This window comes from Malaclemys terrapin, chromosome 6 (genome assembly GCF_027887155.1).
Source record: "Malaclemys terrapin pileata isolate rMalTer1 chromosome 6, rMalTer1.hap1, whole genome shotgun sequence".
Taxonomy (NCBI): Eukaryota; Metazoa; Chordata; order Testudines; family Emydidae; genus Malaclemys; species Malaclemys terrapin.
In genome coordinates, this window is record NC_071510.1 from 122,036,848 (window position 1) to 122,106,823 (window position 69,976).

The 69,976-nt window shown below is 49.3% G+C and overlaps 1 long non-coding RNA gene across 2 annotated transcripts; it reads left to right on the forward strand.

Annotated features, from left to right (window-relative positions):
• The first annotated feature begins 22,149 nt into the window (after nucleotides 1-22,149).
• LOC128839451 (uncharacterized) lies at nucleotides 22,150-47,694 on the forward strand. Of its 2 annotated transcripts, XR_008445431.1 has the most exons (4): nucleotides 22,150-22,430; nucleotides 42,127-42,213; nucleotides 43,292-43,388; nucleotides 46,451-47,694. It is a non-coding gene; the product is annotated as an uncharacterized LOC128839451 (long non-coding RNA). The 2 variants fall into 2 exon arrangements; XR_008445432.1 differs by lacking the exon at nucleotides 43,292-43,388.
• Nucleotides 47,695-69,976: the final 22,282 nt, after the last annotated feature.

Consider the following 69,976-nt stretch of genomic DNA (forward strand, 5'->3'; position numbering starts at 1 on the left):
GGTCAATCTAACCCCCAGCGTAGATGCATCTAGGCCACTGGAAGAATTCTTCTGTCAACCTAACTACTGCATCTTGGAGAGGCAGATTAATGACATCGATGGAAAACTTCCTTTTTGTTGACGTAGGAAGCGTTTATGATGCAGCTTGTGATGTAGACATAGCCAAGACAAGTGGACTATATCACCCATACCTATCCTATAGCTTGTCGTGCAGCATTATTGGGTAGAGTCTGATCCAATACTTATTGAAGTCATTGCAAAGACTTCCACTGATGTCAAAAGGCTTTGGATTCAGACCCCTAATGATTATAAAATGCTTAGAAATCCTTGGCTGAAAGGTAATATAGAAAGGCAAAGTATTATTTACTGCTATATTGTTCTGCGGAGCCAAATTCTAGCCTAGCGTAATGCCATTAACTTTAATAGAGTTAACATGGGGAATGAATTTGTCCCAAGTGTGTTAGATCACTGCTGTAGAATACTCCTGAGTCCCAGAATTTGCTGCTGAAAATTGTAACTTTTTACTGGAGCTCGTCAAAAACTTAAAAGAAAAGTTTGCGAAAAGTTTAAGCATTTTTGTTTTTTTTTAACAGACTGATTTTTTCTTTTCTCAAAGTATTCCATGGAGTTTTTTTGTTGAAATATTTTTCACTTCTGAAAACAAAACTTTTTTCAGTCTTGAAATCAAAAACACTTGAATATGATTTTTTTTTTAATTTTGAAAAAAATCCTACCATGTGACTAAACTGACTTCTAAAAATTGTCAATACAAAAAAATAAAATAAAATAAAATAAAAATAAAAATAAACCCAAGCAAGGAAGCAAACAACCCTCCCCAACAGCCAGCAAACAACAAAATGAAAACTAACCAAAAGAAAAGGCAAAGGAACCATTTTTATCAAAAGTTTTCATAATAAATTCCAGAAAAATGAAAAATTTGGAGGGGAAAACCCCCAAGTATTTGAATCAAGACCCGCCCATTTTTATTAACACCTAATTTTTTTGTTCTGAAAATTTTGACCAGCTCTGCTCACTACAAGCGATGCAATATTGTGTCTTTGAAACTCTAGCCTAGAATGTGCTTTGTGGTCATTAAGGGTTAATATTTTGTTGAACAGCTGAAATCCTGTAGTGTGTGTGGTGCTGTGTCTTGGGATGTAAACAGAGGCTAGTTGTAGGTCAAGTTAAGATATTTGGGATGGGTTTTACTAGGCATTTATCTGAGGCTCTGTAACTGATACTTCGTCTTGTGAGCATTCCACAGAGACCCCTGCACTTTGCTTAGCTGCTTTGTGCCGTGTACATCCGTGCTTCACTGATTCTTTGTTTTTTTGACCAAAAATGTAGATAAAAGGAAATAATTTACTTTTAACTGTTCTTCTTTCTCCTTGCCTACTTCTTTTTTGAATGGCCAGGTGCCATCATGTCTTTCACTGATTCAGAATACTAGACCTGAGTTCCATAAAAGCCTTAGCCTCCAGTCCCAGAGTAAGATGGAAGCCATCTTGTTTTGTTCCTCACATGTTGCTGATCTCCCTAATAATCCCTTTCTGAAGAAGAACTGTAGCTTCATATATCATGATACCCACTGTTCTGTCCTCCAATCCTGCCTCAGTGCTCCTGCAGAGAAAATAATCATAGAGCTTGGTTACATGGGCTCTCCAATTCCTGGCCCCTTCCTGTGCAATGGAAAAACACCATGTCTGCTAAACTAGGTGTTAGTCAGAAGCAGGGATCAAGGATTCTGGGTTTTCTCCGATGGAAATTGGCTGGAGCCTCTCTATTGTTGGTTCATGAGTGACTGATGAAAACATTCATGTAACTCAGCTGGGTATGTCCCTGCCTGTGGATGGCTGTGTAAGTGCAGTACCTGCAGAGGTTTGCAGCGTGTCACAGCATCACAATGTGAGAGGGAGCCCATGTTGGTGGGCCAGAGGGCTCAGCAGTACCCCAGTTCCAGGTTGCACCCTGGGAACCCATCAAAGAAGATATAGGAGCCAGTTTAAAAAGCAAATAAAAAGCACATTTTTAGCATGTTCATTTAGTTTCTGATAGTGGCACCTATAGTGCAATGCTGGTTAGTTCTATAAAGTGTCTCCCTGAGCCACTTGTATCACCCTGGGCTTTCCTGGGTTCACTTTCATCCAGCTGCTCTTAATCCAGAAGCTGATCCCTTCAGACACTGGGACAGATGGGCGATGCTGTGATTTCTCTTGAGATGAAGGAGGTGTGCAGGTAGGTTTGATTATTCTTCTTCGACTGCATATGTCCATTCTACTTCAGGTGCACATGCACCCATGCATCAAAGCCTACCCTACCCTTTATACTATTAGCTGGTGGTATGAGCATGTGGAGGGTGCGTGCACCATCCTGATGGGTAATGCTATGAGGGAAAAATTTTCAGCTTCGGTGCCTTGGGCGAGCACACATCCAAAGTGGAATGGAAATGTGCAACACAGCTTGAAGAACAACAGTTACAGAACAGGTATGCAACCATTTTTTATGCTGCAATCATGATTTGTTTCTAGGAGCACTGTAAAAATCTATGGTAAGGTACAATCCCTCCCCCAACAGCCTACAGTCCAAAAAGACAATCAGATATGCAAGGGGTAGGGAGGAAAGGAGCATCACCTACACGTTAATTGATGAAGGTGGTAACTGGCTGCACCTTGCTAATCCATTTTTTTAAATTAGCCATACAAAGTATCCTTAATGTCCCCTACTCTTTTCCACTGTGAATTGGCCAATTTCTTTTTGATATTGGCCTTCAGGAGGGAATGTGAGGAGGATGTGGATGACCTTGTGGGTTATCTGTTTATTGCTAGCATTCATTTCTTTATTTGTATTACTGTAGCATCTAGGGACCCCAGTCCTGGACAAGGACTCTCCTGTGCTAGGTGCTGTACAACCACACAACAAAAAGACAATCTTTCCCCTTCCCGCCTCAGTATAAGACAAGAGACAACGGCTGGAGACTGACAGACCAATGGGGAGTACAAGGAAACAATGAGACAATATTGGTCAGTACGATAGGCATTGGTCTCAACTCACTAGCAGCCTAGGCATTGTCAAGGCTGTGGCATCTGTTAGGTCCTGACATAGACTTTGAATATAACGGGACAAAATGGATCCTTGTGGAACCCCCACTTGCCCATCTGGATACAGTCTATGAGGAAAGAGAGGAGGTAACTAACCTCTGACTTTGAGAGAAGCCAGCAGCCTCTCACACTGAATGGTGGGAGACTTACAAGTGTGTAACCCCCCTGGGCTCATCCCTCCATGGATACCCCTCGAATGCTCACCCCTTATCAAACAACTTGTTCACTACTCCCTCTGGGTGTTTAAGGTGATGCTTTTCACCACCAGTGAATGTATTACAATAGTCACATTAATAATCATCAATAATATGCATCCGAAGAAGTGGGCTGTAGTCCACGAAAGCTTATGCTCTAATAAATTTGTTAGTCTCTAAGGTGCCACAAGTACTCCTGTTCTTTTTGCGGATACAGACTAACACGGCTGCTACTCTGAAACCTGTCATTAATAATCATGTATCTCCTGTCCAGCAGAGGGCAGCAGCACGCACCACAGCCCGCAGTAGGCGAGATGATTAATTGCATTGTGCTTCCAAATAATAATGCTTTCCCCTGCTCATGTACACACCTGTGGCTTTGCTGGTAATCACTCCCATGCAGCATAAGATCAGAGTGAAGCGTTGAATGTTCTTTGTTTCCCTTTCCCCCTGGAATCTTAATCTTTACATGGTGTTCTACTTTAATTATTTCAATGGCATGTAAAGATCCTGCCATTCCCCCTTTCATGTGCCAATCCACAAATGCAGAAGCAAAAACTTTGTTCTGTAAAATTTGGCCTGGTTCCCTTAGGAGACTGGACCTCTGAGGTAGTCGGGAAGTGAATCCAACAGGCCAAGGGAATTTTCCCTGCCAGGGTCAGCCAAGGCTATACTGTGCTGAATCATTTAGAGTCCTGCTATGGTTTTAAGGCTGGGCTGCCAATCTCCCAGTGTGTTTGTTTGATCTTTACACAGCTGGAGAAATACGAGGCACCGAAAGTGCAAGCAGAAAAATCTCTCGGGGCAGCGTAGGTCAGCCAGCATTCCTGCACGTGGTTCTGAGCTTGGCTACTGGGGCTTAGCAGAGTCGCAGAACATGGTCCGTGCTACATCCGCTCCGGGCTGATCCAAAGTGGAAATTCACAGGGTTCAAAGGCTCAGACAGCAGTTGTTCATTTCAGCCTTTTAGTTTAACAAAACCAACAACCCAATACTGTTCGAAAAGCCTCCTGCTTGCAATGGAGTTACTGCAGTGTCATGCCATCCTAGCCTAGACAGTGGGGACACACTTGCTGATGGTCTGCAGAGAATTGGCTGGTTGGCTGTCTCCTCTTCCTTGTTTCCACCACCTAAATTACATTAAAAGAAGCGAAAGTGTACACTAAAGCTTTTCCTCTGTCACATAGTTGCCATAGGGATGTTGTTCGATCGAGGTGATTTGATTGAGGTGGGGGGGAAGTGGTCTGAGTGATCAGGAGTGGGAGAAAAAGAGCACATGAAGCTCCCCTCTTTCTGTTGAGATGTGGTCCATTTCTGCTGTAAGATATTGTGATGATTTTTTTTCTTGTGATGCAGCAATGGTTTCTCAAGTGACCAGCACTCGGAGTGTTAGGTTAGCAACATGAACTTTTAAGACCTCTGACCCTCAAAAGCCATCTCAATATATTATCTCAGATTAAAAAAAATAAGGGGCAGTGAAGGATTATGGCTTCCATCTCTCAAGAAACACAAACCACCTTCAACAAAATATGGTACAAATGAAAGGAAATGGAAACTCTACAGCATCAATGTTTTAGATTTAAATTTTAAAGGAGTGGGGGGACATGAAAGACTAGCTAGGGGCTCTGAACAGTTCTCAATTGTTCTGTAGAGTTTCAGCTTTTTTTTTTTTTTTTTTAAACAAAGTTAACTGCTTGCTGTTAAGATTGAGGAGAAAACCTTCAACCCACAACTCTGCCATATGTTTGCTTTTTATCTGGTTTCTAGGAAGAGCTGTTTTCTGGCATTAAAATGAGACCACGGCAAAAGGGCCTTACATTTTCCATCTGTCATGCAGCCTCGTCCTAGTATTTTGCAAGCACAGGAGAAGACAGTGGTATCATAACTCAGGCTGGTTCTGTCTAATCCTCAGCCAATGGTAATCGGTCTGCCGGGGCTCGACCCTCTCCGGGGCGGCGGGGAGCCACTCCGGCTCACTACACCCCGTTGAACTTGGGGGGATTCATCCGGCCATGGGGTCTCCATCGGCACCTCCTGCTGTAGCCGGAAGAAACACGGTAAGCCTGGCTCAGGGCGGGGCAACAATGCTAAGTCAGGGCTTTGGCCCTCAGTCAGGGCTGAGCAACAAATAAGTACAAGTATTAAGCCCAGGCCCTGGGTCAGGGCGGGGCAACAAACAGTAGGCTCCAAATCTCCAAAGTCCTAGGAGAGGGGGAGATTGCCACCCAACCCGTGGGTGGCAGGGGGGACGCAGGCCCTCCCACTCCACTGCGTCCCAGCCTGGGGCCCTAGCAGCGGCAGAAGGCCCGCTGCTTAGTCAGTGGGGATCCTGGCCACAACACACTGACATAGGCTCTGGCAGTGCTGCAGCCAGACTGGGGTCGGCTGCCCCCGGGCTACTTCCACATTCCCCCTCGGGTAGTATCTGGATCTGGGTGTTGTCCTCTGGGGGGTCCAGTACCATGGGTTCCTCTGCGTAGCGGGTGCAGGGCAGGCCCGGCAACTCCTCCGGGTAACGGGTGCAGGGCAGGCCCGGCAACTCCTCCGGGTAATGGGTGCAGGGCAGGCCTGGCCAGCCCTGGCGGCTGCCTTGGGCCACGGGGTCTTCCCAGTCACGAGCTAGGCTGGAGATGTCTGGTCTCTCCAGCGGCTGGAGCCTGACTGAGCTCTGAGGTCGAGCCTTTATATTTCCTGGTCGCTGTCTGACCCTCTGAGGGGTGGGCTCAGAGCTCCCTAGCTCCACCCACTCTGGCCTCCGGATGGGCTCTTCCCCTTCCGGGGCGGCAGGGAGCCACACCGCCTCACTACACACACACACCTTCAAGTCAGGCCCCCGCTCGTCAGGGCCAAGCTTTTCCATCCCTCCTAGGCGGGACAGAAAGTCTGCGTTCGCATGCTCCTTACCAGCCCTGTGCCGGATAGTGAAAGCATAGGGCTGTAAGGCCAGATACCATTGCAGTAATCGGTCGTTACTATTTTTCATTTTCATCAACCATTGGAGGAGGACATGGTCCATGACTAGCATGAACGAAGCCCCAAGGAGGTCGTACCGTAGGGCGTCACAGGCCCACTTCACAGCAAGTGCCTCTTTCTCAACCACGGCATAGTTCTTCTCTCGGGAAAATAATTTTCGGCTGAGGTATAGAACCGGGTGGTCTTCTCCATCAACTTATTGGGACAGGATGGCCCCCAGCCCCACCTCTGAGGCATCCGTCTGGAGGATGAACCCTCGGTGGAAGTCCAGGCTGTATAGGACCGGATCCCGGCAGAGACACGTCTGGAGTGTCCAGAAGGCATCTTCACAGTCTGGGGACCACCGCACCTGCTGGGGGCTGTCCTTCATCAACAGTCCTGTTAAGGACGCTGCGATGGAAGCAAACTGGGGGATGAACCGCCGATAGTATCCGACGAGCCCCAGGAACTGTCGGACTTGGCGTTTCGTGGTGGGTGTCAGGCAGGCTGCCAGGGCTTGTACTTTCCCGACGAGGGACTTCACTCATCCTCCCCCTATAGTGTATCCCAGGTACGTGGTCTCTTGCCATCCGATGTGGCACTTTTTTGGGTTGGCCGTCAGTCCCACCCGTCGCAGGGATCTTAGGACCGCTCCTACCCGTTCCAGGTGGTCTTCCCAATGGCGGCTATAGATCACGACATCATCCAGATAAGCTGTCGCATAGTCACGATGGGGCCGTAGAAAGCGATCCATTAGTCGCTGGAATGTTGCCGGGGCCCCATGGAGGCCGAACGGCATCCGTGTGAACTGGTACAGTCCCATAGGAGTGGCGAACGCCGTCTTTTTCTTAGAGGGGTCATCGAGCGGGATCTGCCAGTACCCCTTACTGAGGTGGTGATAAACTGGGCCTCTGCTAGGCAGCCCAGCAACTCATCCACACAGGGCATCTGATAGGCGTTGAACCGTGAGATGGCATTCACCAGTCGGAAGTCTATACAAAAGCGTCGGGTGCTGTCGGGCTTGGGTACCAAGACCACCGGGCTAGGCCACTCACTCTGAGATGGCTCGATGACCCCCAAGGCCAGCATGGCCTGTACTTCTTCCTTCACCTCCTGGTGCATCTGGTACGGTAGTGGCCTGGTCGTTTCTCGGATTACCTTCCCTGGCTCGGTCTGGACAGAGTGATAGACCAGGGTCGTGTACCTGGGTATGGCCATGAAGGTTCCCTGGAAAGCTTGCAGGAGACATTTGGCCTGTTTGCGCTGCTCCTCCATGAGAGTGTCGCCGAGCAAGGGAGCAGCGGGGTCCTTGGTCCGGTGTGCGCGGGGACCGAACTCAGGCTCTGGCGGGTAAGGGTTAATCAGCAGGCCCTCCCACTCCCGCCACGGTTTCAACAAATTCACATGGTATTGCTGAGTCTTCTTGTGCCGGTTGGGCTGGTGGATCTCGTAGGTGACAGGCCCAACCTTCCGAGCTACTCGTAGGGTCCCTGCCAATGGGCCAGTAGCTTCGACTCGCTCAAGGGCAGGAGGAGCAGGACCCAATCCCCGGGTTCAAAGTCACACACCTGCGCCTCGTGGTTATAAGTTTGTTCCTGCCTGTCCTGTGCAGCCTTTAAGTTTTCATGAGCCAGGGCCCCAGCCTGAGCAAAGTATTTCCGCAGCTGGAGGACATACTACAGGAGGCCCTGGGTTGGAGAGGGGGATTGCTCCCAAGTTTCCCGCATTAAGTCCAACAGGCCCTGTGGACGGCGCCCATACAACAGTTCAAATGGGGAGAACTTGGTTGATGACTGGGGTACCTCCCGGATGGCTAACAGCAGGGGAGGGAGCAACTAGTCCCACCGGCATAGCTCCTCCGGGGAGAACTTCTGCAGCATCTCTTTGAGGGTCCAGTTGAATCGTTCCACCAGCCTGTCCGTCTGCAGGTGGTAGATGGAGGTGCGTAGTTGTTTAATCCCCAGCAGCTTGCAGACCTGCTGTAACAACTGGGAGGTGAAATTGGTGCCTTGATCTGTTAGGATTTCTCGGGGAAGGCCCACCCAAGCAAAGAACTTCACCAGTTCCCCGGCGATAGTCCGGGCGGTGGTGCTCCGCAACGGAATAGCCTCTGGGAAACGGGTGGCGTAGTCCATGATGACCAGGACATACTGGAACCCTTTTTGGGAGTGGGCCCACCAGGTCCATGGCTACTCGTTCAAATGGCGTCTCTATTATAGGCATGGGGACAAGGGGTGCCCTGGGTACTCGTGGCGGAGCGGCTAACTGGCACTCCGGGCAGGCGCTACAATAGTTCCTCACCTCCTGGTGAACACCGGGCTAGAAGAACCGTGTCAAAATCCGGGCGAGGGTCTTCTGATGGCCCAGATGCCCAGCAGCCAGGATGTCATGCGCCAGCTTCATCACGGAGCGCTGGTGACACCGCGGTACCAGCAGCTATGTTTGGGGTTCCTTCGTGCGGGGGTCACGGTCAATCTGGTAAAGATGGTCCCGGCATAGTTTGAAGTGGGGCCACTGAGTTACGCATTGGGGGTCGATGATGGTCCCATCGACTGCTGAGAGCTGTTCATAGTCCCGGCTAAGGGTAGGGTCAGGTCTCTGGTCACGGCAAAAATCGGTATGGAGAAGGGGTTCGACCGCGCGCTCTGGCAGGGGATTGTCCTTTTCTTCGGTTCCTGTTTCGGGTTCCAGGGTCCCGTGCTCCTCTTCTGGTAGGGCCTCCTGGCACTCGCCTTCCAATGCCGGGGTCGACCAGAGGATCTCCTCAAATGCGGGCTAGTCCCGCCCCAGTATGCAAGTTGAGGGGCTAAGCCGACAACGATTCGTCGGGTGCCGCCAGCCACTGTTAACGGGATCCAGGCACTAGGGTAAGGCCGGACATCACCATGGATACACTGCAGGTGAATTTTTCCCTGGTGGGGTCCACCCGGGGTCCCAAAGCCTGGCGAACCAATGTCTGGCCACAGCCGGAGTCAATCAAGGCCTGGGTTTGTACCTTTGGGTTCTTATATTTCATCACAGTATGTAGCTCATGCCAAGCAGACTGTCAGTTACCAGGATATAGATGCTCCTGCCTAGTGGTTGGAGCAGAAGTCAAGAATTGGAGCCCAGAGTGAGTGCTGGAGTCAGAGTCCAGGTGCCAGAGCTGTAGTTGGAAATTGGAACCTAAGGTAAGAACCAGAGTCAGAAGCCAGGCGCTAGAGCTCAAGTCAGAAAGCAGAGCCAGAGGTCAACAGTGGGTAACCTAGAGTGACGGCAAGGTATGCAACAAGGCAGGAGTGATCGTAGCCAGGACTTATGCTCCTAAATCAGTCCCATCTGAAAAAGGGATTTAGGATCCTAAGCCACTTCTGTGTTTTTGAAATCTTTCCCCTCAGTGAATTGCTCAGGGTCACATTGGAAGTCCATGGCAGGGCGGGGACTTAAACCCCAGCGTCCTGTGTTCCAACTAGCACCCTCACCCCTGGACCACCCTTACTCCATGACGGAGCTCAGCTGGGGCCTTTAGGAGTTACTGTCATCTGTGAATGTGAAGTGGTGGGAGCAGCTCTGACCTGGCTGAGGGCTTTCCTTGTTTTACTCCTGAGGGAATTCTGCACCAAAAAACCCAAAAATTCTGCGCACAAGATTTTAAAATTCTGCATATTTTAGTTGACAAAATAACCCAATATAATCACCCCAGTTTCAATTATTTTGGTAACTTATTTCAGTCTGTAACAATACAGACAACAAAAAAGATTCAGGAAATGGTTTTTCAAAAACAGATTCCGTACTAGGCATATTCATACAGAACTCTGAGTAATAATTCATTAAACTATAACCCAGAAACATATTTCCCGCACCCCTCAGAAGCAGTACAAAGGCTTGTGGGAGTCAGTGGTAATGGAGGAGCTGAGGGAGAGGGAAGTTATTGCTGGGAAGGAGCATGGGTGTGAACTTGGAGGGTTGTTGGGTGTGGTAGGAAAAGTATAGGACAGTTTTTTGGGGGGAAGGCAGGGATTGTTAGGGAGTTTCCCCCACATAGACCCTGGCTGACCCCTGGCCTCTCTCATTCACGGTCCACTTGAGTCTTGTATCAATAACTCCTATGAAGTTAATGAGAGTTCCTCCTTTCCTGTAGGACAAACCTTATAATCTGCCCTTTGCTGGAAACTTTGAAAACGGTTAGGCAGCTGGTGTGCTGTGACGGCTGCCCATTACGTTAGCCAATATTGTTTTGTTGTTCCTCTGTGCTCCACTGTCTGTCTGTAGCCACCTGTTGTCTCTTGTCTTACACTCAGTTGCAATTTCTTTGGGAGAAGGGTCCAACTTTTTATTGTGTTTGTACAGTGCCTAGCACAATGGAGTCTTGGTCCATGACTCGGAATTCTAGGTGCTACCACACTTTAACAGATAATAAATATCAGGCCCTATGAATTCTCCTGATTTCTTTGCTTTTTACTGTTTTTTCAGTGGCCGTACTTCTGAGTGGGCAAAGTTGCCACCCCAACATGCCCCTTCCTGGCCTAGCTGTAGCATTGCAGAATCTTGGGTCAGTTTCCCCCCATCTTCTTTTGGCCTACTCTGGTCGTAGGCATGTCCTGGCCGTCCAGCCAGACCACTTTATGGAGTCCTGTCCCTTTGGAGGACCTCGAGGCCTTTACCCAGTTGTGTCAGGCACCTCATGGCAGGCTTGTCTCTGCTACTCTGAACTGTCCCCTTCTATAACCACAGCCTTTTGTAACTTGATTAACCTCACTGCTCTAGCCTCTCTCCTCCTCAGTCATTCTGCTCTACTCTCCTTCTCAGCATTATTTCTGTTGGCTTCCCAGGCAGTCCCATACACAATGGGAAATGACTCCGTAGGAAGGAGTACTGCAGAAAAGGATCTGGGGGCTATAGTGGATCACAAACTAAATGAGCGTCAACAATGTCACACTGTTGCAGAAAAAGCAAACGTCATTCTGGGATGTATTAGCAGGAGTGTTGTATGCAAGACACAAGAAGTAATTCTACTGCTCTGCTGCACCACTGACTAGGCCTCAGCTAAAGTATTGTGTCCAGTTCTGGGCACTACATTTCAGGAAAGATGTGGACAATTAGAGAAAGTCCAGAGAAGAGCAACACAAATTTTAAAGGTCTAGAAAACACAACTGGTGTGGAAAGATTGAAAAAAATGGGTTTGGTTAGTCTGGAGAAGGGAAGACTGAAGTGGGACATAACAGTATTCAAGTACTTAAAAGGTTGTTATAAAGAGGAGGCTGATAAATTGTTCTCCTTATGCACTAAGGACAGGACAGGAAGTAATGGGCTTAAATTGCAGCAAGGGAGATTTAGGTTAGACACTAGGAAAAAATTCCTAATTGTCAGGGGAGTTAACCACTGGAACAAATTACCTAGGGAGGTTGTGGAATCTCCATCATTGGACAAATACCTTCAGGGATACGACTTAGTCCTGCCTCAGTGCAGGGGGCAGGACTAGCTGACCTATCGAGGTCTCTTCCAGTCCTGTACTTCTATGATTCTATGATTCCATGATTCTGTCCATCCACTCCTCTGAGTCTCCTTCCACTCCAAATGAGCTCATCCTACTCTCCCTAGAAATAAGCCCTGCTCTCCCGCCTAGATTAACCTTGTGCCTAGGTCTGGGGTTGGCAGCCTTCCATTGGAATGGCGCATCACGGCCACTGGGAACTGCGGGGGCCTGTGCCTGCGGATGGTCAACGTAAACAAAATGTCTCACGGCCCGCCAGCGGATTACCCTGATGGGCCGCGTGCTAAAGGTTGCTGACCCCTAGCCTAGGTTAACCTTTTCATGGCATGTGTGAAGTAGACACCCCATCACAGAGACGTAGGTTTTTGGGGTGAGTGTTTGGGGCTGGTTTTCCAACTGAGGGGCCAGGACCAGATTGCTTTTCTGTAGGTTGCAGATGGGTTTGACAGCTGGGAGTTGATAATCATGAAGGTCCATATCAGAATGAGGTTCTTGACTTCCCTCTGCCTCCTTTTGCCACAGAAACAACATATAGAAAATGAAAACTGTGATTTAGCGCTGGTCTTTGAGCACACATATTAAACCAGGCGCCTGCTCAGGGTCTTTACAACAACCTGAGTCTTTCTCAGTGTGAGGCAGAACCATACAGTGTTGGCTTTCCAGGCATTCTGTGAGGCCTGTCTGTCTGAAGTGGACTGGGGAAGGGCACAGGGATTGGGTTGTTGTCGGAGATTTAAGGAATGCAAGGTGTCAGCCAACACATATATGTTAGGTTAGCATATTCCACATTATACAAATGCCTGACAGTTATAAGGGCCAAAATGGCCTATGTTTTTTCCCAGAGTTCTGTTCACTCATGCTAAGCTACATCCCACAATACTCTGCAACAGTACAATTCAGTGCTTGGCATACCCAGATAGGAAAACTGTCCAAATCAAAATATGTTTGTTCTTCAGTTCAATACAAACTGAGGACGTACCTTCACAGATCAGTACCTTGAATGTTAGTACCCAAGACAAAGCTAGGGAGGGTAAAGGTAGAGCACAACAAGTTAAGGCACTGGTACAAACTAATGAATTGGATTATAGCAACATATAAAAAGTTATATAACTTGTAAAATCATCAAATAAATACTCCTAGCTGAGGTGTGTAATTTCAAAAGCACTCCTGTGTCAGGCAAATTTAACAACGCTGCACAAATTGGCTTCCTGAAAACTGACATCCTATTGAACCTTTATACCATTGTTGACTTGCAGCAATAAAAGTAATTAATATTGGGTATTTAGTTTCTTGTTTTTATTTCATAATGAATCAAAGTGTAATCAAGCCATTGACAATACAGTTTGTGAACAAAGGAGTACAGTGATTTGGTTGAACTTGTAAGAGGTTTTGCTGTCTGGTGGTGGGTATGTGGGGGAAGGGATCAGAATTTTTTTATGTTACTTTATTTAAATCCAAGCAGATACATTCAGAAGATATCACATAAAAGCATAGGTTTGTAGATTTTTAACACCATAAGGAACCATTAGATTATCTAGTCTGATCTCCCGCATGACACAGGGCATAGAATTTTACCCATTTACTCCTCTGTTGAGCCCAGTCAGGGCCGGCTCCAGGCACCAGCCGACCAAGCACGTTCTTGGGGCGGCACCTTGTAAGGGGCGGCACTCAGGGTTTTATTTTATTTTATGTTTTTTTGGTTCGGTGGGGTGGCACTCGGGTTTTGTTGTTTTTGTTGTTTTTGGTTCATCGGGGCGGCACTCCGGGGGTGGGGTGGGTTGATTTTCTTTTTTGGGGTGGTTTTGGTTCGGTGGAGCAGTGCTGGGTTTTTTTGTTGTTCTTGTTGGTTTTGGTTCGGTGGGGCGGTGCTCGGGGTGTGTTTTTGGTTCAGGAGGGTGGTGCTGGGTTTTTTTGTTGTTGTTGCTGTTTTTGGTTCGGCGGGGTGGCGCTTGGGTGGCGTGTTTTTGGTTCAGTGGGACGCCGTTTGGGGGGTGTTTTTGGTTTGGCAGGGCAGCGCCGGGGGGTTGGTTTTGGTTCAGCGGGGCGGCGCTGGAGGGGTTGTTTTTGGTTCGGCAGGGCGGTGCTGGTTTTTGTTGTTGTTGTTGTTGATTTTGGTTCAGTGGGGCGGTGCTGGGTTTTGTTGTTGTTGTTTTTGGTTCGGCTGGGAGGGTGTTGTTTATGGTTTAGCGGGGTGGCACTGGGGGGGTTGTGTTTGGTTTGGTGGGGCGGGGAGGTGTTGTTTTTGGTTGGGCGGGGCGGCAGTGGGGGGGTTGTTTTTGGTTGGGCGGGGCGGCACTGGGGGGTTGTTTTTGGTTCAGCGGGACGGCACTGGGGGGGTTGTTTTTGGTTCGGCGGGGCAGTGCTGGGGGGGTTTTTGGTTCAGCGGGGCGGCACTGGGGGGGGTGTTTTTGGTTCGGTGGGGCAACGCTGGGGGGGTTGTTTTTGGTTCAGCGGGGCGGCTCTGGGGGGGTTGTTTTTGGTTCGGCGGGGCGGCACTGGGTGGGGGTTGTTTTTGGTTCAGCGGGGCGGTTCTGGGGGGGTTGTTTTTGGTTCGGCGGGGCGGCACTGGGTGGGGGTTGTTTTTGGTTCGGTGGGGCGGCTCTGGGGGGGTTGTTTTTGGTTCGGCGGGGCAGTACTGGGGGGGTTGTTTTTGGTTCGGCGGGGCGGCACTGGGGGGGGTGTTTTTGGTTCGGTGGGGCAGCGCTGGGGGGGTTGTTTTTGGTTCAGCGGGGCAGCACTGGGGGGGTTGTTTTTGGTTCAGCGAGGCAGTGCTGGGGGGGGTTTTGGTTCAGCGGGGCGGCACTGGGGGGGGTTGTTTTTGGTTCGGCGGGGCGGCACTGGGTGGGGGTTGTTTTTGGTTCAGCGGGGCGGCTCTGGGGGGGTTGTTTTTGGTTCAGCGGGGCGGCTCTGGGGGGGATGTTTTTGGTTCGGCGGGGCGGCACTGGGGGGGTTGTTTTTGGTTCGGCGGGGCAGTGCTGGGGGGGTTGTTTTTGGTTCGGCGGGGCAGCACTGGGGGGGTTGTTTTTGGTTCGGTGGGGCAGCACTGGGGGAGTTGTTTTTGGTTCGGCGGGGCAGTGCTGGGGGGGTTGTTTTTGGTTCGGCGGGGCAGCACTGGGGGGGTTGTTTTTGGTTCGGCGAGGCGGCTCTGGGGGGGTTGTTTTTGGTTCGGCGGGGCAGTGCTGGGGAGGTGGTGGTTGTTTTTGGTTTGGCGGGGCAGTGCTGGGGAGGTGGTGGTTGTTTTTGGTTCGGCGGGGCGGCACTGGGGGGGGGTTGTTTTTGGTTCAGCGGGGGCGGCACTGGGGGGGGGTTGTTTTTGGTTCGGCGGGGCAGTGCTGGGGAGGTGGTGGTTGTTTTTGGTTTGGCGGGGCGGCACTGGGGGGGGTTGGTTTTGGTTCAGCGGGGCGGCACTGGGGGGGGTTGTTTTTGGTTCGGCGGGGCAGTGCTGGGGAGGTGGTGGTTGTTTTTGGTTCGGCGGGGCGGCACTGGGGGGGGTTGTTTTTGGTTCGGCGGGGCAGTGCTGGGGAGGTGGTGGTTGTTTTTGGTTCGGCGGGGCGGCACTGGGGGGGGTGTTTTTGGTTCGGCGGTGCGGCACTGGGTGGGGGTTGTTTTTGGTTCAGCGGGGCGGCTCTGGGGGGGTTGTTTTTGGTTCGGCGGGGCGGCTCTGGGGGGGTTGTTTTTGGTTCAGCGGGGCGGCTCTGGGGGGGGTTGTTTTTGGTTCGGCGGGGCAGTGCTGAGGAGGTGGTGGTTGTTTTTGGTTCGGCGGGGCAGTGCTGGGGAGGTGGTGGTTGTTTTTGGTTCGGCGGGGCGGCACTGGGGGGGGGTTGTTTTTGGTTCAGCGGGGCGGCACTGGTAGGGTTACCATATTTTGTGCCTCCTAATGGAGGACACTCCCGGGAGGCCCGGCCCCGCCCCCAGCCCCGCCCCCCGCCCCCCGCCCCAACTCCGCCCCCTCCCAAAGTCTCCGCCCCCTCCCCTGCTTGAAGCCTGAAGCAGGTAAGGTAAGGTAAGGGAAGGTAAGGGAAGGGGGGGGGAGGGAGAAGGAGGCGCGGCGCGGCCCAGGCTGGCCCCCGGCGGCACCAGCCTGGGTCGGCTCGGGCCCTGGCCGACCACCCCCGGCGCACCCCCCGGCTCCCCGACCCGGCTCCCGGCTCCCCGACCCCGGCCCGGCTCCCAGCCCCGCGGCCCGGCTCCCGGCTCCCCGACCCGGCGACCGGCTCCCCGACCCCGGCCCGGCTCCCGGCTCCCCGACCCCGGCCCGGCTCCCAGCCCCGCGGCCCGGCTCCCCGGCTCCCCGACCCCGGCCCGGCTCCCGGCTCCCAGCCCCGCGGGCCCGGCTCGGCTCCCAGCCCCGCGGGCCCGGCCCGGCTCCCAGCCCCGCGGGCCCGGCCCCGTGGGCCCGGACCGGCCCGGCACTGCGACCCTGGCCCGGCCTGGCCCCCGGCCCGGCTCCCGGCCGGGCACCATGCCCCCGGCCCCGCACAAAGAGGCCCCGGCCGAGCCTCCCGATTTTCCCGGACATGCCCGGCTTTGGGGGATTTCCCCCCGGACGGGGATTTGAGCCCCCAAAAGCCGGACATGTCCGGGAAAATCCGGACGTATGGTAACCCTAGGCACTGGGGGGGGTTGTTTTTGGTTTGGCGGGGCAGTGCTGGGGAGGTGGTGGTTGTTTTTGGTTCGGCGGGGCGGCACTGGGGGGGGTTGGTTTTGGTTCAGCGGGGCGGCACTGGGGGGGGTTGTTTTTGGTTCGGCGGGGCAGTGCTGGGGAGGTGGTGGTTGTTTTTGGTGCCGCGGGGGCGGCACTGGGGGGGGTTGTTTTTGGTTCAGCGGGGCGGCACTGGGGGGGGTTGTTTTTGGTTCGGCGGGGCGGCACTGGGGGGGGTTGTTTTTGGTTCAGCGGGGCGGCACTGGGGGGGGTTGGTTTTGGTTCGGCGGGGCAGTGCTGGGGAGGTGGTGGTTGTTTTTGGTGCCGCGGGGCGGCACTGGGGGGGGTTGTTTTTGGTTCAGCGGGGCGGTACTGGGGGGGGTTGTTTTTGGTTCAGCGGGGCGGCACTAGGGGGGTTGTTTTTGGTTCGGCGGGGCGGCACGGGGGGAGGTTGGTTTTGGTTCGGCGGGGCAGTGCTGGGGAGGTGGTGGTTGTTTTTGGTTCGGTGGGGCGGCACTGGGTGGGGGTTGTTTTTGGTTTGGCGGGGAGGCTCTGGGGGGGTTGTTTTTGGTTCGGCGGGGCAGCGCTGGGGGCGTTGTTTTTGGTTCGGCGGGGCAGCGCTGGGGAGGTGGGGGTTGTTTTTGGTTCAGAGGGGCGGCACTGGGGGGGTTGTTTTTGGTTCGGCGGGGCAGTGCTGGGGAGGTGGTGGTTGTTTTTGGTTCAGCGGGGCGGCACTGGGGGGGGTTGTTTTTGGTTCAGAGGGGCGGCTCTGGGGGGGTTGTTTTTGGTTCAGCGGGGCGGCTCTGGGGGGGTTGTTTTTGGTTCGGCGGGGCAGTGCTGGGGAGGTGGTGGTTGTTTTTGGTTCGGTGGGGCAGCGCTGGGGAGGTGGTGGTTGTTTTTGGTTCGGCGGGGCGGCACTGGGGGGGGGTTGTTTTTGGTTCAGCGGGGCGGCACTGGGGGGGGGTGTTTTTGGTTCGGCGGGGCAGTGCTGGGGAGGTGGTGGTTGTTTTTGGTTCGGCGGGGCGGCACTGCGGGGGGTTGTTTTTGGATCGGTGGGGCAGTGCTGGGGAGGTGGTGGTTGTTTTTGGTTCGGCGGGGCGGCACTGGGGGGGGTTGTTTTTGGTTCAGCGGGGCGGCACTGGGGGGGGTTGTTTTTGGTTCGGCAGGGCGGCACTGGGGGGGGGTTGTTTTTGGTTCGGTGGGGCAGTGCTGGGGAGGTGGTGGTTGTTTTTGGTTCGGCGGGGCGGCACTGGGGGGGGGGTTGTTTTTGGTTCGGCGGGGCGGCACTGGGGGGGGTTGTTTTTGGTTCGGCGGGGCAGTGCTGGGGAGGTGGTGGTTGTTTTTTGTTCGGCGGGGCGGCACTGGGGGGGTTGTTTTTGGTTCAGAGGGGCGGCACTGGGGGGGTTGTTTTTGGTTCGGCGGGGCAGTGCTGGGGAGGTGGAGGTTGTTTTTGGTTCAGCGGGGCGGCACTGGGGGGGTTTTTTTGGTTTGGCGGGGCGGCACTGGGGGGGGTTGTTTTTGGTTCGGCGGGGCAGTGCTGGGGAGGTGGTGGTTGTTTTTGGTTCGGTGGGGCGGCACTGGGTGGGGGTTGTTTTTGGTTCGGCGGGGCGGCTCTGGGGGGGTTGTTTTTGGTTCGGCGGGGCAGTGCTGGGGAGGTGGTGGTTGTTTTTGGTTCAGCGGGGCGGCTCTGGGGGGGTTGTTTTTGGTTCGGCAGGGCGGCACTGGGGGGGTTGTTTTTGGTTCGGCGGGGCAGTGCTGGGGGGGTTGTTTTTGGTTCGGCGGGGCAGTGCTGGGGAGGTGGGGGTTGTTTTTGGTTCAGAGGGGCGGCACTGGGGGGGTTGTTTTTGGTTTGGCGGGGCAGTGCTGGCGAGGTGGGGGTTGTTTTTGGTTCAGCGGGGCGGCACTGGGGGGGTTGTTTTTGGTTTGGCGGGGCAGTGCTGGGGAGGTGGTGGTTGTTTTTGGTTCAGCGGGGCGGCACTGGGGGGGTTGTTTTTGGTTCGGCGGGGCAGTGCTGGGGAGGTGGTGGTTGTTTTTGGTTCGGCGCGGCAGCGCTTTTTTTTTTGCTTGGGCCTGAGTCCAGTAACTTGTCTTTGGCTAAAGCACCAAGTTCTCCGGGTTTCAGTGTGCTACGAGAACACACAGGACACATGAGGTCTGCTCAGTGCCGGGAAAGGTAAGAGGAAAGGACACTGGGAGCAGCTTTGTCCAAGCAATGGAATCCGTATGATGACTATTATAGGGTAGCCGGACCTTGAGCCCCCTCCCACATCAGAATACACATGCCTGCCTCTGTTTCCCTCCTTCAGAGTCCCCATTAACTCCACATCAGGCTCTCTTTCCTAAGCAAGCTCCTCCTTGGGCCAGTTTATTACAGAAGTCCAAAACATAGTCCATTTATTACCCCCGTGCACATGGGCCTGAAAATCCCAAGACATCGCATCCCTCAGCACACCGCCCCCCCTCCCCTTCGTACCATACTCTGGTGTCTTCTGCTTCACCTGGGCTTTTCATCCCTCACTGATCCTTTCACCAGGACAGCCACTCCAGCTGGAGTACAACTCCGCTCTTCCCAGCTGGGAGCCCTGCAGCTTCTCTGCTGGGAGTTCCAAAGAGGATGGAGCTCGGCTGTTCTCAGTGGTGGCAGATGACAGCACAAGGAGCAATGGTCTCAAGTTGCAGTGGGGGAGGTCTAGGTTGGATATTAGGAAACACTATTTCACTAGGAGGATGGTGAAGCACTGGAATGGGTTACCTAGGGAGGTGGTGGAATCTCCTTCCTTGGAGGTTTTTAAGGCCCGGCTTGACAAAGCCCTGGCTGGGATGATTTAGTTGGGGATTGGTCCTGCTTTGAGCAGGGGGTTGGACTAGATGACCTCCTGAGGTCCCTTCCAACCCTGATATTCTATGATTCTATGATTCTATTGATTCATCTTCTCCAGTGGAGCATCCTTCATTCCCCCTGGCCTCTCAGCCCTCTCTGGCCCTCTGGCTCCAGTGTGCTGGAGATGTCAGCAGTCCTTCCCTGCCTTCAGCCTTCTCTGGCTTAAGAGTCAGCAGGCAACTGCTTCTGCTGTTCTCCTGTCTTCAGCCCTCCAGCCCTGGCCCTCTGGCTTGGGGAGATCAGCTGGCAAACCCCACTTGCTGTTCTCCTGCCTTCAGCTTCCCCCAGGAACCCCCTACAGCTTCCTTTGGGGTCCATCGCCTTGTCTCAGACAGCTCTCACCTGCCTTTTTCCTGACTGAAATAGTCTGCTCTGACTCACTGGTTCTCACCCCCTCTAGGGCCCAGGTGCCCTCTTCTAAGCCCAGTGGGGTCAGTTGAGTTATAGGAGCATTTGCCTCATTCCTCTTAAAGAGCCAGTTCCTCCCTATGTCAGTAACCTCACAAGGGAGGGAGATGCCTTTGGATACAGATCCCAGGAAACAGGTTGTGTTCAGCAACAGGCTTGGATTCTTCATCTCAAGATTTTAAATACCGTTGTTAAATCTTCCATTGATTGATGGGGAGAGATGACTGATTTGTGAAGAGACATTTAAAGAGTCCACAGCCATTGATATCAACTTCATCAAATTCCCACAGGCGTTGGTTGGGCAGGCAGCCAAAATGACTTGCTTAAGGGAGCGCACAGGGACTGTTGAAAGAGGATGCTCTCACCTGAGTGAGTAGCACAGCCTGGGCATGCAGCGCCTGCTGCTTCCCTAATGGAAGGAAGACCTGGGTAAGACAGAGACAGTGGCGCAGTAGACCACATTACGTGACTTGCGTGAAATTTTCAGCCAAAACATCTTTCGGTAAAGAATGCAGATTGGTGACAGATTTTGCAGATTCGTGTCGGTTTTGCTGAGTTGTTTCCGTTGCAAAACCGAACAAAACATAAAAATAAATTCAGAAAAAAGTCTGTGTGTTGTGTTGACATTTTCGAAACGAAACGTTTTAATTTTTTTGATTTGAAACAAATTTCAGTTTCAAAACGTCCTTTACGTTTATTTAAAGAACTGTCCAAAATGTTTTTAAATGGCCGCCGTCTCAATGAAGCTGTTTGATGTGGTCAAAACAAAATGGGCTGTTCAGAGTGAAACGACTTCTTTTTCACTTTGTGATGTGCTGAAAACTCCGGAAATGTTCATTTTCAGTTTGACGGGGCAGACTCCCCAATCCAGTCAGGGAAGGGTTAAAGAGCTGCTCTGGGCACAATCTGCCTCAACCCAGCGCACCTGTAAGATTTTCAAGCCTGGTGTCGGGCAGGCCCTGGCAAGGGAGGATCCCTGCTCAGTGCTGGATGGCGTTCAGGGTATGTCTACACTGCATTGTAAACCTGGGTCTGTGCACCTGGACTTGCGCACTTGATATTCCAAACTGGTGCATGCAATTGCTGGACCTGGGTCTCACAGCCATGCTAACGCATCCATGCTGCACTATGCAGGCCACCTGATTCAGGTCTATGGCTTGAGCTGCGTCTACACAGCTTGGGTCTGAGTCACAGCAGAACTCTGGCTCTGAACCCCCCACCTCCCCTGCAGGATCCTGGGACTCAGGTCCTGAGTGCTTGCTGACCCAAGTCAGACTGATTTGTGTGTGGACAGAAAGGAGGCGTGGGCTCAAACCAAGTCAGGGCCTGGGCTTAGTGTGCAGTGTAGACATATCCTCAGAGGGAAGCAGAGCTACAAAACAGAGCTCCCTAGCCCTATTGAGCAGGGGCTGCTTACCCAGAAAGCTGCTGAAGAACGTCTGCTGACAAGACCCCCTGTAGAGGTTGAGGGACCAGCTTTCCTTTGCTTTTTCGGTAGAGCCCAGGGTGCGCAGCCTGGGGCCCTCAGATACTTGGGGGTTAGGAACCCTGCCAGTTTCACCAAGACTATTCATCATTTGCCTTTTGGGTTGCAGGATTAGTTTGTTTGTTTTTTTACTTCTTTTAGGTTGCGGCCCTGCCGATAAGGCAGTGGTGGCTTACAGCCAGGAGACTGCGCCCTGCATTCCGAATGAGGGTTTCACCTCTGAGGGGCAAAACACTGGGACAGCCACGTGCCCCACACCTCACCACATACACACCATGCTACTGATTGCTCCCCCCGCCCCCGTGGAGTCCTGCTCACAGGGCTGCCCCAGGCACCAACCTCACCAAGCAAGCTGCAGTGCTGGCCGGATCCACCTCGCTCCCATCCAGCAGTGACCTCCATGCAGGCAATACCTACGCAGTGGTGACTGGGCACTGCCCATCCCCAGCTTTCCCTGTCCTGCTCACTGCTCCCGAGGTGCCCCATCCCCATAGCTCCCAGACAGCCCAGAGCCAGAGCTCCCTCTGCGCCGGTGCCGCTACCGCCTGGCTCCCTTCACCACCGGCTCTAGTGGCTGGGAGGAGCCATCAGAGGGCGACTGACAAAAAGTTCGGATGTCCCGAGGAGATGTATGGATTTCCTGGGACAGTTCCCTAAAAAAAAAGGGACCATCCTGGGAAAACGAGGACAGCTGGTCACCCTACTCCAAACCAGTGCTACAGCAGCACCCACACCTGCGACGAGAGAAGCATCCATGCTCACCTCAAGGGGCGCCCTAGAGTACAATCTATGACAGACCTGAAACAATCTTTTAAAAATAATTATTTAGAGTTCCCAGCAGGCCAAAAAAATTGATGAAGAGAGGTGAACCTCTAGTGCCCTTGGAGGCCCAGAGGAAGGAGTCGTTTTTGCTTGCAGAGGAAGGGGAACCCGCTTCTGTTTTCTTCTTTCCAGGTGTTAAACTCACTGTGATGACTCTGCAAAGCCGGGAGCTACAAATCCCATCAGCCTCCTCCCCACTGTACATCCCCTTTCTACTGGCTAGCAGGGACTACATTTCCCATCAGTAGGGTTGCCAGACGAACAGTTTTCGACCGGAAAGTCCAGTCAAAAAGGGGACCTGGCATCTCCAGTCAGCATTGCTGACTGGACACTAAAAGTCCAGTTATGAAGTAACCGCAATCAGCCTCCCCTCCAGGAGGGCAGGAAGAGCAGCTGCTGCCTGGAGGAGCTGCAACTCAGCTGGAGAGAGAGAGAGAGAACTGATTCCCAAGCACCCGGTTCTGGTGGAGAGAGGTAGGTACCGGCACTGTGCTGCCCCGGTGGGGATTCTGTCTGCCCTGCCCCACTGTGCTTGCCCCAAGACCCTGCCTCGCTCCAGGGACCGACCCACCCCCATCCTAAATAGGGTTGTCAACTTTCCAATTTCTGAAAACCGGACACTACGGCAGGAGTGCTGGAAACTTCCCCTACTCCGACTCTTCCCCTGAGGCCCCACCCCCTCCCTGCTCCTCTCCCCGCCCACCTCTGTGGCTCCCTGCTTTCCCCCTTCCCTTCTCCATCGTTTGACCCTCTCCCCTTCCTCCCCCTCCAGGGTTTTAAGCAAAGTGAATGAAGTCACTGTATGCTTTGCCTTTATATGTCCATATATTTCCTTTCTGATAAACCTGATAAAGAAGAAAACATGTTTATGTGGACCAACTATCCACTTCCAAGAAATGCAGGCATAACCATGCATGAGACTTTTCCCATAAATGAACCTAGTTTGATCCTTCACAACCCCATACAGTTTTTGACCACTCAGTGCATGGCACTTTTTTAAAGCCAGACTTTAATTACATTTATTACTAAATAATGTCTTAATCTGATAAATGAGTGTTTAATTTCTTTGGTATCCAAAAATCAAAGACTTCTGGACATGGTAACAAATTCTACCTAATAGTTAAATTATAAAACAAAGCTATATATTTTGTATATATCAGAGCAGGATTAGAATTAAAATCCTTGAGATTTTAACATCTGCCGAGAGGATAAAATGCACAACTTCCAGTAACAACGATAGAAAAGTCATGTCTAATGCTCTTCTCACTGCGCTGCAGAGGTTTGGGTTCTTTGTGTGTGTGTGTGGGGGGGGTGTCCCTCATCTATCACTATTCCTTAATTTCTACTTTGGGATCTGCTAATTCTTAAAATATTGAGAGAAGTCAAAATATCTCACCATTGTGCCAAGTTGCATATTTTGCTAGCTATCTAATAGGAAATTTTACAATACAAATATAGAATGACTGAGACAAATAATTCCTTTATGAATTCACTGTGGCAATTTCAAACTTCATTTGAGTCAAATGGAGACCCTGTTCAGCAAGAGAAAATTTGCTGTTTAAGAAAGCTGGCAAAGGTTTAAAAAGTTCAGCTAATACTAGTTGAAACTGCAGCATTGTGAATTTATGAGGGTTATTCTCACATATGCCTTTGAAGAGTTGTGTTCATGTTTGCTCTTGCTTGCAATCTGAGTTACATAAGGTGCCATGCATATGGAAAATAATGTTTTCAAAATGATTAATTGGCCCATTTATCTATAGCGCTATAATCTGCTGGGAGATTGGGGAAAAAAAGGCTAGTAAGCTGTGACTGTCCTCACCCTTGGGCATAAAAGGTGTTATCAACTCAGTACTAGCTTTGCTAACTCAGACAAACATTTATACTTGGAAACATTAATTTTCTTAAAGCTACAGAACGTTATGTGGTGAAAGGTGATAAGAAGGAAGCAAAGTCATCTGGAAAATATAGCCTAAATTTGTATTCCTTGTGTGGAAAAGATGAATGTAACTGGAACGAGAGAGAGTGTGTAACAAACCAATAATGTTTATAAATGTTGAAAGGCTATAACTCATTCCACAGCAGTTATTATCAGGGCCGGCTCTGGCTTTCTGGCTGCCCCAAGCAAAAAAAAAACAAAAACGTGGCGGCCAGAGCAGCAAAGCAAAAAAAAAAAAACCTGCCGCGTGGCTGGAGCCAGGGTGCAGGGGGACTCCCTGCCCTGCAGATGTGCCCCGGCTAGGGAGGGGGAGGAGGAGGGAGCGGGGGGAGAGAGAGAAGGGGGCCGGCCAGGGTTTCAGCGGGGCGCTGCCACGCGGCCCCTCCCGCCGTGCTCCCTGCCAGGAGGGCTCCTCACCACTCTGGTCAGCTGGGAGGGAAGGACGCGGGCTGCCCTGCCGAGCTTGCTGCAGGGCGCGCCTGTCCTCCAAGCTGCTGCCCCCTACAGGGCGGCCGGAGTGGAACAACAACAAAACAAACCAACAAAAAAACAAAAAAAGCAGTCGTGCCGCCCTAGGACTGGGTGGAATGCCGCCTCCTACAAGCTGCCGCCCTAAATGTCAGCTTGCTCGGCTGGTGCCTGGAGCCGGCCCTGGTTATTATTATTCTTTTGTTTCCCTGTGCTCGATCACGACAGCAGTAATGGTGTTGAAATTATTAAGTAGCTTCTTGTTTAAAGTGCAAATAGGCCACCACAAATGATAATGAGTGATGGATGAAACTCAAAATTTGGCTCGGATATGCATCCAGAAGTTCATCTGTTGTGCCGGGGGTGGGCTTGGGGGGGTCGGTCCCCAGAGTGAGGCAGGAGCCGGGGGGAAGCACAGTCGGGCTGGGAAGGGACAGGATCGCCTCCGGGGTGGTGTACCTATCTCTCTCTGCTGGAACCGGGTCCTTTGGAGCCAGTTCTCTCTCTCTCCAGCCAGGGGTGCTGGAAGAATTTGTATAGTGAGGGTGGTGAGAGCCATTGAACCCAACAGGAAAACTTGTGTATGATGTAAACTACTTCAAGCCCGGGGGTGCTTCAGCACCTCTAGTTCCAACACCTGTGTCTCCAGCTGAACTGTAGCCTTTCCAGGCAGCTGCAGCTGCTTTTCCCACCTTCCTGGTGCAGAGACCGATTGGGAACCGGACTTTTAGTGTCCTGTCAGCAGTGCTGACCAGACACAGCCAGGTCCTCTTTTTGATCGGCCTGAGTTGTTGGCACCCTGTATGCCCAAGGGAGGTGACATTCACAGCTTAATAAAGTTTTTTCCACGATCTTCTGGCAGATTATAGCGCTATAGATAAATGGGCCAGTAAATCTATTTGAGAACATTATCTTGTGCCTGCGTAGCAATTATGTAACTCAGATTGCAAGCAAGAACAAACATGAACACAACTCTTTAAAGGCACATATCAGGAATAACCCTCATAAATTCAGAATGCTGCAGTTTCAACTAGTATTAGCTGAACTTTTTTAACCTTTGCCAGCTTTCTTAAACAGCAAATTTCCTGAAGTTTGAAATTGCCACAGTGAATTCATAAACGAATTATTTGTCTCAGTCATTCTATATGTTTATTGTAAAGCTTCCTATTAGATAGCTAGCACAATATGCAACCTGGCACAATGGTGAGATATTTTGACTTCTCTCAATATTTTAAGAATTTGCAGATCCCAAAGTAGAATTTAAGGACTAGTGATAGATGAAGGCAAAACAAAAACAAAAATAAAAATAAACCAAAAAGCCCCCAACCCTCCTCTCTCTTCAGCACAGTGAGATGAGCATTAGACATGACTTTTCTCTTGTAAAAAGAACAGGAGTACTTGTGGCACCTTAGAGACTAACAAATTTATTAGAGCATAAGCTTTCGTGGGCTACTGCCCACTTCTTCGGATGCATATAGAGTGGAACATATATTGAGGAGATATATATACACACATACAGAGAGCATGAACAGGTGGGAGTTGTCTTACCAACTCTGAGAGGCCAATTAAATAAGAGAAAAAAAATGTGTGTATATATATCCCCTCAATATATGTTCCACTCTATATGCATCCGAAGAAGTGGGCAGTAGCCCACGAAAGCTTATGCTCTAATAAATTTGTTAGTCTCTAAGGTGCCACAAGTACTCCTGTTCTTTTTGCGGATACAGACTAACATGGCTGCTACTCTGAAACTTTTCTATTGTAGTTATTGGAAGTTATGCATCTTATCTTCTCTGCAGATATTGAAATCTCAAGGATTTTAATTCTAATCCTGCTCCGCTATATGCACAATATATAGCTTTGTTTTATAATTTGACTATTATGTACAGATGTACAGTTTGTTACCATGTCCAGAAGTCTTTGATTTTTGGATGCCAAAGAAATTAAACACTTATTCATCAGATTAAGACATGATTTAGTAATAAATGTAATTAAGGTCTGCCTTTAGAAAGTGCCATGCACTGAGTCGTCAAAAGTGATCTGGGGTTATGAAGGATCAAACTAGGCTCATTTATGGGGAAAAGTCTCATGCATGGTTATGCCTGCATTTCTTGGAAGTGGATAATTGGCCCACATGATTGTTTTCTTGTTCGGCAGAAAGGAAGTATATGGACACATAAAGGCAAAGCATATTGTACCTTCATTCACTTTGCTTAAACTCCGGGGGGGGGGGGGGGGAGGGGGAAGCTGGAGAGGATCCAGTGATGGAGAAGGGGGGGGCAAGAGAGCAGGGAGTGACGGGGGTGTGGGGGAGATGAGCAGGCAAGGGGTGGGGCCTCAGGGAAAGAGGCATGGTGGGGGGAGGTTCCGACACTCCTGCTGTAGTGTCCAGTTTTCAGAAATTGAAAAGTTTGCAATCCTACCCATCAGCCTTCCCCCCATTGCACCCCTCCCCCCTGGCCAGGTAAAGGGCAAGGTCCTGCGCCAGGTCATGGCCAGGCTCTGTTTGGGCGTGGGGGTTGCAGGGCAGCAGGAAGTTGGAGGGAACCCCCAGGAATGGTGGATAGAGCTGCGTGTGGAACAGCCTGGGAGTGCTGGATGATACAGGTGGGTGCAGGTCTGGGTGGGACTTACAGGGGAGCAGCAGCCACTGGGCAGGGAACCAGTGCAAACCTTTCCCCTTTCCTGCCTGCCCTAATACTAACTTTTCCTTTAGTCACTATCTCTGAGTGGTTATTGGCAGCCACCAGGGCAAGGACCCAAAAGGCCTAGCACCTGCAGTGCTTGCCTCTGAGGCACGGTACTTCGGACACCCTCCTGGAACCCTAATGGTCTGGGGTGTAGAGTGACCCCAGTAAATCCATGGCGGTCAAGTTGCGTTTGCACAGATTTGCTTGCACAGGAAGCACTGATTTTGAGAGAAATAGATAATAAGACAAAACAAATGCATGGGGTTAAAGTTATAACCCCATTACTACCGTGGCTTTCATCCCTTCTTTACACAGGAAGCTTATCTGCCATTCCATGTAGCACCATGTTCCATGTAGTTGCTCTAGCCGTATTGGTCCCAGGATATTAGCGAGACAAGGTGGGTGTGGTCATGGGCGGTGGGTATAATAGGCCAGGGGAGGTCAAGCCAGGGCCGCCCAGAGGATTCAGGGGGCCTGGAGCAAAGTGGGGGGAGCTGCGGCTATGGACGGATGTAGGCACCGCGGGGCCTGATTCGAAGGAGCTGCCGCCGAAGTCCCGCCGCTGTCTTGGGCAGCAGTTCAGTCATTTCCGTGGAGGAAGGTCCCTCCGCCAAAGGCAGCGGCAATGATTGAGCTGCCACTGCCGCCAATGCCGGGACTTCAATGGCAGCTCAATCGGCTGCCGGTGCCTTTGACAGCATTTCGGTGGAGGGACCTTCCTCCGCGGCAGTGATTGAGCTGCTGCCGAAGACAGCGGTGGGACTTCGGCAGCAGCTCCTCCGGGATGTTGCGGGGCCCGATTCCGATTAGGGGCGGGGGCCCGATTCCGGCCCTGGCTGTGGCGCTTGTACTCACGCAGTGGCGGTCCGGGTCTTCAGCGGCATTTCGGCGGTAGGGAGCCCTTCAGTTGCTCCGCGTCTTCGTCAGCACTGAAGGACCTGCCGCGGAAATGCCGCCGAAGGCCCGGAGCGACTGAAGGACCCCCCCCACCACCAAAATGGTGCCAAAGAGCCGGATTGCCAGCGGGCCAGGACTCGTGGGGCCCCTGCGGGGCCTGGGGCAAATTGCCCCATTTGCCCTCCTGCCTCTGGGTGGCCCTGGCCAATCCTCCCCTAACCCAGGCCATGGCCCTGCCCACACTGTGCCCTGAGGCCCTGCCCTCACTTCCTCTCTCCCCTGAAGCTCCAGCTGGGGGCATGAAGCTTGGGGCTTGGGCCGGTGCTGGCGACCAGAGCCTGGGGCAGCTCGGGCTGGCTGGTGGCTAGGGGGTCAGGCTGGTGGCCTGGAGTGGCTCAGGCTGGCCCGGGTGTTGGGCCAGCAGCCCGGGGCGGCTTGGGCTGGCCAGCAGCCTGGTGGTTGGGCTGGTGCATGGGCCAGCTGGTGCTTGGTCTGGCCTGGGATTCGGGCTGGCCAGCATGGCTGGGGTGGCTCCTCCGGCCTTCAGGGGGGGCGGGGCGAGGCGAGGGGCTTGGTGCTCCAGTGGGCAGGGGCGGGCCAGGGGGCTAGTCTCCCTGAAGGGGGGTTCACCCGTTGCCCATGGGCGACATAATATCTTTTATTGTACCAACTTCTTTTAGTGAGAGAAATAAGGTTTCAAGCTACACAAAGTTCTTCTTCCGGTCTGGGAAAGGTACTAAGCTAAATATGAGGTGGAACAGATTGTTTAGCGTAAGTAGTTAGCACATATTCTAAGGGACCATTCAAGGTGAAGTGGCCCTTTAACACCTCTGTAGTCGTAGGACAAAAATGGGGGTTTAGTGGGTTACAGTTTGTTGTAATAAACCATAAATCCAGTGTCTTTATTAACACCATGATTTTTAGTGTCTAGCAAAGTTATGAATTTAAGCTCCCAGACTTGTCTTTTGAAAGTTTATATATGCAGATATACTTATCTCATAGAGCTGGAAGGGACCCTGAAATGAAAGGTCATTGAGTCCAGACCCCTGCCTTCACTAGCAGGACCAAGTACTGATTTTGCCCCAGATCCCTAAGTGGCCCCCTCAAGGATTGAACTCACAACCCTGGGTTTAACAGGCCAATGCGCAAACCACTGAGCTATCCCTCCCCCAAAGTGTTGTGTACATGTTTCCTTAGAGACCGAGGACTGATAGGTCAGCTAGACCATGATTGCTTTGTGAATAGCGTTCACCCACAGGTGATAGGATGTTTTTGTCTTTTTTCATTTTCCTATGTGAGTTCATTTAAAAGCATAATGATTGTCTGATTTCATCCATATACTTGTTATTGGGGCACTGGATGAGGTACACCACATGTTGTGATAGGTATTAGCAGGGCTCATGGATCTTGAAAGGTGTGTTGTGGGGGTGTTGATCATAGTAGCCGTGGAGATGTGTCTGCAGGTTTTGCATCTGTTGTTCTGGCAGGGTCTGGTACTGCTTTGCGTTGGTGTCTCCTGAGTTGTGTGGAGCTTGTTTCTGATGATGAGCTTGGCGAGGTGGGGGGGTTGTTTGAAGGCTAGAAGAGGGAGTTGGGGAAGTATTTATTTCAGAATGGGATCCCCATCGAATATGGGTTGTAACTGTTTGAAAATACCCTATGTGGGCTCCAGCGTGGGGTGGTCGGTAATAACTATGAGTGTGCGGTCAGAGGGGTTTTATTTCTGTATTGAAGCAGGTTCTCTTGCAGTATTTGGATGGCCCATTCCATGATGAAATCTACATCTCTGGTGGAGTGTTCTTGTTTGGTGAAGGCAGTTTTGAGTGTGTTAAGGTGTATATCCCAGACAGGAGTACCATTTCCGATTTTGGTGGTGGTGGGGGGCAACTTCAAACGTGATTCCAAGGGCTATGTAGGTACCTGAAAATGCTAGGGTTTTTTTTTTTCAGATAATAACTTAGAAATTAGCTGATAGGGTGCTGTATCTAATTCCTATATATAAAAAAAGAATTTAATAAATATTAGACCCACTCAGTTCTAATACTACTAACATGTTCTCATATCTTGTGTCAAGTCACTTAAAGAACACTGGTTAGGTTTAAAATTTTAATGTATATTCTTTGTTACTAACTCTTGAATACAACAATTGAAACAACTGTAGAAAAATCTAGATTATTTTCTATCACTCTTTTTCCAGTTCACCAAGCTTGGAATAGATCATTTAACTTTGGCAACATCCTACTAGGGCAAGGCCCGGTGAGTTTTTACTACACCTGCCTGGGGCATGAGATTATGTAAAAATAACAGATTTGGGGTTCTTTTTTTTTGCCTTCTGCTTTTTGAGCATTTAGGGTGCATTGGGGTCACATTTTGAAGTTTTTTCCACAGCCACAAAGACTAGAAACTTCATTTTTCTTTAAGAATGAAGGCTGAAATCATCACATATCCACTTGACTCCAGGAGCTGGGGCTTTAAGGTAAACAATTATCATGAGACTCATGACAAAATCATGAGAGTTGGCAACACTGCTTTTACTTCTGTTTAAAGGCTAGTTACTTTCCAGGAGACTCTTAAACACAACACCACAGCAATTGAGTTGCAGTTCTCAGAGGAGAATATTTAAAACCAAACACCAAGAAAATTCTATATTTTAAACTGAGAAAAAAATCTGAGACTTCTGAGGTATATCAGGGCCACTGCAGGCCGGAAAGGAAAATAAAAAGGCATAGGAGCTCTGGGCAGCTCCTCCTTTAGAAAGTTGGGGGGTCAAATCTTCTAGTCCTTAATCAACTAAAACTTCTGTTGCCATCAGTGCCTCCACTCAGCTATAAACATCACAGTGAACATGTGATAACATGTGTTGTCAATAATTATACACTTCCTACTTAAATACTGGAGCCATCTTATCCAGAATTACACATCTTATATGCGTTGGCTCAGGGACTGGATTTTCTGGCATATTCTGAATAGTGCTGACTACACAGATGGTGCCCAATGAATAATGCAAATCATGACAGTAATCATCGACTTTATGGACTCTGTGGACACAGTTTCTGTTCTTTGTTCTGGAATTGGCCTGAATACAGCTGAAACCCTACGAATTTGAGGCATAAACACATTTGATACTTATATGGCACTTTTTCATTCCTTCCTTTTCTCAGACTCAGAACAAAAAATGACGACAAAATGGTTTTCAGTTAAAGTGTAAAATTCACAGCAGCCATTGCGTTACAACCCAGCATGGGGCAAGACCTGCCACTCCTTGGGAGTTAAGTGATCTCCTCTCATCTGACTCTCATTCTCCATCCTTCCTAACCTCTGTGCTGCTTTTCATGGTTCACCCATGACATCCATCCTGGGACCATTTGTTGGAGTCTCAGAGAACTGACCGCCTTGGTTTTGCTCCCATCGATCAGAGTCCTCTCTTTTTGCAACATGCAGCAGCAGAGAGAGAGGCTGGTCTGCAGGATAGGGAGCTAGCCCTGAAAGCCCTGGGTGCTACTCCCCCCATAGACTTCCTGTCTGACCCCTGTCTGGCCAGTGCTTTAAGGACAGAATGTCAAAGGTTTCTAAGCACCCAAAGATGCAGCTAGATATCTAGTGCGGTTTACCAAACCTTCAAAGTGCATTTGAAAATCTCATTAGGTGCCTGAATACCTTTGAAAATCTGGACTTTTGTCTGTTTGTGCCTCAGTGCCCTGTCTGTACAATGGGGATAACAGCACTGCTCTGCTTCACCGAGGTAGGCTGTGAGGAGAAATAGGTTAGACATTGTGAGGTGCAGCCTCAGATACTATGGTGATGGGGCCACATAAGTACCACAGATAGAGTGGGAACTTCTCTATACACTGCTAGCCCTTCCCTGGGTTTGACCCCTTCTTTTCACCTACTCCCCCAAATCTCCCCATTTTCTGAATGTAACCTGGGCTCCTGCAGGGCCCTGAGTTAGCCAGGAGAAGACACCAGCAGGGGAGGCCTGTAGAGAAGGCCCAAACTCCAGGCGAGAGGTACTGGGAGAGCAGGAAGACTGACTCTCAGGGCGGGGCTGGGCTCAGCTGAACCTGGGATGATGGCTTTGGGAGTGAGTTCTTTTTGAAAGACTTTTTGCAGTACTCAGTAAATTTAGGGTTACCATACGTCCGGATTTTCCCGGACATGTCCGGCTTTTGGGGGCTCAAATCCCCGTCCGGGGGGAAATCCCCAAAAGCCGGGCATGTCCGGGAAAATCGGGAGGGAGGGAGGGAGGGCTCGGCGGGGCCTCTTTGGCCGGGGCCGGTGCGGGGCCGGGGGCATGGTGCCGGGCCGGGCTGGGAGCCGGGGGCCAGGCCCGCGGGGCTGGGAGCCGGGCCGCCGGGGGGTGCGCTGGGAGCCGGGCCGCTGGGGGGTGCGCTGGGAGCCGGGCCGCCGGGGGGTGCGCTGGGCCGCGGGGCCGCCGGGGGGTGCGCTGGGAGCCGGGGGGTGCGCTGGGCCGCGGGGCCGCCGGGGGGTGCGCTGGGAGCCGGGGGGTGCGCTGGGCCGCGGGGCCGCCGGGGGGTGCGCTGGGAGCCGGGCCGCCGGGGGGTGCGCTGGGAGCCGGTCCAGGGTCGCGGGGCTGGGAGCCGGTCCAGGGTCACGGGGCTGGGAGCCGGGCCGCCGGGGGGTGCGCTGGGAGCCGGGCCGCCGGGGGCCAGGAGCCGGTCCGGGGTCGCGGGGTGCGCTGGGCCGGGGGGTGCGCTGGGCCGCGGGGCCGGGATCCGGGGGGTGCGCGGGGCCGGGAGGCCGAGCCGGGCCGGAGCCGGGCCGCCGGGGGGTGCGCCGGGCCGCCGGGGGCCGGCAGTGCTGGGCGGGCCGGGGGTGGTCGGCCGGGGCCGGCACCCCAGGGCCCGAGCCGACCCAGCCTGGGTCGCGCCTCCTCCCCCCACACCGCCCCTTACCTGCTTCAGGCTTCCCGCGAATTAAATGTTCGCGGGAAGCAGGGGAGGGGGCGGAGTTGGGGCGGGGCGGGGGCGTGGCTGTGGGCGGGGCCGGGGTCCTGTGGAGTGTCCTCCATTCGGAGGCACAAAATATGGTAACCCTAAGTAAATTGGACCACAGAAAGGGGGAATGTTTTGAACATCTGGACTGTGCAGGCTTTTTAAGGGAGCCTGAGTGAATGGGGAAACTGAAGCAGGCCTCAGCAGAGACACACTTGGCCCGAAGGGGGCACTACAGGGCAGGTGCATCCTTTGACATAAGGGCACTAACTTGGGATCCAGGAGACCTCGGTTCTGCACCCTGCTGCACCAAAGACATGCTGGGTGTCCTTGAGGAAGTCTCTTAGGGCAGGAGTTTTAAAGGTATTTAGGTGCCTAAAGATGCAGGTTGGTGTCAAGAGCATCCAGGGATTTCAATGGGAGTTCAGCATTTGAAAACCCCACTAGGTGCCTACCTGCTTCGTTAGGTACTTAAATATCTTTAAAAATCTGGCCCTTAGCCCCACTGTGTTTCAGTTCCCATGTGTAGGGCAGGGACAATAACACTTCCCTACCTCCCAGGATACATACGTTAAAGACAGCTCGGTGCTTAGGGAGTAGGGTAATGGGTGCTGGTACCTTAGATTGAGAGTTAGATAGAAAGGTTAGATAGATATCTTGACTTTAGTATGGCTTTTGATACCATCTTGCATGAGTACTTGTGGCACCTTAGAGACTAACAAATTTATTAGAGCATAAGCTTTCGTGGACTACAGCCCACTTCTTCGGATGCATATAGAATGGAACATATAATGAGGAGATATATATACACACATACAGAGAGCATAAACAGGTGGGAGTTGTCTTACCAACTCTGAGAGGCCAATTAATTAAGAGAAAAAAAACTTTTGAAGTGATAATCAAGCTAGCCGAGTACAGACAGTGTGATAAGAAGTGTGAGAGTACTTACAAGGGGAGATAGAGTCAACGTTTGTAATGGCTCAGCCATTCCCAGTCCTTATTCAAACCGGAGTTGATTGTGTCTAGTTTGCATATCAATTCTAGCTCTGCAGTCTCTCTTTGAAAACAACAAAGAGTCTGGTGGCACCTTAAAGACTAACAGATTTATTTGGGCATAAGCTTTCGTGAGTAAAAACCTCACTTCTTCGGATGCATAGAGTGAAAGCTACAGATGCAGGCATTATATACAGACACATGGAGAGCAGGGAGTTACTTCACAAGTGGCGAACCAGTGTTGACAAGGCCAATTCAATCAGGGTGGATGTAGTCCACTCCCAATAATAGATGAGGAGGTGTCAATTCCAGGAGAGGAAAAGCTGCTTCTGTAGTGAGCCAGCCACTCCCAATCCCTATTCAAGCCCAGATTAATGGTGTTGAATTTGCAAATGAATTTTAGTTCTGCTATTTCTCTTTGAAGTCTGTTTCTGAAGTTTTTTTGTTCAATGACAGTGACTTTTAAATCTGTGATAGAATGACCAGGGAGATTGAAGTGTTCACTTACTGGCTTGTGTATGTTACCATTCCTGATGTCCGATTTGTGTCCATTTATTCTTTTGCGGAGGGACTGTCCGGTTTGGCCAATGTACATGGCAGAGGGGCATTGCTGGCACATGATGGCATATATGACATTAGTGGATGTTCAGGTGAATGAGCCCCTGATGGTGTGGCTGATGTGGTTGGGTCCTCTGATGCTGTTGCCAGAGTAGATATGGGGACAGAGTAGGCAACGAGGTTTGCTACAGGGATAGGTTCCTGGGTTGGTGTTTCTGTGGTGTGGTGTGTAGTTGCTGGTGAGTATTTGCTTCAGGTTGGGGGGTTGTCTGTAAGCAAGGACTGGCCTGCCTCCCAAGGTCTGTGAGAGTGAGGGATCATTTTCCAGGATAGGTTGTAGGTCGTGGATAATGCGCTGGAGAGGTTTTAGCTGGGGGCTGTATGTGATGGCCAGTGGTGTTCTGTTATTGTCCTTGTTGGGCCTGTCCTGTAGTAGGTGATTTCTGGGTACCCGTCGTGCTCTGTCAATCTGTTTCCTCACTTCCCCAGGTGGGTATTGTAGTTTTACGAATGCTTGATAAAGATCTTGTAGGTGTTTGTCTCTGTCTGAGGGGTTGGAGCAAATTCGGTTGTATCTTAGGGCTTGGCTGTAGACAATGGATCGTATGATGTGTCTTGGATGGAAGCTGGAGGCATGTAGGTACGTATAGCGGTCAGTAGGTTTCCGGTATAGGGTGGTGTTTATGTGACCATCACTTATTTGTACTGTAGTGTCCAGGAAGTGGATCTCTTGTGTGGACTGGTCCAGGCTGAGGTTGATGGTGGGGTGGAAATTGTTGAAGTCCAGGTGGAATTCTTCAAGGGCCTCCTTTCCGTGGGTCCATATGATGAAGATGTCATCAATGTAGCGCAAGTAGAGGAGGGGCACTATGGGACGAGAGCTGAGGAAGCGTTGTTCTAAGTCAGCCATAAAAATGTTGGCATACTGTGGGGCCATGCGGGTACCCATAGCAGTGCCACTGACTTGAAGGTATAAGTTGTCCCCAAATCTGAAGTGGTTGTGGGTGAGGACAAAGTCACAAAGCTCAGCCACCAGGCTTGCTGTGGCCTCATCAGGGATACTGTTCCTGACAGCTTGTAGTCCATCCTCATGTGGAATATTGGTATAAAGTGCTTCTACATCCATGGTGGCCAGGATGGTGTTTTCAGGAAGAACGTCAATGCACTGTAGTTTCCTCAGGAAGTCGGTGGTGTCTCGAAGATAGCTGGGAGTGCTGGTAGCATAGGGTCTGAGGAGAGTGTCCAAATAGCCAGATAATCCTGCTGTCAGAGTACCAATGCCTGAGATGATGGGGCGTCCAGGGTTTCCGGGTTTATGGATCTTGGGTAGTAGATAGAATACCCCTGGTCGGGGTTCTGGGGGTGTGTCCATGTAGATTTGTTCCCGTACTGTAGCTGGGAGTTTCTTGAGCAGATGGTGTAGTTTCTTTTGGTATTCCTCAGTAGGATCAGAGGATAGTGGCCTGTAGAATGTGGTCTTGGAGAGTTGCCTGGCAGCCTCCTGTTCATAATCTGACCTGTTCATTATGACTACAGCACCTCCTTTGTCAGCCCCTTTGATGATAATGTCAGAGTTGTTTCTGAGGCTGTGGATGGCATTGCGTTCTATACGGCTGAGGTTATGGGACAAGTGATGTTGTTTGTCCACAATTTCAGCCTGTGCACGTCTGCGGAAACACTCTATGTAGAGGTCCAGTCTGTCATTTCGGCCATCAGGAGGAGTCCACGCAGAGTTCCTCTTCTTGTAGTGTTGGTAGGAAGGTTCCTGTGGGTCAGTGCACTGTTCAGTGGTGCGTTGAAAATATTCCTTGAGTCGGAGACGACGAAAGTAGGCTTCCAAATCACCGCAGAACTGTATCATGTTCGTGGGGATGGTGGGACAGAAAGAGAGTCCCCGAGATAGGACAGACTCTTCTGCTGGGCTAAGTGTGTGGTTGGAAAGATTGACAATGTTGTTAGATGAGTTGAGGGTACCATTGTTATAGCCCCCAGTGGCAGGTATTAGTTTAGATAGCTTACAGTCCTTTTTCCTCTGTAGAGAAGTGAAATGTGCATTGTAAATGGCTTGTCTCATTTTTGTAAAGTCCAGCCACGTTGAAGTTTGTGTAGAAGGCTGGTATTGTATGAGAGTCTCCAGTTCTGAGAGCTCATTCTTGATCTTCTCCTGTCTGCTGTACAGGATGCTGATCAGGTGGTTCCTCAGTTTCTTTGAGAGTGTGTGGCACAGTCTCTCACCATACTCAGTGTAGTATGTTGATTGCAATGGATTTTTTACCTTCAGTCCTTTTGGTATGATGTCCATCTGTTTGCATTTGGAGAGGAAGATGATGTCTGTCTGTATCTGTGCAAGTTTTTTGTTGAGGTTGATGGATTTCCACTCCATACGGCTAAATTTAGTGCCTTGCATGTTGTCAAGTATCAGGGGGTAGCCGTGTTAGTCTGTATCTACAAAAACAACAAAGAGTCTGGTGGCACCTTAAAGACTAACAGATTTATTTGGGCATAAGCTTTCGTGAGTAAAAACCTCACTTCTTCGGATGCATAGAGTGAAAGCTACAGATGCAGGCATTATATACAGACACATGGAGAGCAGGGAGTTACTTCACAAGTGGCGAACCAGTGTTGACAAGGCCAATTCAATCAGGGTGGATGTAGTCCACTCCCAATAATAGATGAGGAGGTGTCAATTCCAGGAGAGGAAAAGCTGCTTCTGTAGTGAGCCAGCCACTCCCAATCCCTATTCAAGCCCAGATTAATGGTGTTGAATTTGCAAATGAATTTTAGTTCTGCTATTTCTCTTTGAAGTCTGTCTCTCTTTGGAGTCTGTTTTTGAAGTTTTTCTGTTGTAATATAGCCACCCGCAGGTCTGTCACTGAATGACCAGACAGGTTAAAGTGTTCTCCCACTGGTTTTTGAGTATTTTGATTCCTGATGTCAGATTTGTGTCCATTAATTCTTTTGCGTAGAGACTGTCCGGTTTGGCCAATGTACATGGCAGAGGGGCATTGCTGGCACATGATGGCATATATCACATTGGTAGATGTGCAGGTGAACGAGCCCCTGATGGTATGGCTGATGTGATTAGGTCCTATGATGATGTCACTTGAATAGATATGTGGACAGAGTTGGCATCGGGGTTTGTTACAAGGATAGGTTCCTGGGTTAGTGGTTTTGTTCAGTGATGTTGGTTGCTGGTGAGTATTTGCTTTAGGTTGGGGGGTTGTCTGTAAGCGAGGACAGGTCTGTCTCCCAAGATCTGTGAGAGTAAAGGATCATCTTTCAGGATAGGTTGTAGATCTCTGATGATGCGCTGGAGAGGTTTTAGTTGGGGGCTGAAGGTGACAGCTAGTGGTGTTCTGTTATTTTCTTTGTTGGGCCTGTCTTGTAGGAGGTGACTTCTGGGTACTCGTCTGGCTCTGTCAATCTGTTTTTTCACTTCAGCAGGTGGGTATTGTAGTTTTAAGAATGCTTGATAGAGATCTTGTAGGTGCTTGTCTCTATCCGAGGGATTGGAGCAAATGCGGTTATATCTTAGAGCTTGGCTGTAGACAATGGATCGTGTGGTGTGTCCTGGATGGAAGCTGGAGGCATGTAGGTAACTGTAGCGGTCAGTAGGTTTCCGGTATAGACTCCAAAGAGAGACTGCAGAGCTAGAATTGATATGCAAACTAGACACAATCAACTCCGGTTTGAATAAGGACTGGGAATGGCTGAGCCATTACAAACGTTGACTCTATCTCCCCTTGTAAGTACTCTCACACTTCTTATCACACTGTCTGTACTCGGCTAGCTTGATTATCACTTCAAAAGTTTTTTTTCTCTTAATTAATTGGCCTCTCAGAGTTGGTAAGACAACTCCCTCCTGTTTATGCTCTCTGTATGTGTGTATATATATCTCCTCATTATATGTTCCATTCTATATGCATCCGAAGAAGTGGGCTGTAGTCCACGAAAGCTTATGCTCTAATAAATTTGTTAGTCTCTAAGGTGCCACAAGTACTCCTGTTCTTCTTTTTGCGGATACAGACTAACACGGCTGTTACTCTGAAACTTGTCATCTTGCATGATCTTCTCATAAACAAACTAGGGAAATACAACCTAGATGGAGCTACTATAAGGTGGGTGCATAACTGGTTGGAAAACTGTTCCCAGAGAGTAGTTATCAGTGGTTCATAATCAAGCTGGAAGGGCCTATTGAGTGAGGTCCCTCAGGCATCAGTTCTTGGACTGGTTCTGTTCAGTATCTTTATCAATGATTTAGATAATGGCACAGAGAGTACACTTATAAAGTCTGTGGACGATACCAAGCTGGGAGGGGTTGCAAGTGTTTTGGAGGATAGGAGGAAAATTCAAAATGATCTGGACAAACTGGAGAAATGGTCTGAAGTAAATAGGATGAAATTCAATAAGGACAAATGTAAAGTACTCCACTTAGGAAAGAACAGTCAGTTGCACGCATACAAAATGGGAAATGACTGCCTGGGAAGGAGTACTGCAGAAAAGGATCTAGGGGACAAAGTGGATCACAAACTAAATGAGTCAACAATGTCACACTGTTGCAGAAAAAGCAAACATAATTCTGGGATGTATTAGCAGGAGTGTTGTGAGCAAGACGCAAGAAGTAATTCTTCCACTTTACTCAGTACTGTTAGGGTGTCAACTGTAGTATCATGTCCAGTTCTGGGCACCATTCTTCTGGAAAGATGTGGACAAATCAGAGAAAGTCCAGAGGAGAGCGACAAAAATGATTAAAGGTCTGGAAAACATAACCTCTGAGAGAGGATTGAAAAACCTGGATTTGTTTAGTCTGGAGAAGAGAAGACTGACGGGAGACATGATAACTGTTTTCAAGCACATAAAAGGCTGTTACAAGGAGGAGGGAGAAATTTTTTTCTCCTTAACCTCTGAGGATAGGACAAGAACTAATGGGCTTAAATTGCAGCAAGGAAGGTTTAGTTTGGAGATTAGGAAAAACTTCCTGTCAGGGTAGTTAAGCACTGGAATAAATTGCCTAGGGAGGTTGTGGAATCTCTGTCATTGGAGATTTTTAAGAGCAGGTTAGACAAACACCTGTTAGAGATGATCTAGATCATTGGTTCCCAAAATGGGGTCGCGCCCCCCTCGGCGGGCGTGAAGAAATTCCAAGGGGGGCGTGAGACTGCCCAGACCTTGAGCTCCCGGCCGAGAAGGCTAGCCCCCGGCCCCTCCCCTCCCCCGTAGTTACACCGCCGCGTGGGCAGCACGGCTTGCCCCGCCCACCTCCCAGGCTTTCCAATAAGCCAGTCCTGCCGCTCTGAGTGGAGCGGGGGGGGGGGGGAGGGTTTGGATAAGGGGCAGGAGGTCCTGGGGGGGAACAGTCAGAGGACGGGGAGCAGGGGGGTTTGGATAGAGCGTGAAGTCCTGGGAGGGGGTGGTCAGGGGACAAGGAGTGGGGGGGGGGGTTGGATAGGGAGTGGGGTCCTGGGAAGGGGGGGTCAGGGGACAAGGATCTCGGGGGTTGGATGATGGTAAAGGAGAGGTGGGGGGCATTAGGGTTTCTCGAAAATTAAAAAGGGGATGTGATGCTGAAAAGTTTGGGAACCACTGATCTAGATAATACTTAGTCCCTCGAGGTCCCTTCCAGTCCTACAATTCTATAATTCTATAAGGTGTTGAAAGAGTAAAGTGAGCTTGCTCGTGAAACATGTTTGTATTTGGGGATTAGGTTCAGGCCCATCTCAGTTTCTATCAGGTAGCAGGTCACCTTTCCTCTCTGAGGGAGGAATGGACACATTCCATGTGTTGCTATTGTTTTAAAGCTTATCTCTTGTAAATAGTAGTTTATTGCTTGATCATTCTACAAAAACTCTACAGATTGAATGGATAATTGCATCTCGATTATTTCTTGAATGTGTATTTGGATTAGTGCCCAGAAGAATTTACTCTTTGGATGGTTCCATCGCATATCTGAAAGCAGCTTTTGCGTCGCATCCTCTCCAGTACAGCTTGCTAATTACCCTGGTGTGCATGAAGTGAAGTCTGTGTAAAATCTTATATCCGATGAGCATATAAATGAGGCCTGATTCTCCTCTCCTTGCAGTTAAAGGAATTTAGATGCACTTCATTTCTTCCACTGCTTCTTTGCACTTTAATCTGGAAAGCACAGTTTTCACTAGTCTAGCAAATAGCCACTATTCTTTGAACGGCCAAGTCCATTTCTTCCAATAACCTTACCTTGACTGGTTATCAGGTATATCACAAATAATCCAGCCTCTAAAGAATCCCTCTGTTAACTATTTACACAACTTAGCTTTATTAAGTACAGTAGGTCTGTAACATACAGATCAATGGTTTTACCTGATTCCTCATAAAGGAAATGTTTCTTTCCCAAGTGATGTTCTTTCATGGACCATAGTTGTCATGATTTTTGTGAATGACTTTGTCTAGGAGTTACCCCTCCTTTTCTTAGTGCTAGAATGTATTGTAGAGCTCCAATGCCTTTGGTCCTGCCATGTGTAGTAGCATGAATGATTTCCCGTTTCTGGTTTTTCTATCTGTATTTAATAGGAGACACATGAAAGCCCTCATATGGCTGGGCTTCAAATCACTCGATTTATGCAGCATTATCACTAGGGGCCTGGCAATAAATGCTTGTGGCAATGATTTTAAGGCATATTGAAAAGCAGTTGCTAGGGTGTTGTGTTATCAACAAGAGAGGCCCATTCTCCAGACCATAAATTTGGAATAATTTAGATTGGAACCTTGAGATTACTAGCCTCTGCCAGCTTCATTCATTCTTTGATGTTGTGGTGCCATAGTTTCCTTGTAAAATGCAAACAAATAGAGACTTTGGTTTGTTTATATCAGAGAAGAGAAAGACTCCGATCCTGAGCAGGAGAGTAATCCCTGTCTGTACTCCCAGTGTACACAAAACATTAAAAAATAAACTCTTCCACCATAAAACTTACAATAGTCTGTGATGAAAACCCAAACACCCAGCCATAAAACCAGTGCATCTCCCAGGTACACAAACCATTGAAATATTCCAGTTCTGTGATCTGTTTCCAGCCAATGTACATGGATATCAATCAGGGTATGTGCGCTCAGTGACAGAGGAGAAAGAGGTGAAGCAATCCATGTCCTTTTTTGGTCAGTTCCTTGCTATTCTACTTGCAGGCCCTAGCATGATCTCCAATTCATGACATCTTTCTGTTCACCTTGTTAGCTGTTTATATGCCTGTTCAAGTGTTAGCCCCGGAAACTGATATTCCTGCGTATACCTCAGAACTTGACAGTACTGAAGTCAGCCATTTTGTATGTTCAGCCACTGATGGCTGAAAACCAAACATCACATTGCTAGGAATAATCTTAGGCCTTTCTGAGACAAGGTCAGACAGCTGCATCCTTGCAGTTTGTTAATCAAAACGGGAGGATGGGACAGGAAGTTATGCAAGATAGTGAGTGAATAGCGACCTTGATTTTAGGTGCCTCTGACTTATTGTTGTTATGGCTAGAAATACTAGAAATGTTTTAACATAATGAATAGTTTATTGAAATTAAAAGAATTAGTGACCTAGTAAAGGTTATTATGTTGACCCATTAGGAGTCACTGCCGGTTATGTGTTTTGTTAAAGTTAGTTAAAAAAATTAGGTAAAAGTAAATACTTTGGAGAAGTCTGAGGAAACTTTTCTTCCAGCAAGGAGCTGACATCTAAACTCCTCATCAGCTGGACAGAAAGAGCCCTGGAAGTCTGGCTGGTAATTACTCAAAACCATCTCAGACTGTGAGTAACTAACTATCTCTGGGATGTCCTAAACCTATTTCTTATGTCTGTGTGTACTTAATATCTAATAAATTGTAGATTTAAATAAAAGCATGCTTACTTGTATTAATAATTTATCAGACAGAATTGCTGTTTTCCCATTGATTTATTCCTGATGCCACCTAGAATGAAACAATTAAGTACCACTATTTTGGGTTCTAAAAACCCCAGGTAACATCAGAGCTAATCAGGAGATCTGGCTGGGGAATATTTTTGCTGTTTGCCAGAAGCTGTGAATGGGTGATGGGATGAATCACTTGATGGTTACCTATTCTGTTCATTCCCTCTGAAGCATCTGGCAACGGCCACTGTCAGAAGACAGGATACTGGGCTAGATGGACCTTTGGTCTGACCCAGTATGGCCGTTCTTACTTTGACAAATGTTTTTTTTGTTGAAAAATGCTGATTTCTTGAAACTTAAACTGTTGGCAAAACAGGACTGGTTTCCCTGAATCTCCTTACTAAAATTTTTTTTGAATATTAAATTGTCAACGTTTAGTTTTGACATTTTCTAAGTGAAAAAATCCAGTTTTCTGGTTCTAAATGACTTTTACTTTCAAAATTTAAGTTAAATTAGAGTGAACAAATGTTAAAAAAATGGAAAAAAGGGTCGAAATCTAAATGAAACATTTTGAAATTATTGAAATTAAATGCTTTGACATGAACCAAATGTTTGTGTGTGTTTTTTTCCCGTTTGTGAGCATTTTTCAATATTTCAACTTTTTGGCCTAATTTGGGATGGTAAAAATTTTCCAGCTCTCAACATTTTCATGGGACAGGAAAACCTTTTCCTGCCCAGCTTAGCTAAACAGTTCATCCGCCACTGCATCATATGAACTTTAAGTTATAGCTTTAAAAATCTGTCAGTCTATTAACAGTAACAAGTCCGTCCCAATACCTTATCATTTATGCATAAAATGGTGGCTGAATACAATGTATTTTCCTTTTATTACCTAAAGTGTGGTTTAGCTCTGCTGCAGCACTAGCATACCGTAGCATATGTATCCTCTCTAACCACAATTTGTTTTATGTGGTGCAGTATGATAACTGGCCGATCACAGTTTTTAGCACCATGCTTCAGTCCAGGGCTGTACTGGGGCATGGCCCAACATATTTGGGAAGCAGAGCACTGGAAGGTAAGTAATTTTTCAGCTATGTTTACATTTACAACCAGGACCGGTGCTACCATTAAGGCGAACTAGGCAGTTGCCTAGGGCGCCAAGATTTGGGGGCGCCAAAAAGTGGTGCCCCCATTTTTTTTCGTTACAGCGTTCCTCCCTGAGCGCGCAGTCGCCGCTCCACTTCTCCCGCCTCCCAGGCTTGCAGCGTCAATCAGCTGTTTGGCGCCGCAGGCCTGGGAGCAAAATTAGAGCGGGGGCGGCGTGCTCGGGGAGGAGGTGGAGCAGAGGTGAGCTGGGGTGGGGAGCTGCCGCACAGCTCCCGGGGGGGAGCTGCCGTGAGGGGGGGCGCCTCAGTGGGGAGGCGGGGAGCTGCCACAGGGCTTGGGTGGGGGGCACAAGGTGCAAGTTTCGCCTAGGGCGCAAAACTTCCTTGCACCGGCCCTGCTTACAACACTACGGTTGTGCCTCTGTAGCACTTCTGTGTAGACACTCAATACAGCAATGGTTGGTTCTACTGTCATTGAAGTTAATCCACCTCCCTGGGAGGTGGTAGCTAGGTCAGTCGAAGAACTCTTCCGTTGACCTAGCGCTGTCTACACTCGGGGTTCGGTTGGCATAGCTACGGTGCTTAGAGGTGTAGTTTTTTCACACCCCTGACTGACAGCTATGTCAACTTAAATTTTAAGTGTAGACCAGACCAAAGGCTGAGCCATCCTATTGCTTTTGATAAGTTCGAGGATAAGTGCTATATTGTGTTAAGTTAGTGTGAATAACAAAGGTGGACAATGATTTTAGAGGGGTATCATCTTCCAGTTCCAGAAGTATCGTTCTGGCTCCTCCTTGTGGAGGAGATTGCTGTTTTATATCTTTTTACCTTACTAAGGAAATGCGGGGACCTCCAGCTCATGCTTAGAAGGAGAACACAGCTGGCATTTGAGAGAGGGCAGAGAAAGCTGGGATTGCTAGGAGACACTGAGGGTTATGTTTGTTTTCCTTTTCATGTGGGTGGAGGAGAATTTCATTGTGCACATTTATTCTTGGACGAAGGGGGTGTGTCTGTGGAAGGCATGCAAGTGGCTGGATTTAGCTTGCTTTCTTCTGCACCGTGAAGAGATAAAATCTAAAAGGTGAACGGCAGTGGGAAAAAACCCATAAACTAAAAAAGCGCGTGCCCTGTACTGCCGCTCTTTTACCTTCTGTTTGTGTGTGTTTTGTGTTGGGATATTTTAAAAGCATTCCAAGAATAGACACAGTAAATTGCTATAATAAACATTGCAAAGAAAATAAACAAACTCCAAGCTCCAATCTAGGATCCAATATCTGTCCTCACGTAACCCTGGATGTGAAGAAGGGCACTGACCTCCATCAAACTCAGTTCATCAAGTGCATAGCATGGCCAGATTTAAAAAGATATTGTAACTAATCCATGCATTTGTAATGTTCTGAACTCTGATTGTCAGTTCTTTAGGGCAAGGGACTGTCTTTTTGTTCTGTGTTTGTGTAGCACATAGCACAAAGGTGTCCAGGGGCTAGGTATTCCTATTGCTATAGTACTGAGGTAGCCAAAATATTAAGAACTACATCAGTTGCCTCCCAGATATTAAAAGCTGAATCAGTTAACCTCTGCTCCTCTGTCTCCAATGGAGCTACTTTCTTATAGTTTTCTATGTTATTCCATTCTGATCAATATAAGAACATAGGCAAGCCTGCATGGAAACTGTGTTGAATGTGGGGGCATGAAGTAGAGATTAAAGAGTTCTGGTGTTTGGAGCATCACCTCTTTCACTCGGGTACAAGCTCCTGTGTTGAAATGCATTTAGAAATATTGCTGTCAGCACACTGACTGACTGGCATGTCTCACATTTAAAACTAGTCTCGGCTTTCTTGTAAATGGCGCCAAAAGGCAGTTTTGTGCCACATGGCAGTTTAGGTAGAACTCACGTTAAGTTCCCACCCAAAAACCAAATCAAAACTGCCATGTGCCATATACTACTTTCCCTTTACTTTGTAACTTTTTTGTTTACAAATAGTTTGAAAGTTCTCCAAAGAAATATAAAGTTATAATCCAGTATTGCTGCAATAAAACATTGCAAACAAATAATAAACCCAACTCAACCCTGAATCTGGGCTTCATTCAATGCCTTCACTTGACCCTGGATGTAATAGAACAGGGCATGGTCGAAACCAAGTTAATCAAATGCACTGCATCAGCAGATTTTAAAACATTAGGATTATTCCAGGCATTTCTAATGATCCCATCCCTGCACATGTAAAAATATTAAGAGACAGCAGTTATTCTTTACTGGGAAACCAACCCCAGTGACCTCTGAAGAGCAGCCCCAGAAACTGGGTCAGAACCATACAGGTGGTGTTGAGCTCCAGCAGATGGATTGGAGAAAAGGGCATGGATTGTAATGTTCATTGGGAATCCCAGAGAGTAGTGGGACAGTAGAGGTCGTGATGATTAGAGGGCGAGGAGCCAAAGGAGGTGAGAAAGGGAGGGAGAGGAGAAAGTTTGGCTTTCCAAGGAAGAATAAGGTTAGGGCAGGTGTCACAAGAGGCCAGTAGGAGTAAGCACAGAAAACAGAGGTACGAGGAAGCTGTGTGAGAACAGCAGAGGTTGGATATGAGCTGCAGAGATTAGGAGAGGGAGCTTGTAGAAACAGGGAAGAATAAGGAGAGATGGTGAGGATGGGGAACATGCAAGGAAAAATATTTTTTAAGATGACATGTCTGGGACAAAATATAGTTGCCCAATGGCTTTCCCCCCACTTCCATTGCAATACAATAGGACGGTGTACATAATAATTCCATCCAAAGCCATGTACTGTGGTCTGAATTCTGTCCTGATGTGCCCCCCTGCAATCCCAACGAAATCACCCGGGAGATGTGATTTGGAAGACTATCAGTTTCCTTATTGCCCTATCCTTCCCAAGAAGAATGAGATAAGTTCAAACATAATGTGGAGAAAGATGTGAAACAAGCTATTTCATGTCCTTCCTGAAAGTCAATAATGAACCTGGGGTGAGGCAAGAATATGTAAAGTAGGGTGGATCTAAGATTTCTCTCTCCCATAGGCAAACTCCTAAGTTGACCTGCGTTCAAAAGTCCTACAGAAGGGGGATTTTTGTTGACTGCCGTCTTGGCCAATACTGGGAATTGAACCGGAGACCTGCAGAGCTAAAAGCACAACTTGCTACAGCTTAAGCGGAAGGTAAAGCTTTAGGTTGTAAGAGCTCCAGTTCCTCTGCAAGTCAGGCACAGAACGGGAGCACAACACTCACTGACTGACCAGAGACATACGTTAAAGTATTGTTTTCTTCTCCACTCCCAGTGAAGTCAATGGGAATTTTACCAATAACTTCCAGTTGGAACTGAGTTAGGCTAATGCTGAGTGCTGTTTGAAAGTCCCACATGAAAACTGCTACTGAAAAGCTAAGTTGCGGTTCAAGGAGAGCATGTATACAGTTGTGACAGCAAAATTTTATATCTCATGCACGCCTGTACAACCCCCATGAAGTGCTTGAGGTGCTTTGTTGTAATAAAAAACCATTATGTTGTATTGTGTATATTTTATTGTATTGAAGTGCAAGGCCAGTAAAATATGACACACCAGTAAAAGCCACCCATTGAAACTGGCATCCAAAACAAATAGAGTGAGGGCAATGCCTCACAACCTTTGCCAGGAAGAAGGAGCGGCAGCTTCAGTCAGAATGCGCCAGAAGAGACAAGAAGATAATACGCCACTCTCCATGATGCCCTATGCACTGACAATTGGATGACTAAGGCTAGTGGTTGGAGTTTTCTTGGCCTTTGAAAGGGCTGTAGAGAAGGTGCGGTTTATGTATTATGTGCTGGGTAATGGCTCTTTATTAAAGCAACTATTTGCAGAGCTGCTGTAACTGGAGCTTAGTGTTCTAGTCATGTGTACACAGACTAACTTCCAGGTGCAATTCTGTCCTTCAAGATGTGCTACTTCATCCCAAAGGCCTGCCTTTTTCACAAGAGTTTGTTGTGGCGAGAGGATCCCAGTACATAGCTCATCATGGGGGCATAGCCTTTACCTCCATCTCATTACACTCTCTTAGACCTCAGATTCCTTCAAATATGCTGGCCTGCGAATGAGTCTCCCATTCCTTATTTGTGTTACCACTGTTGGTAGAGGAATTGCTGCCACCCTGTGGCTGCCTTCTTTCAACTGAGCAATTTCCTGTGGTCTTTTGTGTTGTCCGTAAACCCCATGCTGCTGGCTCTGCTACACTAGGCCAGCTGATGGCTGAGGCTCATTCTGAGTCATCCTTGTCCTGACCTGTGTCCCAGGTGCCAGCTGTCTGCCAGTATTCTGCAATTGTCATTGTTTTTTCCTCCACTGATGTTCTGAGTCTGCAACTACCTTGTACGCTGCAGCTTGGACTGCTGCCTTTTGACATTTCTGTATGGGGCTAGTCGCCAGTGGTTGGACCAAGACTGCTCCCTTTTGTGTAGTGGCCTCAGGTCCCTGGCTACTTTCGCTGCTTAACTTAGCGTTCTCACAACTGCTTCTGTGTATTGTCCCTCACTCTTCTGTTGGGTTGCAGCAGACACTCCATCATGGGAAGCCATGGCTTGGTTCTCCGGCCAGTCAGTCCCTGTACTGGGCTACTATCTAGTTCTCAGGAGGCTGTATTGCAATAGTCCAGCTTAGCCAGGTAAAGATCCCTTCCAGACTTTTCTGCCTTTGCCTTTTGGGGTCCTATCATAGAATCATAGAATATCAGGGTTGGAAGGGACCTCAGGAGGTCATCTAGTCCAACCCCCTGCTCAAAGCAGGACCAATCCCCAACTAAATCATCCCAGCCAGGGCTTTGTCAAGCCGGGCCTTAAAAACCTCTAAGGAAGGAGACTCCACCACCTCCCTAGGTAACGCATTCCAGTGTTTCACCACTCTCCTAGTGAAACAGTGTTTCCTAATATCCAACCTGGACCTCCCCCACTGCAGCTTGAGACCATTACTCCTTGTTCTGTCATCTGCCACCACTGAGAACAGCCGAGCTCCATCCTCTTTGGAACCCCCCTTCAGGTAGTTGAAGGCTGCTATCAAATCCCCCCCCTCATTCTTCTCTTCTGGAGACTAAACAATCCAGAAGTCCTGAGTCGAAGCCATGAGGAACTCAGTTTGATAGAGTTTTGACATGAAGTCAGGCAAAACCTAGTAATTATGGCAGAGTTTCATGGTGGGTTTTGGGTTTCATATATCATCTCAGCTGTTCCTCCATTCTCTAGTGGTTTCTATTTTAATTAGCGATAGTCCCATCCCTGGAGAGACTTCTTCTTTACTGCACAGTCTAGAGAGAGATGGATAGGAACCCCAAAATCCTTCTCCAGGCTCACTACTGGAGGGGACAGAGATCACCAACAAATGCAAGGACTTCTCTACAGCTTGTGTAGGCATCACCACAGGGAAGAAATCAATCTGCAAGAGGGATTTTATTCACTGTCATTCAGTGGAGGATTGAGCTGATTTTTATTAACTTGATGTGAATCCTGTGGTGGGTGAAGAGGATAATCTAATTCATGCAGAGCTCTCATGAGAATTATTTTAAAAATAAAGGGAGCGGGGAAGGAGGGCAGATGGACTTGACCCAAAACCCCAGCCCTGAGCAGCTCCAAACTTCATGGAAATTGGGCTCTAGATCTGAGCAATTAGGCCTTCCCAAGTCTCTGTGACAGGCTGATCCAAAACCTGGATTCATAGGAACATAGGACTGGAAGGAGGGACCTCTTGAATCATCGAGTCCAGTTCCCTTCTCTCGCAGGCAACCCCATCATATAATCCTGTTCATATAGTTATCTAGTTCCATCTTAAAACTAGTTAGGATGTGTGACATTGCCTAATTAAAATATAACCATGCAAATCATTATTGCTACCACTGTTATATAATTGCAACAAATCTTATCCAAAGTATAATACGTGGCCAGAAAGGGTTAAACAGCTTGCAGGCTGAATGACCCAAATCTAACCTTTAAAGACATGTTAGAAAGTATGTGAATGGTAATTAAGGCCGTTCAATGCTAAATAGGCTAGAACTTGGAAATGCAAACCTATGTTGTTAGAAGTTAGAAGTGATATCTCTACCCCAATATAACGTGACCCGATATAACACGAATTTGGATATAATGTGGTAAAGCAGCGCTCCGGGGGGGCTGGGCTGTGCACTCCAGTGGATCAAAGCAAGTTCGATATAACGCGGTTTCACCTATAATGTGGTAAGATTTTTTGGCTCCTGAGAACAGCGTTATATCAGGGTACAGGTGTACTAATTGTATATGTGAACTCATAAATGTAAGCCATGTAAACAGACAGTTCCTGTCTGCCACTATAACTATTAATTCCAAGATCAAAAGGGAATATTAACATTTAGATGAATCTTGGGTGAAATAATGTCATTGTCTATATGTCTCTTTGAAGTTTGTGATAGACTCCATAATGGATAAATTGTCCTATGTTAATTAATTAATAAAACTAATTACTGGTGTTTAGGAAGCAGAAGGCTACATCAAAAGCCTATTGTTTACCCAGGATGGTACGGTCAAGTGGCTGCTATAAAACTGTATAAAAGGCCATTGGGTCCTGATCCTGATATCTCAGATCTGCTTAAGATTCATCTGGGGAAGTTTGAGTCGTAAGATGAGATCCTAGTTCATCTGGTACACCCTAGATATGATATTGGTCATTGGACTATAACCTATGGACTAAATTCTAAAAGAACTCTGCAACTACAAAGCTTACGATCTCTGCTATGTATCTGAACCTCAAGAATTGAACTCCTGTCTCTATGTATATTGATCTTTTAACCATACTCTCTCTTTTCTTTTAAAATAAATTTTAGTTTAGTTAATAAGAATTGACTGTGAGTGTGTATTTGGGTAAGATCTGGAATATTCATTAATCTGGACGGTAATTTGCCCAATCCTTTGGGATTGGTAGAACCTTTTCTTCTATATGATGAAATAAGATTTTCAGAAATCTTCATCATATTTGACATGGGTACCTGGACGGAGGCCTGAGGCTGGGTTACTTTAAGGGAACTGTTGTTGGTTTCTGGGCAACCAGTGAGATAATAAAGAAGCTGTTTTGTGCTGGCTTGGTAAATCTAAGTATTGAAAAATCCACCAGCTTTGGGGATTGTCTGCCCTATTCTTTGCAGTTCACCCTAATTGAGTGACCTCAGCTGGCCCCTACTGGGATCCTGGTCACAGGATGCAAACTTGGGAGCTTGGGTCCACCTCTTAAAAAAAGCAATTAGCTCATCTTTTTGAAAACTCTGGAAAACTTGCATGATGCCAAGTATCAGAGGGGTAGCCGTGTTAGTCTGTATCCACAAAAACAACGAGGAGTCCGGTGACACCTTAAAGACTAACAGATTTATTTGGGCATAAGCTTTTGTGGGTAAAAAACCCCACCTCTTCAGATGCATGGAGTGAAAATTACAGATGCAGACTTAAATATACAGACATATGAAGAGAAGGGAGTTACCTCACAAGTGGAGAACCAGTATGAACAAGGCCAGTTCAGTCAGGGTGGATGTGGTTCATTCCCAATAGTTGATGAGGTGTCAATACCCAGAGAGGGAAAATTGCTTTTGTAGTGAGCCAGCCACTCCCAGTTCCTATTCAAGTCCAAATTAATGGTATTAAATTTGCAAATGAATTGTAGCTCTGCAGTTTCTCTTTGAAGTCTGTTTTTGAAGTTCTGTTATTCTGTAATTAGATGTCTTAGATTTGCTGTCTCTCCAGAGTGCAATTCTCTAGAGAAACAAGGAGCAAGAAACCTCAACATTGCTTGACACCATGGATCGAGACACCACCGACTTCCTGAAGAAACTACAATGCATTGGTGAGCTTTCTGAAAACACCATCCTGGCCACCATGGATGTAGAAGCTCTCTACACCAATATTCCACATGAGGGTGGATTACAAGTTGTCAGGAACAGTATCCCTGATGAGGCCACGGCACACCTGGTGGTTGAGCTTTGTGACTTTGTCCTCACCCACAACCATTTCTGATTTGGGGACAACTTATACCTTCAAGTCAGCAGCACTGCTATGGGTACCCGCATGGCCCCACAGTATGCCAACATTTTTATGGCTGACTTAGAACAACACTTCCTCAGCTCTCGTCCCCTAGTGCCCCTCCTCTACTTGCGCTACATTGATGACATTATCATCATATGGATGCACGGGAAGGAGACCCTTGAGGAATTCCACCTGGATTTCAACAATTACCACAGACTTCAAAGAGAAACTGCAGAACTACAATTCATTTGCAAACGTAATTAATGTAATTAATTTGGGCTTGAATAGGAACTGGCCCACGACTGGCTGGCTCACGACAAAAGCAGTTTCCCCCCTCTGGGTATTGACAGCTCCTCAGTAATTATTGGGAGTGAACCACATCCACCCTGACTGAATTGGCCTTGTTCACACTGTTTCTCCACTTGTAAGATAACTCCCTTCTCTTCATGAGTCGAATATAATGCCGGCATCTGTAATTTTCACTCCATGCAGCTGAAGAAATGGGGTTTTTTACCCATGAAAGCTTATGCCCAGATAAATCTGTTAGTCTTTAAGGTGCCACCAGACTCTTGGTTGTTTTTCTGGAAAACTTGGACAGGTTATGTCTCAGAGATAAGTGGAGGTCAGGGTTGACTCTAGAGCTGGTCAAGCAATGTTTTTCTTGTCCAAAATGAAAATGGTTTCATTGTCATCATTTTTTGTTCACAATGTTGAGGTTTCAATTGAAAACCAGACGACAGAAAATATTTCACAACTACCTAAACATTTTTGTTTTCAGCCAAAATGTTTTTTTTTTCAAGTTTTCTATGAAAATCTGTTTTTTTTTTATTGCAAAGAGATGTTTTCCATGAAAAATTCCATTGAAGTGATGAAGACTTTTTGGTTTAAGAATGTTTTGACAGAAGATTTTCATCCATCCCTATTTTTAACATAACAGCTGATAGCTCCCTATCCCCAACGCTTATATGTGCAAACAGGGGCATGCAGAAGGGGGGCAAGCAGGGGCGCACCTCAATATTCATCTAAAAATATGTATTTCTGCTCCGGCAGGGACCCAATCCCAGCTGCTGTCCTGTCCCCAGCCCCAGCCGCTTCTCTGGCTCCACCCCCAGCTTCGGGCCCATCCCCAGCCCCTGTCTGCTGCTTCAGCCCCAGCTGCTATTCCAGCCCTGATCGCTGACCACCGTTCACTGCCCCAGCCGCTGCTCTGGCTCCGGACCCAGCCCTGGCTGCTGACTCAGCCCTGGCCCCAGCCCTGGCCACTGTCTGGCTGTAGCCTGAGCCCCGGCTGCTGCTCCGACCTCAGCCCCGGCTACAGTTCTCGCCCCAGCACCGGCCGCTGCCCAGGCTCTGGCCCCAGTCGCTTCTCTGGCTCCACCCCCAGCTTCGGGCCCATCCCCAACCCCTACCTGCTGCTTCAGCCCCAGCTCCCTCTGCCCAGATCACTGATCCAGTCCCTGGCCGCTATTCTAACGTGCCCATCCAAAAGTGGTCACATTTAAATTCCAGCGCACGCTGGTGTGCAAAGATGTTTTAGAACCAGGTTCTCTTGCTCCTTGCTTCTCTAGAGCATTGCACTCTGGAGAGACAGCAAGTCTAAGACATCTAATTACAGCTGCATGTTTAAATCCAATAACTGCAAATGCATCCAGCTCCTGGACTGAGTCAGGGACAATATCTGAGTGACAGGAGCAAAAAACCAGGCGGTCTCACTCCACAATGAAAATAATAATAAAAAAGCAGAGAGACACGCTTTACTGTTTGTTTGGTACTGGGAGAGGATCCTACACACACTGGTTTTGTTTCCACTGAGTCATCTCACCGTATATTGCAGCATGGATCAGTTATGCAGACACAAGAATACATAGGCAGCATGGCCTTCATTATGAGATAATTGTCAGAGTAGCCATCTACTATTGGTTATTTTTGTTATATGGCACTTGTGCAAAAGGGTTTTTACAGACAATTAAATGACAGGCTCTCACCGTGGGGAGTTAACAATCTAAGGACCTAATCTACAAACACTTGCTTTACCCATATGAATAGTCTTTACTCATGATGAAAGTAGGCCGATTGGCCCCAGTGTCACAATGGCAGCTGCTGCGGCTGTAGCTAGCAAGGGGTGTGGCACATCCCCCATGCCATCTGCAGCCCACCGATCAGGTGACAGATCATCTCATCAGAGCTCCTCTGGAAAAACTCAGCCTGGCTGCTGTGAATCTCAGGTGCTTACATCTGAAAGGGAAGAAATCAACGTGGTTTTATTCCCCCCCATCTATAAAAACAGGCAACATTTTATTTTTATGAGCAGGTAATTCTGTTTGTTTGAAGGGCAATAAAGATGTTTCCACCACCTAATTCTATTTAGACGGGCACACAGATTTCCCATCTTTTAACATATTTCTCTTGCTATGTCCAAGGGAACATAATATTCTACCTCCTTTTTCTTTCCTTGCAGGAAGACACCTGTGCTGTTCAACATATTCATCAATGATCTGGGACAATGAGGTGGCAAAAGCTGTAGCTGATGCAAACTTACTCAAGATAGTTAAGGGATCTTATAAAATTGGGAAACTGGGCGATGAAATGGCAGATGAACTTCAATGTTGATAAGTGCAAAAGTAATGCACATTGGAGAAAATACTCTCAACTATACATACAAAATGATGGGGTCTAAATTAGCTGCTACCACTCAAAGAAGAGATCTTGGCGTCATCGTGGATAATTCTCTGAAAATATCCACTCTATGTGCAGTGGCACTCAAAAAAGCAAACAGAATGTTAGGAACCATTAATAAAGTGATAGATAATAGAAAATCTATGATATGCCCACACCTTGAATATGGTGTGCAGTTCTGGTCACCCCATCTCAAAAAATATATATATTAGAATGGGAAAAGGTGCAGAGAAGAGCAACAAAAATGATGAGGGCTATGGAACAGCTTCCAGATGAGGCAAAATTAAAAAGCTTGGGACTGTCCAGCATAGAAAAGAGGTGACTTAGGGGGTATGTGATAGGGGTCCTTAAAATCATGAGTGGTGCCGAGAAAGTGGAAAAGGAAGTGTTATTTAGCCCTTCATATAACACAAGAACAAGGGATCTTCTGATGAACTTAATAGGGAGTAAATTTAAAACAAACAAAAGGAAGTATTTATTCAGTCAACTCACAGTTAGGGTGATTTTATAGGGACAGTCCTGATTTTTGGGTCTTTTTCTTATATAGGCTCCTATTATCCCCCACTCCCGTCCCAATTTTTCACACTTGCTGTCTGGTCACCCTACTCACAGTCAACCTGTGGAATTCATTGTCAGGGGATGTTGTGAAGGCCAAAAGTATACCTGGGTTCACAAAAGAATTAGATAAGTTCATGGAGGATAGGTCCATCAATGGCTATTATCCAAGATAGTCACCCCATGCTCCAAATGCCCCTAAACCTCAACCTGCCAGAAGCATCTGGCATTGTCCACTGTCAGAAGACAGGATACTAGGCTAGATGGACCATTTGTCTGACACAATATGGCTGTTCTTAGGTCCTCAAAGAACCCAAGTCCTGAGTCACAACTGGAAACAAAATAGGAACCAACATCACTCCCATCATTTTTAGGAAACTACACGGATCATGTTGTTTTTATTTTTTCCTTTAGCACTTAGCGGGCCCAACCGTGCTCCAGGCTCCATTGTGCTAGGCATTCTACAATCCCTGCCCAGAACCGTTTACAATCAAAACTGACAAGACAGGCAAATGTCAGGAGAAAGGAAGCATTATTATTTGCATTTTACAGATGAGAAATTGACTCAAAGAGAGATTTGTCCAAAGTCGCGCAGGAATTCTGTGGCAGGGCCAGGAATTGAATCCGGATCTCCTGAGGATCAGTCCAGAGTCTTAGCCACAAGAACATCCTTCAGTTCTCTCTCTCATCTGTGGATTAGTCCTTGGGCTTTAGATGTGGATGCCTATTAATTATTAGGTTGTTATATGCCAAACTCTGTGCTTTTTTGCAAGCGAAGTTCCTATTTTATTGGGAAATTTAAAGGTATCTGATTTTCCATACCTTTTGTATAGAAGTACCTAATTGTTTTGTTCTATAAATATGATTCTCCAATGTCTTGTACCTTACGTGGCCATTCACGTCTGGGCACCACAGATGTCCGATGCCACCAGAGCAAACTGGGGGAGGTTTTACACTTCTGCACAAGAGTGAGGGTCAACACAATGTACTGTGGGGAATCAGGCCCAGGTGTTAATGTTCTATTCATAGCATTTAATAATTTCCCCTCAGCTTCCTACGGAGTATTTTAAAGCTTGGTTAAAATCAACAAAGAGTCCTGTGGGACCTTATAGACTAACAGACGTATTGGAGGATAAGCTTTCATGGGTGAATACCCACTATGTCAGACACATGGTTGTATTTTACAGGCATCCTAGTGTTTCCCCACTGGGTCTCATTCCAAATAAGTGCATATGGAACGGTAAATCATCTTTATAGAGTAATCGATGCAAGCTTTGCAGAAAGCAGGATTTGGAGAGAGACATCTTAAAGGGCTGCTTGGTAGCCCAAAGGTAAGAAAGAGGTGTCTCTGTTTCTCCTGACTTACCTGTTCTTAAAATCAGAAGGAGTCTGTTTTTAGAAGATTTAATAATAGTAAATGGAGATATCCCATCTCCTAGAACTGGAAAGGACCTTGAAAGGTCATCAAGTCCAGCCCCCTGCCTTCACTAGCAGGACCAAGTACTGATTTTGCCCCCGATCCCCAAGTGGCTCCCTTAAGGATTGAACACACAACCCTGGGTTTAGCAGGCCAATGCGCAAACCACTGAGCTATCCCTGCCCCCTCAGTAAAAGGTGTTATACAATTCACTTAGAAACCCACAAATCCCCTTGGTCTTCTCACTTTGCAGACTTACTGCTGTCTACAATATTTTGGTATTAACAGTGGCTCCATTTACAAGGACTTTTTGGAGTGAACTAGTCTTGAATGGCCGCTTTGTTGTAGCAAACCTTTGTTATAGGGCTACTGTACTCTCCCACAGAAAACTTGTGTCTCAAACCATGTTTTATAGCAAGTTGACAATTTCCTTTGGTTCTGAGGCACTGAAACTATGTGCAAAGAAGGTTGGAAAATTCCACTCATAAACTTTGCTTTTCCTTTCCAGAGCAAGCTGCCAAGAGTACACTTTTGTAGCATTATTTTTTCAATTATACTAATCAACAAATCTGACCCTGAACCTCGGTGTTCTCATATTTATCTGATTAAATTAAGGTCTGATCCGAGATTAACCTAAATCTAGGAGCTTTTTAGAGCCAATCTGTATTTTTCCCAAGTCTTTGGGTTCCCATTAATTTTCCAATGTCTGTATTTTTATTTGGGGGCAAAAGATGGGAAAATGCATTTTTTTCACTAAGCATGTTTGGGTTTAAGACCCTAAACTTGCAGACATGCGTGCATGAGCTTTACTTTACTCACATGAGTAATCTCATTCAAGTTTGCAGGATCCAGGCCCACAAGTGCAAATAATTGCTCTGATGCTGAAATCACTACTCACTCTATTCTGTATAGGTTCTTATACCATGAGCATCACTGAGCAATATGCCACATGACTGACATCCCTCACATGCTGTTTGTTCTCTTATCCTTTCCCCAGGGGGAGAAGTGTGTGCAGTGGAGTATTTTGGTTTCGAATTTGATTTTTTTAGTGTATATACACACAGGTGTCTCCAAGTTTGTTGGAGAAGGCAAGGGCAAAGAAATGCACTTTGCATTTGGAGTGGAAAGTGGTGAGGTTTTCATGGTCCCCAGCTCCTGAGAAAGCTCTCTTTCTTGCACAGATGAGTTTTACCAGTATGCTAGGAAGCTCCATTATGGTTTAGGAGCGGAGTGGTTGAACTCAATCTTTATCCTAGAGTTTTAGGTGATCTTTTAGCCCCAGATCATTGAGCACCTTGAAGAAAAGGCCTGAACCTAGACTGGGCTCTCGTGTTTGTACTTGTTTTGTCATAGACTTCTTTAATGTTATCAAGGTGCCATTTAGGGACCCAAAGTAAACATGAGATCAGGCTCTCCTCATGGTATTTCAGTTCCGGGCTGGTGTAAATATCATGAGCAGACCACATGGATCTCATGCTATTTTGGCTCCATCAGTGACTCCCTGTGGAATTAAAAATACCCCACAAAAACCATAACCGCAAACAAATATAACCAAGATATTTGGGTTAACTGACTACTGCTGTGATTGGCTTGAGTGAGATAGCAGCCTAAGTCCCATTCTCAAAAGTGATTTAGGCATTTAGGAGTTTAAAGGCTGGATTGTTAAAGGTATTTAGGTTCCTAAAGATGAATATAGATGCTTGATTTCAATGGGTGTTAAGCACCTAGGCGCTTTTGAAAATTCCACTAGCATCTATCTGCATTTTAGGCTCCAAAATCCCTTTAAAATCTAGTCCTAAGTCTCTTTGAAAATAAATGAGGACTTAGGCTCTGAAGTCAGTTAGGCACTTTTGAAATGTTTACCCTATGTTCTTTTTTATATTAAATCCTCAAGCCGAGCTAAAGTATTTATAATAAAGGGAGGATTTTATAAATCAAAAACATAAATCCTGGAACTCTTCTGAAAATATGTGAGAGGCACATTCATGTTTAATGCTTTCTTAGCCACACTACTTTTTGTGGTAGCTAACTCTGAGTTCAAGAAAGTTAGACGTTGTTGTGTAACTATCATGTTTCACCTTAGACGTGGCTGTGTTTTAGTGGTCCCTGGATATAAATTGTATATTAGTTTATTAAGGATTTTTTAAAAAATGCATTGGCATCAAAGACACTGTATAATTATAGGACTGGAAGGGACCTTGAGAGGTCATCTAGTCCAGTCCCCTCCACTCAAGGCAGAACTAAGTATTATCTAGACCATCCCTGACAGGTGTTTGTCTAACCTGTTCTTAAAAATCTCCAATGATAGAGATTCCACAACCTCCCTAGGCAATTTATTCCAGTACTTAACTACCCTGACAGTTAGGAAGTTTTTCCTAATGTCCAATCTAAACTGCCCTTGCTGCAATTTAAGCCCATTACTTCTTGTCCTATCCTAAGAGGTTAAGGAGAACAATTTTTTCCTTTCCTCCTTGTAACAACCTTTTATGTACTTGAACACTATTATGTCCCTTTTCAATCTTCTCTTCTCCAGACTAAACAAACCCAATTTTTTCAATCTTTTCTCACAGGTCATGTTTTCTAGACCTTTAATCATTTTTGTTTCTCTCCTCTGGACTTTCTCCAGTTTGTCCACATCTTTCCTGAAATGTAGTGGCCAGAACTGGACACAATACTCCAGTTGAGGCCTAATCAGCGCGGAGTAGAGCGGAAGAATTACTTCTTGTGTCTTGCTTACCACACTCTTGCTAAAGTATCCCAGAATGATATTTGATTTTTTTGCAAAAGCGTTACGCGGTTGACTCATATTTAGCTTGTGGTCCACTATGACCCCCAGATCCCTTTCTGCAGTACTCCTTCCTAGGCAGTCATTTCCCATTTTGTATGTGTGCAACTGATTGTTCCTTCCTAAGTGGAGTACTTTGCATTTGTGGCACCTTAGAGACTAACAAATTTGTTAGAGCATAAGCTTTCGTGGACTACAGCCCACTTATATGCATCCGAAGAAGTGGGCTGTAGTCCACGAAAGCTTATGCTCAAATAAATTTGTTAGTCTCTAAGGTGCCACAAGTACTCCTGTTCTTTTTGCGGATACAGACTAACACGGCTGCTACTCTGAAACCTGTTACTTTGCATTTGTCCTTTTTGAATTTCATCCTATTTACTTCAGACCATTTCTGCAGTATGTCCAGATCATTTTGAATTTTCATCCTATCCTCCAAAGCCCTTGCAACCCTTCCCAGCTTGGTATCGTCTGCAAACTTTTTAGGTGTATTCTCTATGCCATTATTGAAATCATTGTTGAAGATATTGAACAGAACTGGACCGACAACTAATCCCTTTGGGACCCCGCTTGATATGCCCCTCCAGCATGACTGTGAACTTCTGATAATTACTCTCTGGGAACAGTTTTCCAACCAGTTATGAACCACCTTATAGTAGCTCCATCTACGTTGTATTTCCCTGGATTGTTTATGAGAAGGTCATGCGAGACAGTATCAAAAGCCTTACTAAAGTCAAGATAGACCACATCTTACCCCCCCCCACCATCATCCACGAGGCTTGTTATCTTGTCAAAGAAAGCTATTAGGTGAGTTACCATTATTATTGTCTACTTCACAGGTGTGTGCCAGGCTTAGTTAAACAATAATTCTAAAGTAGTCTGAGATCTTTGTATGAAAATCACTCTATAAGTCCACGTTATGGATCTTAAGAACTCAATAATAGTGGGGGATTTCAATTATTCCCATATTGACTGGGAACATTTCACTTCAGGACGAAATGCAAAGATAAAATTTCTCGATACTTTAAATGACTGCTTCATGGAGCAGCTGGTATGGGAACCCACAAAGGGAGGGGCAACTCTAGATTTAGTCCTGAGTGGAGCGCAGGAGCTGGTCCAAGAGATAACTATAGCAGGACCGCTTGGAAATAGTGACCATAATACAATAGCGTTCAACATCCCTGTGGAACTGTCACGGATTGAAGTGTCATGAGAGGAGGTTTTGGAATTAATTGATAAACTTAACATTAACAAGTCACCGGGACCAGATGGCATTCACCCAAGAGTTCTGAAAGAACTCAAATGTGAAGTTGCGGAACTGTTAACTAAGGTTTGTAAGCTGTCCTTTAAATCGGCTTCTGTACCCAATGACTGGAAGTTAGCTAATGTAACGCCAATATTTAAAAAGGGCTGTAGAGGTGATCCTGCCAATTACAGACCGGTATGTCTAACGTCTGTACCGGGCAAATTAGTCGAAACAATAGTTAAGAATAAAATTGTCAGACACATAGAAAAACATAAACTGTTGAGCAATAGTCAACATGGTTTCTGTAAAGGGAAATCGTGTCTTACTAATCTATTAGAATTCTATGAAGGGGTCAACAAACACGTGGACAAAGGGGATCCAGTGGACATAGTGTACTTAGATTTCCAGAAAGCCTTTGACAAGGTCCCTCACCAAAGGCTCTTACGTAAATTAAGCTGCCATGGGATAAAAGGGAAGGTCCTTTCATGGATTGAGAACTGGTTAAAAGAGAGGGAACAAAGGGTAAAAATAAATGGTAAATTCTCAGAATGGAGAGGGGTAACTAGGGGTGTTCCCCAAGGGTCAGTCCTCGGACCGATCCTATTCAACTTATTTCATAAATGATCTGGAGAAAGGGGTAAACAGTGAGGTGGCAAAGTTTGCAGATGATACTAAACTGCTAAAGATAGTTAAGTCCAAAGCAGACTGTGAAGAACTTCAAAAAGATCTCACAAAACTAAGTGATTGGGCAACAAAATGGCAAATGAAATTTAATGTGGATAAATGTAAAGTAATGCACATTGGAAAAAATAACCCCAACTATACATACAATATGATGGGGGCTAATTTAACTACAACAAGTCAGGAAAAAGATCTTGGAGTCATCGTGGATAGTTCTCTGAAAATGTCCACGCAGTGTGCAGAGGCGGTCAAAAAAGCAAACAGGATGTTAGGAATCATTAAAAAGGGGATAGAGAATAAGACTGAGAATATATTATTGCCCTTATATAAATCGATGGTACGCTCTCATCTCGAATACTGCGTACAGATGCGGTCTCCTCATCTCAAAAAAGATATACTGGCACTAGAAAAGGTTCAGAAAAGGGCAACTAAAATGATTAAGGGTTTGGAACGGGTCCCATATGAGGAGAGATTAAAGAGGCTAGGACTCTTCAGCTTGGAAAAGAGGAGACTAAGGGGGGATATGATAGTGGTATATAAAATCATGAGTGATGTGGAGAAAGTGGATAAGGAAAAGTTATTTGCTTGTTCCCATAATACAAGAACTAGGGGTCACCAAATGAAATTAATAGGCAGCAGATTTAAAACAAATAAAAGGAAGTTCTTCTTCACGCAGCGCAGAATCAACTTGTGGAACTCCTTACCTGAGAAGGTTGTGAAGGCTAGGACTATAACAGAGTTTAAAAGAGAACTGGATAAATTCATGGTGGTTAAGTCCATTAATGGCTATTAGCCAGGACGGGTAAGGAATGGTGTCCCTAGCCTCTGTCAGAGGATGGAGATGGATGGCAGGAGAGAGATCACTTGATCATTGCCTGTTAGGTTCACTCCCTCTGGGGCACCTGGCATTGGCCACTGTCGGTAGACAGGATACTGGGCTAGATGGACCTTTGGTCTGACCCGGTACGGCCTTTCTTATGTTCTTATGTTCTTATGATCCTGAAGCCCTCACTCAGGAGAGTTGTGTGTCTCATCGGGCCACCCCACCGACTTTCAGGGATACCAAGTTGATAGGCATTTTATAAGTAACTAAATTAGATCAAATTAGATGGATTATTTTAGGTAGATAGATACAGTGCCCATAGGTCCCACCCACAATTGTAGGAGATGGGCCTTGGATTGCTCCTCAGGGCAGAGAGTGGGACCATGTCTTCCTGTTTCTACAGCTGTTTTTATTGCACAGTGGAGCACTGACCCCGATGGTGGCTTTCCATGCCTATGCCTTCCTCCTCCCCTTCCCTCACTCCATGTAGGAAGTAGCATCTGGAAGGAGACTTTACAGCCTCCTGACATCAGCATTTACTTAGCTCAAGCTTGGACTCTGGATTCCACCCTCTCTTCCCCTTTTGCTATATTATTATTGGTTGCTGGCCCCCTTCATCCCGCCCCTCTCCTACCTCCACATCCCATCAACTGCCCAGCCTTGTTCTCCTGCCCATTTACCTCCTTCACATCAGTTTCTCTCTCCCTTTACCCACGCCCTCTCTTACTCCAATATCCCCCCTCCCTTCCCAGCTCCCCTAACCACACAGCTTAACAAATACATCTGAAACCACCAAGATTTTAAAGAATTATGCCTCGTGCCTAACTCCCCTCGGCATTGTGCTTGTTTGTCGTATCCTCTTCTGTCACCCCCTCCTAGGGGGCAGCGGCGGCTCCAGGCACCAGCACTCCAAGCACGTGCCTGGGCAGCAAGCCGTGGGGGGCTCCCTCCCGGTCCCTGTGAGGGCGGCAGTCAGGCAGCCTTCGGCAGCATGTCTGCAGGAGGTCCGCCGGTCTTGCAGCTTCAGCGGCAATTCGGCGGCAGCTACGCTGAAGCCGTGGAACTGGGGACCTCCCGCAGGCAGGCCACCAAAGGCAGCCTGCCTGCCATGCTTCGGGCGGCAAAAAAGCTAGAGCCGCCCCTGCTAGGGGGTGTCTTTCCAGATTGCAAGCTCTTAGGGGCAGGGACCATACCTTCCTATGTGTTTGTACAGCACCTAGCACTGTGGGGCCTCAACCCTGACATGGGCTACCGTGCATGTTCATGCTTTCAATCTCTCTAAAATAACAATATCTCATTACCACAAAAGCAAATTCCGTGTTGTCATGGGCGACCTTTCAGGAGTCTCATTCCTGCCCAATTCTGTCATCTCTCTACAGTATTCCTACCCCTTATCTCCCCATGCTTGTAGCTTCTACTTTTCCCCACTTCTGCTCTTTGCTCATACACTCATAGGGTTTTTTTTAAGACCAGAAGGGACCATTCTGGTCATCTGGTCTGACCTCCTGAATAACACGGGCCATAAAACTTCCCTGAATTAATTCCTGTTTGAAATAGAGCAGATCTTTTAGAGAAAACATCCCCTCTTGATTTAAAAACGACCATTAATGGAGTTCATGCTAACCTATTTCAGTCACAGCCCAGTGTCCAGCCAGCAATTCCATGTGCCTTAAACCATGTCCCAATTGGCAGCTTCTGGCTGGAGCCTCTATGTCGTTTGTTTACCCAACTTTATTGCAAGAAGTAATGTGAAACAGCATGGACTGCCAGTTCTCATGAACTTTCCTCTGCAGCCATTCCCAGGAATGAACTGGGCCATCAGTTCCTCAGTAACAGGTTTGAACTTCCCTGCAAGACTCTAACTCTGCAATAGATTAAATCAGAGGTGACTGTGGGGGAGGAAGAAGAGGGCACATGGGGGGGTCACATGTCCTCCTCCTGCAAGTTGCGGCTTGGCTTGTACCGATCATGCTTGCACGTACTGAACGTGCTCAGTAATGTCTGCTGAAACTGCTACCCTCACTTTGCCTGCCCTCCGCCCTCCCCGGTATTGGCAGGTATGTGTTGTCTCTGGGTCAAATCAAAATCCCTGATACGAACAGCCACAAGCTCTGGGGAAGTTGTGATCTGGATTGAAAGTCAGTGGCTCGGGCCTATCTCTAACCAATGCAGGATGTGCGCTTTAGCACCCAAATCCTTGAGACAGCCCAGAACCCAAGCTAAGAGGAAGGGATGGTGGGTCTTAAGCCATGTTTATGTTCCATTGATTCCCACACACCTGCCTTCTTACAGAGGTTCCGAATGTGGGATTCCTGAGGATACCCTCTTGGTTTAAAAGTTCTGGTGTCCAGGTCCTGTGAACTCATGTTCCCTCTGGATTAAATCCATCCACTGATGGAGAGTGTGTACAACAATCCTGTTTATGCTGCAGAACCTCCATGGTACTTATGCACTGGGTGGGTCTCCCTGGCTGAGTAGCCATGGAGGCAGTCCTCCATATTCCCTGCCTGCCAGGCAGGGGTGTGGGAGGGCTACACCCTGACTTTGACATGCTAGGACAGAGAAGACTAGAGAAGATGTGTGTGGGGGAGGAAATGTCACAATTGGAGCCTTCCTTTCACAACTCCAATTCTAGGAATGGCCCAATAAACGTAACAGCTACCCTGAGGGCTGCACTGCCAAGAATGTGTGTGTGTGTGTGTATGTGTGCGTGGGTACATGTTTCATCACCTCAGCGTCTGATTCCTTGAGCTCTTTGTGGGAGTTGAGTGTTCCTCTCTTTTCTAGCAGTGCTGCTAAGGCCCCTCTATGCCCTGTGCATGTCAGACTCCCTTTGATTTTACGGGGAGTTTTGCACCAGGAGGAGCTGCAGGATCAAGCCCACAAGGGCTGGGTAATAAACCTAGGGCAGTGTCTGAACTGCAGGGTAAGAGCCCTGTTGAGCTTGTGCCAGGGAACTGGGTTGCAGACCTACCACTACTGCAGGCTTCCTCTGTAGGCTCATGTAGGTCTGTGGGGAAGCCCATCCAGCTATGACGAAATTGCTGCCCTCCCCCATAATCAGGCTGGGACCCCACCCACTGCTGGCCCTGCTCAGCCTGCTGCCAGCTGAGTGAACAGAACCCCAGGTCAGCAGCCGCTCAGTGGCCGCCGAGACCCACAGCCTGCCATTAACATTAGCATGCCGTAGGTTGAGGACCCTTGGTTCTAGTGTATACTGTACTTTATGGTAATTTTCACTGTACTCGATTTTCCTCTTACACGGTGACTTTAGAACCTAACCCACTGTAGTGTAACTCCACTGTAGTGTAAAAAAATTTTTGGGCACCGCTTTTTGGCACCCCCAAATCTTGGTGCCCTAGGCGGTCGTCTAGTTCGCCTAGTGGTTACACCGGCCCTGGGAGTATCCCCAGCCCAGGTGACGTGACAGCCAGGGGTGGATTTAGAGTTAGTGGGGCCCCCCAGTCCTGTGCTCAGCTTCACCTTTGGGGCTCCTCCTTGGGACCCAGTCAAGAAAAAGAACATTCTCTCTTCTCTCCCCCTGCCCCCGTTTTTCAGTCTTTATTTCTTCATCCTCCTTCCATAAGTAATAGCAAGTAAATGAAAATAAAGTGAGGTACCTTGATTGTTCTTGTAGTCCAACTTATTTTTCTACAGAACACTTGAAAATCACGGAAGGTCTCGATGGACCACTTAATGATCTTTCCAAATATTGTAAAAAAATGTTCGGGTGCGGGGTCTGGCCAGGAGCTAGGGCGAGAGAGGGGGCTCAGGGTTGGGGCAGGAGGTTGGGGTGTGGAGCGCTTACCGGGGCAGCTCCTATTTGGTTCTCAGGATGGGGGTGGGAATGCGGGGCGGTGCAGGAGTCAGGGCAGGGGGCTGGGTGTGTGTGAGGGGGGTGCAGGTTTCAGGGCTGGGGTGTGTGAGGGGGGAATGCAGGAGGCAGGGCTGGGGACTGGGGAGGTGTGGGGGGTGCAGGGGTCAGGGCTGGGGACTGGGGAGGTGTGGGGGGTGCAGGGGTCAGGGCTGGGGAGGTGTGAGGGGGATGCAGGAGTCAGAGCAGGGGACTGGGGAGGTGTGGGGGGTGCAGGGGTCAGGGAAGAGGGCTGGGGGTGTGTGAGGGGGGAATGCAGGAGGCAGGGCTGGGGGGCTGGGGAGGTGTGGGGGGTGCAGGGGTCAGGGCTAGGGAGGTGTGAGGGGGATGCAGGAGTCAGAGCAGGGGACTGGGGAGGTGTGGGGGGTGCAGGGGTCAGGGCTGGGGACTGGGGAGGTGTGGGGGGTGCAGGGGTCAGGGCTAGGGAGGTGTGAGGGGGATGCAGGAGTCAGAGCAGGGGGCTGGGGAGGTGTGGGGGGTGCAGGGGTCAGGGAAGAGGGCTGGGGGTGTGTGAAGGGGTGCTGAGGAGGTGTGAGGGGAGTGCAGGGTCAGGGCAGGGGGCTCAGGATGTATGAGGGAGTGCAGGGGGCTGGGTGTGTGTGAGGGGGTGCAGGTTTCAGGGCTGGGGTGTGTGAGGGGGGAATGCAGGAGGCAGGGCAGGGGCTGGGTGTGTGTGAGGGGGGAATGCAGGAGTCAGGGCAGGGGCTGGGTGTGTGTGTGGGGGTGCAGGAGTCAGGGCAGGGGCTGGGTGTGTGTGTGGGGGGTGCAGGAGTCAGGGCAGGGACTGGGTGTGTGTGAGGGGGTGCAGGAGTCAGGGCAGGGGCTGGGTGTGTGTGTGTGGGGGTGCAGGAGTCAGGGCAGGGGCTGGGTGTGTGTGTGGGGGTGCAGGAGTCAGGGCAGGGGCTGGGTGTGTGGGGGTGCAGGAGTCAGGGCAGGGGCTGGGTGTGTGTGTGGGGGTGCAGGAGTCAGGGCAGGGGCTGGGTGTGTGTGTGGGGGTGCAGGAGTCAGGGCAGGGGCTGGGTGTGTGAGGGGGGAATGCAGGAGTCAGGGCAGGGGCTGGGTGTGTGTGTGTGGGAATGCAGGAGTCAGGGCAGGGGCTGGGTGTGTGTGTGGGGGTGCAGGAGTCAGGGCAGGGGGCTGGGTGTGTGTGTGGGGGTGCAGGAGTCAGGGCAGTGGCTGGGTGTGTGTGGGGGGGTGCAGGAGTCAGGGCAGGGGCTGGGTGTGTGTGTGGGGGGGTGCAGGAGTCAGGGCAGGGGCTGGGTGTGTGTGTGGGGTGCAGGAGTCAGGGCAGGGGGCTGGGTGTGTGTGTGGGGGTGCAGGAGTCAGGGCAGGGGCTGGGTGTGTGTGTGGGGGTGCAGGAGTCAGGGCAGGGGCTGGGTGTGTGTGTGGGGGGGTGCAGGAGTCAGGGCAGGGGCTGGGTGTGTGTGGGGGTGCAGGAGTCAGGGCAGGGGGCTGGGTGTGTGTGTGGGGGTGCAGGAGTCAGGGCAGGGGCTGGGTGTGTGTGTGGGGGTGCAGGAGTCAGGGCAGGGGCTGGGTGTGTGTGTGGGAATGCAGGAGTCAGGGCAGGGGCTGGGTGTGTGTGTGGGGGTGCAGGAGTCAGGGCAGGGGCTGGGTGTGTGTGTGGGAATGCAGGAGTCAGGGCAGGGGCTGGGTGTGTGTGTGGGGGTGCAGGAGTCAGGGCAGGGGCTGGGTGTGTGTGTGGGAATGCAGGAGTCAGGGCAGGGGCTGGGTGTGTGTGTGGGGGTGCAGGAGTCAGGGCAGGGGCTGGGTGTGTGTGTGGGGGTGCAGGAGTCAGGGCAGGGGCTGGGTGTGTGTGTGGGGGTGCAGGAGTCAGGGCAGGGGCTTGGTGTGTGGGGGTGCAGGAGTCAGGGCAGGGGCTGGGTGTGTGTGTGTGGGTGCAGGAGTCAGGGCAGGGGCTGGGTGTGTGTGTGGGGGTGCAGGAGTCAGGGCAGGGGCTGGGTGTGTGTGTGGGGGGCGCAGGAGTCAGGGCAGGGGCTGGGTGTGTGTGTGGGGGTGCAGGAGTCAGGGCAGGGGCTGGGTGTGTGTGAGGGGTGCAGGAGTCAGGGCAGGGGCTGGGTGTGTGTGTGGGGGGTGCAGGAGTCAGGGCAGGGGCTGGGTGTGTGTGAGGGGGAATGCAGGAGTCAGGGCAGGGGCTGGGTGTGTGTGGGGGGGTGCAGGAGTCAGGGCAGGGGCTGGGTGTGTGTGGGGGTGCAGGAGTCAGGGCAGGGGGCTGGGTGTGTGTATGTGGGGGTGCAGGAGTCAGGGCAGGGGCTGGGTGTGTGTATGTGGGGGTGCAGGAGTCAGGGCAGGGGCTGGGTGTGTATGTGTGGGAAGTGCAGGAGTCAGGGCAGGGGCTGGGTGTGTGTGTGGGAATGCAGGAGTCAGGGCAGGGGCTGGGTGTGTGTGTGGGGGTGCAGGAGTCAGGGCAGGGGCTGGGTGTGTGTGTGGGGGTGCAGGAGTCAGGGCAGGGGGCTGGGTGTGTGTGTGGGGGTGCAGGAGTCAGGGCAGGGGCTGGGTGTGTGTGTGTGGGGGTGCAGGAGTCAGGGCAGGGGCTGGGTGTGTGTGTGGGGGTGCAGGAGTCAGGGCAGGGGGCTGGGTGTGTGTGAGGGGGTGCAGGAGTCAGGGCAGGGGGCTGGGTGTGTGTGAGGGGGTGCAGGAGTCAGGGCAGGGGGCTGGGTGTGTGGGGGGTGCAGGAGTCAGGGCAGGGGCTGGGTGTGTGTGAGGGGGTGCAGGAGTCAGGGCAGGGGCTGGGTGTGTGTGTGGGGGTGCAGGAGTCAGGGCAGTGGCTGGGTGTGTGTGGGGGGGTGCAGGAGTCAGGGCAGGGGCTGGGTGTGTGTGTGGGGGGGTGCAGGAGTCAGGGCAGGGGCTGGGTGTGTGTGTGGGGTGCAGGAGTCAGGGCAGGGGGCTGGGTGTGTGTGTGGGGGTGCAGGAGTCAGGGCAGGAGCTGGGTGTGTGTGTGGGGGTGCAGGAGTCAGGGCAGGGGCTGGGTGTGTGTGTGGGGGGGTGCAGGAGTCAGGGCAGGGGCTGGGTGTGTGTGGGGGTGCAGGAGTCAGGGCAGGGGGCTGGGTGTGTGTGGGGGGGTGCAGGAGTCAGGGCAGGGGCTGGGTGTGTGTGGGGGGGTGCAGGAGTCAGGGCAGGGGGCTGGGTGTGTGAGGGGGTGCAGGAGTCAGGGCAGGGGCTGGGTGTGTGTGTGGGGGTGCAGGAGTCAGGGCAGGGGCTGGGTGTGTGTGTGGGGGTGCAGGAGTCAGGGCAGGGGCTGGGTGTGTGTGTGGGGGTGCAGGAGTCAGGGCAGGGGCTGGGTGTGTGTGGGGGGGTGCAGGAGTCAGGGCAGGGGGCTGGGTGTGTGTGTGTGGGAATGCAGGAGTCAGGGCAGGGGCTGGGTGTGTGTGGGGGGGTGCAGGAGTCAGGGCAGGGGCTGGGTGTGTGTGTGGGGGTGCAGGAGTCAGGGCAGGGGCTGGGTGTGTGGGGGGTGCAGGAGTCAGGGCAGGGGCTGGGTGTGTGTGTGGGGGTGCAGGAGTCAGGGCAGGGGCTGGGTGTGTGTGAGGGGGGTGCAGGAGTCAGGGCAGGGGCTGGGTGTGTGAGGGGGGAATGCAGGAGTCAGGGCAGGGGCTGGGTGTGTGTGTGGGGGTGCAGGAGTCAGGGCAGGGGCTGGGTGTGTGTGTGGGGGTGCATGAGTCAGGGCAGGGGCTGTGTGTGTGTGGGGGTGCAGGAGTCAGGGCAGGGGCTGGGTGTGTGTGGGGGGGTGCAGGAGTCAGGGCAGGGGGCTGGGTGTGTGGGGGTGCAGGAGTCAGGGCAGGGGCTGGGTGTGTGTGAGGGGGTGCAGGAGTCAGGGCAGGGGGCTGGGTGTGTGGGGGGTGCAGGAGTCAGGGCAGGGGCTGGGTGTGTGTGTGGGTGTGCAGGAGTCAGGGCAGTGGCTGGGTGTGTGTGGGGGGGTGCAGGAGTCAGGGCAGGGGCTGGGTGTGTGTGTGTGGGGGTGCAGGAGTCAGGGCAGGGGCTGGGTGTGTGTGTGGGGTGCAGGAGTCAGGGCAGGGGGCTGGGTGTGTGTGTGGGGGTGCAGGAGTCAGGGCAGGGGCTGGGTGTGTGTGTGGGGGTGCAGGAGTCAGGGCAGGGGCTGGGTGTGTGTGTGTGGGGGTGCAGGAGTCAGGGCAGGGGCTGGGTGTGTGGGGGGGTGCAGGAGTCAGGGCAGGGGGCTGGGTGTGTGTGGGGGGGTGCAGGAGTCAGGGCAGGGGCTGGGTGTGTGTGGGGGGTTGCAGGAGTCAGGGCAGGGGCTGGGTGTGTGTGTGGGAATGCAGAAGTCAGGGCAGGGGCTGGGTGTGTGTGTGGGGGTGCAGGAGTCAGGGCAGGGGGCTAGGTGTGTGAGGGGGTGCAGGAGTCAGGGCAGGGGCTGGGTGTGTGTGTGGGGGTGCAGGAGTCAGGGCAGGGGCTGGGTGTGTGTGTGGGGGTGCAGGAGTCAGGGCAGGGGCTGGGTGTGTGTGTGGGGGTGCAGGAGTCAGG